At 25.5% G+C, this 70801-nt stretch overlaps 5 protein-coding genes and 1 long non-coding RNA gene across 6 annotated transcripts in view; all 6 read left to right on the top strand.

Moving 5' to 3' along the window:
• Nucleotides 1–3442: 3442 nt before the first annotated feature.
• On the top strand, nucleotides 3443–8879 carry LOC122847691. The gene is made up of 4 exons (XM_044145508.1): nucleotides 3443–3599; nucleotides 3829–3994; nucleotides 7114–7553; nucleotides 7632–8879. Exons 2-4 carry the CDS (start codon nucleotides 3841–3843, stop codon nucleotides 8790–8792), a joined length of 1755 nt encoding a protein of 584 aa, XP_044001443.1. The 5' UTR covers nucleotides 3443–3599; nucleotides 3829–3840; the 3' UTR covers nucleotides 8793–8879.
• Nucleotides 8880–9908: 1029 nt separating this feature from the next.
• LOC122847719 lies at nucleotides 9909–10479 on the top strand. The gene is made up of 3 exons (XR_006373400.1): nucleotides 9909–9985; nucleotides 10185–10350; nucleotides 10457–10479. It is a non-coding gene; the product is annotated as an uncharacterized LOC122847719 (long non-coding RNA).
• Nucleotides 10480–14965: 4486 nt separating this feature from the next.
• On the top strand, nucleotides 14966–15601 carry LOC122860522 (F-box/LRR-repeat protein 2-like). The gene is made up of 2 exons (XM_044164410.1): nucleotides 14966–15437; nucleotides 15537–15601. The coding sequence occupies exons 1-2, from the start codon at nucleotides 14966–14968 to the stop codon at nucleotides 15599–15601; spliced, it is 537 nt and encodes a 178-aa protein (XP_044020345.1).
• A 2373-nt stretch (nucleotides 15602–17974) lies between these two features.
• Nucleotides 17975–19716, top strand: LOC122860437 (F-box/LRR-repeat protein 2-like). Its single transcript, XM_044164291.1, has 2 exons — nucleotides 17975–18512; nucleotides 19448–19716. The coding sequence occupies exons 1-2, from the start codon at nucleotides 17975–17977 to the stop codon at nucleotides 19714–19716; spliced, it is 807 nt and encodes a 268-aa protein (XP_044020226.1).
• A 15162-nt stretch (nucleotides 19717–34878) lies between these two features.
• Nucleotides 34879–62984, top strand: LOC122860348 (F-box/LRR-repeat protein 3-like). The gene is made up of 12 exons (XM_044164172.1): nucleotides 34879–34966; nucleotides 35264–35520; nucleotides 37064–37173; nucleotides 38175–38374; nucleotides 38483–38926; nucleotides 40834–40960; nucleotides 41747–41931; nucleotides 41980–42264; nucleotides 46935–47159; nucleotides 55317–55816; nucleotides 60560–61142; nucleotides 62959–62984. Exons 1-12 carry the CDS (start codon nucleotides 34879–34881, stop codon nucleotides 62982–62984), a joined length of 3030 nt encoding a protein of 1009 aa, XP_044020107.1.
• Nucleotides 62985–67509: 4525 nt separating this feature from the next.
• The window catches only part of LOC122860278 (pre-mRNA-splicing factor CWC22 homolog), a 15928-nt gene continuing 12636 nt past the window's right edge, over nucleotides 67510–70801 (top strand). The window contains exons 1-2 of the mRNA XM_044164048.1: nucleotides 67510–67616; nucleotides 68406–68923. Coding sequence (XP_044019983.1) covers nucleotides 67510–67616; nucleotides 68406–68923 — 625 coding nt within the window. The remainder of the gene's footprint in view (nucleotides 67617–68405; nucleotides 68924–70801) is intronic.

Raw genomic sequence — 70801 nt, 5'->3', positions numbered from 1 at the left:
ATTAAAATTTAAACATTATCGTACGATTTCATTACTTGAATTTAATAAATAATAATAAGTTATTAATAAATACGTAAATACATAAATTTTAAGAGTTTTTCTACTTATCTATATTATAAATAAATAAATAATATATTTATGTATGTATGCAGTATGTATCTACATGCATAAATAAATTTATATATTCGCATAAATACGTAAAAATATATTTGAAAAAAAAAAAAATAAAATACGGGATAAATTTAAATGACACTTATAAATACACAAATGCATAAACATGATTATAAATATGGTATAAATGAACATGAGAGTGGTAAATTTAAACTTTGACTATAGATAAATTAATAATACTAATAATTAATGGAGAAAAAAAATATATATAGATTTCAAAATAATTGAAAATATATATATAAATATTATAAATTAATTTGAATAAAATGAAAAAATATCCTGTCGATAATAATCACACACTTTGTCACTAGACCTGTGAAGGGCAATGAAGAAGGCTCGTTAGAATTTCATACTTTTGCAAATAATCGACACTTCGATCTTTAAATAACCAAAATAAAATTAATAAAAAATTTTTAATAATATATAAGTTAATATAATTAAAATATAATAAATAAATAAAATACCGCGAGTTACGTTCTTATATTTCATATATTGTCTATACTTTGTTAATTATATTTTGTTAATTTAATATAGTTTTTAAATTAATACTCCACAATAATTATTCATCGTTTGAAAGTTAATATATGCAATGTTGTATTGTGCGCCTGGCAATCAGGACTTGGTCACTGAATGTATAGAATTATTTATAATAATTATTCCTTAAATTATGGAAATGGGGTAAAATTATTAAAGGGCAGATTGCGTCGATAGTTCATGATAAATAATTTTTAAAAAAATTTACTGCTTTTCTTAAAATTGGCACGTAAAAAATTATGATATTTTGTTATCTTTGAATCTTGTAAAATTACAAAATATTTAATGAATATTGTGGAAATTATTGGAAATATTAAAATTGTATGATAATTGAATATGACAAAAATTGTATCCTGCGAATCATTATATTGTAATAAAGTTGCCTTATAACAAATGTTGATAAAATGGAAAAAGAAAAAATTGTCAGGCAAATATTTAATAACATTTTTTTTTTTGCTTTGGTTTTTTATAAATGGTCATCATAAATTCTGTAAGGATAATTTACATTAATTCGTGGGAATCAAATTAATTCGAAAAAAATAATATTAATAATATGAGTAATTGAATGAGAAAAAAATAAAGCACAGAAAATATTAAAAATATATATAAAATTTGATAATTATTTGGTGTCATTGGAAAATTGTGGTATGAATTTTTAAGAATAAATGTAAGCTGAATAAAAAATTTTCGTGACTGTCCTGTTGTTATAAAGATTCAATGAAAAATTAAAAAAAAAAAAAATGAAAAAATAACTTTTTAAAAAAAATAAACATTGAAAGCTTTAACTTTGAATAAATTAAGTATAAAAAGTATTGCTAATAAATGCCCAGTCGAATGAATGAAAGAAAAAACAAGAAAACAAAAAAAAAAAATATAATAATAATTTAAAATATTATAAGATTTGCTTTAATAATTCACTGTAAATTAAATTTTTTGAAAAAAAATAATAATAGTAATATAATAAATTGAAACGAAAATATTGATTGCTCCACAAGTAAAATTGTATCTTTATAAAAAAAAATTAATTTAAAAAAAATTGTATAGAAACGCGTGAATCATGTCTGATAGTAATTCATTAAAAAAGGATAAATTTTTTTTCTTTTTTCCTAATAAAAATATAAATATTCCAATTTTAATATAGATTTTATCACTTGATATGTTAATGATTCAATCGGACATGATTCTCGCGTCATTAAAAAAACGCGTCTGCCGTGAAACCAATTGTCAAGAAAATATAAATAATGAAATTAAAAAAAGAATAATTAATAAAAAATGATCACTACTACCCACGACAATTTAAATTGACAAGCGAATTTAATAAAAAATAAAGCAAAAAATTTATAGGGTGACTGAGAGATTAGAAAAAATGATTTTGACGAGTAAAAATGCTTTATTGAATATAAAACTCAAGTGAGAAAAAAAAAATAAAAAAAGAAACTATGTATTTACGCAGTATCGGAGTACCTATCTTATGAATATTATGCATATAAATAGCTAGTTAAATTTGCAAAAATTAGTGTGTATCGTCGCTTCGAAAAAATGCCCGGTCATAACTCGCCAGAAAAATCCAACAAAACCAATTTCAAGTTCATTCTTTTTTTAAGGAAAAAATAAAAAAAAAATATTAAAAAAAAATAAATAAATAAATGAATAAAAACAATAAACAATGTATTGAATATTTAATACTTGACTATTGCGTTGTGTTGATATTATTTTGGACCTATTTGTTTTAAGGTGCAAGATTGATCCTTCGTTGTAAGTATACATCTTTGTGATGATTGCAGTTTTGGTGGAAAAAAAATAGTTAAAGCACTTGATAGAACGTTACCTGATTGAATGAAAATATTCGTACATATAGCACTTGTTTTAAATGGAATAGAAGCATGCAAAAATACTCATGCATCTTTATTTACAAAATGCTGATCCATAAAATTGCAGGGTGATGGAAACTGAGAGATTATTGCACCAAATGAACCGGGTGTTTTGTGGAAGAGAAAAAATTTATATAGGTTTAGAACTAGTCTCTGCATATACTCGTTTACTAAAACAATATTAAACGTTAATTTGAAAACTGATGTTAATCGCATAATTTAATTAATGTATAATTTTTTTTATTTTATAATAAAGTAGAAGATGAACTTTGAGACTTCAGGAAGTCCTGACGAAAATAAACTGTGTTAGAAAAACACGTACGCGATTTTTTAAATTTCTTAAAGGTTTGAAGCTTTTCGAAGATGTTATTAATATTCTTGAATATGACAATCGCATTTTATTGACAATATATTATTTTAATTGATAACCATTCATAAAAATAGATTGATTAATTATTGACCTAAACAAATATTCATACAGCCAAATGTGTTGAAAATGAATAACAAATACCTAGTATATTTAAAAAATAAAAAATATTTTTACTTATTTTATTAGTCATCAAGTATTTAAATAATAAATAAATAAAAGGAGATTGAATTACAAATAAATAAAGTACTCAGTAAAATTATCTGATGTATAATATTCAAAATTTTTATTTAAAACTTGAAACTTTTGACTAAGTACTTTTGACTTTAAATGAATGCATTGGCGTCAACTCAATAAATGCAGTAGTCAACTAGTTTATCAAAATCATGTTGGTAACGTAGACTTCTAGCTGGAATCTTGTTATTCCACGAGTGGGCACGAGTGGGTATTTTTTTTTTTTTTCATCCATGACAATATGACAACCAAACGTTAACAAAATAACAAACAACAATGACACAAATACACAATTAACGATCAAACGTCAAAATACGTTACCAAGTCAATGACATTGTGTGTATATACAAAATAAAAAAAAAAACGAAATTTATTGCATTAACTACTAAATTAATTATCACTTAATCAAAGGATCAATTAAGGTAAATGAAAATTTATAATTTTAACAGAATTACATTTATAAAATAATTTCGTGTATCAATTTTTTTTTTTGATGTTGCACTCAATATTATCCGGCTTTATAGATATAATTTTATTGATGTTGATTTTACTGGTAAATCATCAACTTTTAATTGATTTATATTTCTGTTTATTTTATTCTGGTTGTAATACATTCAAATTCATCATTGCTCATTAAATATATATTTTCAGATTTTACTTAAAATGAATGCAAAAAAAATATGTGTTGAGACAGACCAACGAACATCTGATGGAGATGACAAGGATCCAAAAATTGTCATCAATTCACTGGATTACGACTCATTAGCAAAAATCATCATGTTGTTGCCAATACCAGAAAGGATAGACATGGAAAAAGGTAAATATATTATTATCAAAATAAAGTTTCTTTTTTGTTAATAAAATATCAATGTTTGTATTATTAATTTTTTAATTTGATACGTTTTATTCTAGTTTGTACCAAATGGAAAGAGGCATGTCAACTAGCTTGGTATGACATTAAAAAATACAAATGTGAATCATCAATTGGACGTTGTTATGATAACCGTTTGTTGACACAATCATACCTCGAGAAAATATTATTAAGATGTGGTAAATATTTAAATGAATTGTCTCTCTCAAATGTTTGTGATTCAAGTATCATGCCATTTGTTGGTGATCACTGTAAAAATTTAACAAGTCTTGAATGTGAATTTGATGATAATTTCTTAATTGATAATGCTGATCACTTTGTTCAAGCATTTACACAGTTGGATAAATTAAAATGCATTCGAATGATACTGAACCATACGACAAAAAAAACCGTAATCAATCTATTTGAAATAATAAATAGTCTTCCAGAAGAAATTAATGAAATTCATATACTTAATAAACATTGGTGGTCCGCTGAACGAGCAGGTCTTTTTGTAAGTTGTTATTGAATACCAACTAGTTGTTTATCATCAGTGACAAACAATACATCAATCAAATAAATACGAATTATATAAATGACTTTCTATTATTTTCAGACTTTAAATAAATTTAAAAATCTTCAAAAACTGACTTTACTAGGCTTCTGCGTAGACGAGCTAATTCTTCAAGAAATAGCAGAAGCAACAACACTTGTTCATCTTAACATTAACTTATATGATAAACACACAGGATTTCCTCTGTTCGATAAACTCGTTAATTTGGAATATATTAAAATAGAAAGCCAAACAGAAGATATAGAAGATACAGAAGTCTTTACAAAAGTATTCAACACTATTTTTTGTAAATGCAAAAATCTAAAACATCTTGATATTTCAAATGACTTTTGTGATCTTGCTGAAATTCCTTTAGCAAAATGGAAAAACTTAAAAAATTTAGAATATCTTCGTTTATCTTGTTATGAAGTATCACCTGACTTGGCAGATAGAATTGTTAAACATTGCAAGAATTTGAAACACTTGTTCATGAACCCTATATACCCTGAAATAAAGGCAAATGTTGTAAAAAAGTTGACAAAATTAGAAAATCTTGAATGTTTAATGTATGATACAGTTGAGCTTCATGAGGAATCAATAACCGCAATTTCAAAGAATTGTAAAAAACTTAAACGTTTAGAACTTCAAGATTGCACTATATTATCAACAGGTATTGATGGTGACGAATTTTTATCTCCATATGTTTTAAATCAGTTATCAAAATTACAATATCTTGAACATCTAAGCTTGAATGGGATAGATAATATCGACGATAATACAATTATTGCTATTGCTAATAATTGTAAAAACCTAAAAAGTTTAGATATCCGAGGATTCAGTGCGATTACTGAAATAGCTCTCTTGGCTTTAACAAAGTTGGAAAATTTAGAATCACTGAAATTAGGCATTTGTGATATTTCAGACAGCTACATTATCAGGTTGAAAGGATTAAAAAAATTTTGCTGTGCTTATTCTAAGAATCTTACTAATACCGGTATTATTCAATTTATAAAAAATAACCCAGATCTTGAAGAAATCTATGCCATGGGAAAAGATTATATTACAACTGACTTGGTTATTGGTGCTGACCAGGCAACTAAAAATCGTACAAATGGTATCATTTTAAATATGAGCACAAGCGATGAGTCGTTAACAGAAGCTTCTAAGTCAATAATTAAATCTCAATGGTTGGTTGTTACTTATTAGAGCATGGATTTATCCTTCAAATTAATTTTTAATTATCGTATATCTTTCTCTCTTATGTAATACGCTCAATATTCTTCCATAATGTATTCTTAAAAACACATACAAAATACTGCAAAATACGTTACCAAGTCGATGCCATCTAAAGACATATTGTAACAGAATTATTTGTTTTTTAACTTGTTGATATACTTACAAATTTGTAAGGAAGGTAAATTTTTAAACATAATGACAACCAAATTTTATTGACAATATATTATTTTAATAAATAACCATTGAAAAAAATTAATTGATTAATAATTCACCTAAACAAATATCCATACAGCCAAAAAAATGTGTTAAAAATAAATAACAACCACCTATTATATCTAAAAAATAATAGATATTTTATTGAAAGTATAATCATGATTAACTGCAGTAAAGTTATTTGGTGTAGTTTGATAATAATAATACTCTGACAATAAAATACTGCAAAATATTGATGACAAAATATTAATATATTATCATAAATGACACTATGACAGCACAATATATTAGTGTTTGTTCGTTATTATCAGACATCAGTTATTATTTTATTTATGTATAATGTTTACGCTCCCATGCTGGGAACGTAGACATCTAGCTGCAATCACGTTAATACGTTATTCCATGTATTTTTTTTTTTACTGTTTTTTATTCATATCAGTTGACAATTCATATCAACTTGATAATTAATATGATCAAGCATAACAGTAGCAAAATTAACAGTCGCACGTACAAAGTTGTCTAACTGAAATTCATCAATGAATTAATACATCTATTTAAAAATAAAAAAATCAAAGGATCAATTGAGATATAAATCAAAATTCATAGTTTTAACAATTAACATTTAGCAAATAAACACGTGTTTTGATTCATGACATTTAATGCATGATATTTAACATTGTTTGACATTGAATATAATATTATTGATGATAATTTTACTGGTAATTACTGGTAAATCATTCGAACATGTTTTTGTTTATTTTATTATTCTAGTTGTGATATATTTTAATTTATCATTAGTTTTTTAAATATATATTTTCAGTATTTACTTAAAATGAGGCCAAAAAAAATATGTGTTGAGAAAAGCCAACAAATCTCTGATGATGGTGACAAGAATAAAAACAAAGTTGTCATCAATTCACTGAATAACGACTCATTAGCAAAAATCATCATGTTGTTGCCAATACCAGAAAGGATAGAAATGGAAAAAGGTATATATTATCATCAAAATAAAGTTTTTTTTTTTGGTTAATAAAACATCAATGTTTGTATTATCAATTTTTAAATTTGATACGTTTTATTCCAGTTTGTACCAAATGGAAAGAAGCATGTCAACTAGCTTGGTATGACATTAAAGAATACAAATGTCAATCATCAATTGGACGTTGTTATGATAACCGTTTGTTGACACAATCATACCTCGAGAAAATATTATTAAGATGTGGTAAATATCTAAACAAATTGTCTCTCTCAGATGTTTGTAATTCAAGTATCATGTCATTTGTTGGTGATCACTGTAAAAATTTAACAAGTCTTGAATGTGAATTTGATGATAATGCTGATTACATTGTTCAAGCATTAACACAGTTGGATAAATTAAAATGCATTAAAATGTTACTGAAGTCTACGACAAAAAAAAAAGTAATCAATCTATTTGAAATAATAAATAGTCTTCCAGAAGAAATTAATGAAATTCATTTACTCAATAACTGTTGGTGGTTGTACGATGAACATGCAGTTCTTTTCGTAAGTTGTTATTGAATACCAGCTAGTTGTTTATTTATGAATATAAATTATTTAAATAAATAATTTTTATTATTTCAGAGTTTTAAAAAATTTATAAATCTTCAAAAATTGACTTTACTTGACTTCTACGTAGACGAGCTAATTCTTCAAGAAATAGCAGAAGCAACAACACTCGTTCATCTTAACATTCAATTATATGATACACAAACAGAGTTTCCTCTATTCGATAAACTCGTTAATTTAGAATATATTAAAATCAAGAGTAAAGCAGAAGAAGATATAGAAGGAATAGAAGAAAAAGAAGTCTCTACAAAAATAGTCAACACTATTTTTTGTAAATGCAAAAATCTAAAACATCTTGATATTCCAAATGACTTTTGTGATCTTGCTAAAATTCCTTTGGCAAAATGGAAAAACTTAAGGAATTTAGAATACCTTACTTTATCTTGTTATGAAGTATCACCTGACTTAGCAGATACAATTGTTAAATATTGCAAGAATTTAAAACACTTGTGCATAAAACCTATATGCCATTTTATAAAGACAAGTGTTGTAAAAAAGTTAACAAAATTGGAAAATCTTGAAAGTTTCATAATAAATCTTTGGCTCTTTAAGCTCACTGAGGAATCAATAATTGCAATTTCAAACAATTGTAAAAAACTTAAACGTTTAGAACTTAATAATTGCTTTTTAGTACCATCTATTGATAGTGACGAACTTTCTTCTCCAACTGTTTTAAATGAGTTATCAAAATTACAATATCTTGAACATCTAAGCTTGTATGATGCACAAAGTTTTGAAGATAATACAATTATTGCTATTGCTAATAATTGTAAAAACCTCAAAAGTTTAGACATCTGTTGTCTTACATATGATATTACTGAAACAGCTCTCGTTGCTGTAACAAAGTTGGAAAATTTAGAAATACTAAAAGTAAACTATCGTAATATTTCAGACAACTTCATTATCAGGTTAAAAGGATTAAAAGAATTGCATTGTGTTCATTGCAGGAATCTTACTGAAACTGGTATAATTCAATTTATAAAAAATAACCAAGATCTAGAAATGATTAATATCGAGACTATAGGTAATATTACAATTGACTTGGTTATTGGTGCTGATCAGGCAACTAAAAATCGTACAAATGGTATCGTCTTACACATAATAATAGATAATTTTTCAATAATTGAAGCTTCTAAGTCAATAATTGGATCTCAATGGTTAGTTGTTAGAGCATAGATTTATCCTTTTAATTAATTTAAATTTAGCGTATATCTTTCTATCTCTCTCATTTATACGCTCAATATTCTTCCATATCGTATTCTTAAAAACACATACAAAATACATTACTAAGTCAAAGACATTGTAAAAAAAGATTATTATCATTATTATAACTTGTTTTTTATATTACTTTAAAACATAAAAATTCAAATGTCATTGTTAATATTTTGGTGAAGCAAAGTTTAAAAATAAATGTACTTTTTTATCAAATAAATATAATTTTTTGAATCGGACAATTATTTTTACCTTTCTATTCTAAATTTTCTATTCTTTCAATCAATAATCATTCACAAAAATAAATTGATTAATTATTCACCTGAAAAAATATTCAAGCAGACATAAATATTTCTAAAGATTTGTCAAAAATAAAAAACAAATTAGTACTTATTACATTTCAAAAATAATAAATATTTTCATTTATTTAATTAACAATAATTATCTTAATTTAAAATGAAAAAATAAATACAAGAAGATTGAATTGAATTCATTTAAATCCTCGAAAACAAAGCACGTCAGTCATCAAACTGAAAAAAAAATCACATGATTAGATATTTCTCAATTAATTTTATATAGTAAAAATTAATAATCTTACAAGATTTACTTTAATAATTTACTGTAAATTAAATTTTTGGAAAAAAATAATAATAGTAATATAATAAATTGAAACGAAAATATTGATTGCTCCACAAGTAAAATTGTATCTTTATAAAAAAAAATTAATTTAAAAAAAATTGTATAGAAACGCGTGGATCATGTCTGATAGTAATTCATTAAAAAAGGATAAATTTTTATTTTTTTTCCTAACAAAAATATAAATATTCAAATTTTAATATAGATTTTATCACTTGATATGTTAATGATTCAATCAATCGGACATAATTCCCGCGTCATTGAGAAAGTCTTGAGAAAAATTCGAAGATATTTTGTATAAGTTGTATAAATTATCAAAACCATGTTGGTAACGTAGACTTCCATGTTATTCCACGGGTGAGTTTTTTTTTTTTTTTAAACAACAATGACACAATTAATGGTCAAACGTCAAAATACTTTACCAAGTCAATGACATTGTGTATACCTATATAGAAAAAAAAAACAAAATTTATTGCATTAACTACTAAATTAATTATTACCTAATCAAAGGATCAATTAAGGTAAATGAAAGTTTATAATTTTAACGGTATTACATTTATAAAACAATTTTGTGTATCAATTTGGCTTTATAGATATAATTTTATTGATGTTGATTTTACTGGTAAATCAGCAACTTTTAATTGATTTATATTTCTGTTTATTTTATTCTGGTTGTAATACATTCAAATTCATCATTGCTCATTAAATATATATTTTCAGATTTTACTTAAAATGAATGCAAAAAAAATATGTGTTGAGACAGACCAACGAACATCTGATGTGGATGACAAGGATCCAAAAATTGTCATCAATTCACTGGATTACGACTCATTAGCAAAAATCATCATGTTGTTGCCATTACCAGAAAGGATAGACATGGAAGAAGGTAAATATTATATTATCAAAATAGAATTTCTCTGTTTTTTGTTAATAAAATATCAATGTTTGTATTATTAATTTTTAAATTTATCATATACGTTTTTCTATTCTAGTTTGTACCAAATGGAAAGAGGCATCCCAATTAGCTTGGTATGACATTAAAAAATACAAATGTAAATCATCAATTGGACGTTCTTATGATAACTGTTTGCTGACACAATCATACCTTGAAAAAATATTATTAAGATGTGGTAAATATCTAAACGAATTGTCTCTCTCAGATATTTTCAATTCAAGGATCATGTCATTTGTTGGTGATCATTGTAAAAATTTAACAACCTTGGAATGTGAATTTGATGATAATTTCTTAATTGATAATGCTGGTCACTTTGTTCAAGCATTTACACAGTTGGATAAATTAAAATGCATTAAAATGTTACTTGAAAATATGACAAAAAATAAAACAATTAATGTATTTGAAATAATTAATAGTCTTCCAGAAGAAATTAATGAAATTCATATACGTTATAAATATTGGTTGGACAGTGATCAAGCAGTTCTTTTTGTAAGTTGTTATTGAATACCAACTAGTTGTTTATCATCAGTGACAAACAATACATCTATCAAATCGATACAAATTATATAAATGACTTTCTATTATTTTCAGACTTTAAATAAATTTAAAAATCTTCAAAAACTGACTTTACTAGGCTTCTGCGTAGACGAGCTAATTCTTCAAAAAATAGCAGAAGCAACAACACTTGTTTATTTTCACATTGACTTATATGATAAACACATAGGAATTGCTCTGTTCGATAAACTCGTTAATTTGGAATATATTAAAATAGAGAGTAAAACAGAAGATATAGGAGATATAGACGTCTTTACAAAAGTACTCAACATTATTTTTTGTAAATGCAAAAATCTAAAACATCTTGATATTCCAAATTACTTTTGTGATCTTGCTGAAATTCCTTTATCAAAATGGAAAAACTTAAAAAATTTAGAATATCTTACTTTATCTTGTAATGAAGTATCACCTGACTTAGCAGATACAATTGTTAAATATTGCAAGAATTTAAAACACTTGTACATGAACCCTATATGCCTTGAAATAAAGGCAAATGTTGTAAAAAAGTTGACAAAATTAGAAAATCTTGAATGTTTAATGTATGATACAGTTCAGCTTCATGAGGAATCAATAATCGCAATTTCAAAGAATTGTAAAAAACTTAAACGTTTAGAACTTCCAGATTGCACTATATTATCAACAGGTATTGATGGTGACGAACTTTCATCTCCATTTGTTTTATATCAGTTGTCAAAATTACAATATCTTGAACATCTAAGCTTGAATGGGATAGATAATATCGACGATAATACAATTATTGCTATTGCGAATAATTGTAAAAACCTAAAAAGTTTAGATATCCGAGGATTCAGTACGATTACTGAAACAGCTCTTGTTGCTTTAACAAAGTTGGAAAATTTAGAATCACTGAAAATAGGCATTTGTAATATTTCAGACAGCTACATTATCAGGTTGAAAGGATTAAAAGAATTTTGCTGTGCTTATTCTAAGAATCTTACTAATACCGGTATTATTCAATTTATAAAAAATAACCCAGATCTTGAAAAAATCTATGCCATGGGAAAAGATAATATTACAACTGACTTGGTTATTGGTGCTGACCAGGCAACTAAAAATCGTACAAATGGTATCATTTTACGTATGAGAACAGGCGATGAGTCGATAACAAAAGCTTCTAAGTCAATAATTAAATCTCAATGGTTGGTTGTTACTGATTATAGAGAATAGATTTATCCTTCAAATTAATTTAAATTTGTCGTATATTTTTCTCTCTTATTTATACGCTCGATATTCTTCCATATCGTATTCTTAAAAACACATACAAAATACATTACCAAGTCAAAGACATTATAAAAAAAGATTATTATCATTATTATAACTTGTTTTCTATATTACTTTAAAACATAAAAATTCAAACGTCATTGTTAATATTTTTGTAAAGCAAAGTTTAAAAATAAATGTACTTCTTCATCAAATAAATATATTGATATATTGATCAGTTATTCACCTGAACAAATATTCAAGCAGACATAAATATTTCTAAAGATTTGTCAAAAATAAAAAACCAATAAGTACTTATTACATTTCCAAAATAATAAATATTTTCATTTATTTAATTAACAATAATTATCTTAATTTAAAATGAAAAAATAAATACAAGAAGATTGAATCAACTTCATTTTAACTTCAACTTTAACTTCACTGTAAATTAAATTTTTTGAAAAAAAATAATAATAGTAATATAATAAATTGAAACGAAAATATTGATTGCTCCACAAGTAAAATTGTATCTTTATAAAAAAAAAATTAATTTAAAAAAAATTGTATAGAAACGCGTGAATCATGTCTGATAGTAATTCATTAAAAAAGGATAAATTTTTTTTCTTTTTTCCTAATAAAAATATAAATATTCCAATTTTAATATAGATTTTATCACTTGATATGTTAATGATTCAATCGGACATGATTATTGCGTAATTAAAAAAACGCATCTGCCGTGAAACCAATTGTCAAGAAAATATAAATAATGAAATTGAAAAAAGAATAATTAATAAAAAATGATCACTACTACTCACTTTTTTTTTTGATCAATGCATTGTCAATGTAGTCAACTCATGAGTTATCAAAAGAATGTCGGTAACATAGACTTAGAAGTCTATGCTAGAGCTGGGATCACGTTATTCCACACGTGAGTTTTGTTTTTTTTTACATTTATATCAATCCATAACAAAGGTTAAAGAATAACAACAGCACATTTAACGCTCAAACGTAGAAAATTGTTTAATTAAAACCAATCATTAAATTATTACATCTTTTTTTGTTTTCAATTTGTTATCAATAACATTGTGTATTAAAACATAAAAATTAATGCAGTATAACTATTAAATTAATCATCAAAAAATCAAAGGATCAATTAAGGTAACTGTAAATTCATTATTTTAACAATTACATTTATTAAATAATTTCGTGTATCAATTGTATTTTGACATGTTGCATGACATTTAATATTATTTGGCTTTGAATAAAATTTTATTGATCATGATTTATTGCTGGTAAATCATCAACTTTTAATTGCGATCTATATCATGGAATATATAGTTTTTTATGGTTATTTTTGTTTATTTTATTCTTCTGGTTGTAAAACATATAAATTCATCATCATTTTTATAATATATATTTACAGAGTTCACTCAAAATGAATGCAAAAAAAATATGTGTTGAGACAGACCAACAAACCTCTGATGTGGATGACAAGCATCCAAAAGTCGTCATCAACTCACTGGATTACGACTCATTAGCAAAAATCATCATGTTATTACCAATACCAGAAAGGATAGACATGGAAAAAGGTGAATATTATTATCAAAATAAAGTTTCTTTTTTTTTTTTTAAATGAAATATCAATGTTTGTATTATTAATTTTTAAGTTTGATATACGTTTTATTCTAGTTTGTACCAAATGGAAAGAGGCATGTCAACTAGCTTGGTATGACATTAAAGAATACAAATGTGAAACATCAATTGGACGTTCTTATGATAATCGTTTGTTGACACAATCATACGTCAAAGAAATATTATTAAGATGTGGTAAATATCTAAAAGAATTGTCTCTCTCAGATGTTTGTGATTCAAGTATCATGCTATTTGTTGGTGATCAGTGTAAAAATTTAACAAGTCTTGAATGTAAAATTGATGATAATGCTGATCACATTGTTCAAGCATTTACACAGTTGGATAAATTAAAATGCATTAAAATGTTACTGAACTATACGACAGAAAAAAAAGCAGTTAATCTATTTGAAATAATTAATAGTCTTCCAGAAGAAATTAAAGAAATTCATATACTTAATGAATGTTGGTGGTTGTCCGATGAACAAGCAGTTCTTTTCGTAAGTTGTTATTGAATATCAACTAGTTGTTTATCACCAGTGACGAACAATATGTACTATCAATCAAATGAATACAAATAAGTTATTTGTATTCATTTGATTGATAGTACATATTTGAAATAACATGTATAAATTTCTATTATTTTCAGACTTTAAAAAAATTCAAAAATCTTCAAAAACTGACTTTAATTGACTTCAGCGTAGACGAGCTAATTCTTCAAGAAATAGCAGAAGCAACAACACTTATTCATCTAGAAATTCAATTCGATGATAGACACATAGAGTTTCCTCTATTCGATAAACTCGTTAATTTGGAATATATTCAAATAGAGACTCAAATAAAAAATAAAGAGATAAAAGACTCTACAAAAGTACTCAACACTATTTTTTGTAAATGCAAAAATCTAAAACATCTTGATATTCCATATTACTGTTATGATCTTGCTAAAATTTCTTTGGCAAAATGGAAAAACTTTAAAAATTTAGAATATCTTCGTTTATCTTGTTATAAAGTATCACCTGACTTAGCAGATACAATTGTTAAATATTGCAAGAATTTAAAACACTTGTGCGTATGCAAGAATATAAAGGCAAATGTTGTGAAAAAGTTAACAAAATTGGAAAACCTTGAAAGTTTGGAGATGAATTATAAATGCATCAGTGAAGAAGCAATAATCGCAATTTCAAACAATTGTAAAAAACTTAAACGTTTAGAACTTGCTGATTGCACTATATTATCAACAAGTATTGATGGTGAGCCACTTTCTTCTCCATCTGTTTTAAATGAGTTATCAAAATTACAATATCTTGAACATCTAAACTTGAGAGATACAGAAAATATTGACGATAATACAATTATTGCTATTGCTAATAATTGTAAAAACCTAAAAAGTTTAGATATCCAAGGCATCAGTGATACTTCTGAAACAGCTCTCGTTGCTTTAACAAAGTTGAAAAATTTAGAATCATTGACAGTAGGCTTTCGTGATATTTCAGACAGCTACATTATCAGGTTGAAAGGATTAAAAGTATTTGATTGTGATGGTTGCGAGAAACTTACTGATGTTGGTATTATTCAATTTATAAAAAATAATCCAGATCTTGAAAAGATCAGTATCTATGATATAAAGAATACTACAATCGATATAGTTATTGGTGCTGATCAGGCAACTAAAAATCGTACAAATGGTATTATTTTATACATATCAACAGATGCAGATTGGTTGGATGATTCTAAGTCAATAATTAAATCTCAATGGTTGATTGTTAGAACATAGATTTATCCTTCAAATTAATATTAATTTATCGTAATATATTTTTTCTCATTTAATATGCTCAATCTTTATCTATAATGTATTCTTAAAAACACATACAAATACGTTACCAAGTCAAGACATTGTAATAGAAGATTATAATGATTATTATTTTTATAACTTGTTTTCGATATTACTTTTAAATAATAATAATAAATAATAAACTAAAATTTTAAATAATAAGAAAACAAATACACAAAGATTGTATTGAACAAATAAAGTATTATTTGATGTATTTTGATAATACACTGAGTTTAACTTTTAACAGCTGACAATAAATTACAGAACAATTTATTTGTTTGTTATCATTTATAATATTCAAAATTTTTTATTTAAATAAATGCATTATTGTCAATGTCGTCAACTCAATAAATGCAGTAGTCAACTCATTTATTAAAACTATGTTGGTAACGTAGACTTCTAGCTGGAATCACATTGTTTTTTTTTTTTTTTTACATCCATGACAATATGACATCATATGATCATTAACAAATAACAATAACACAATTAACAGTCAAACGTACAGAAATACGGAATTATCTAATTAAAAGTCATTAAAATAATACATACCTATAGTTTTTTTTTCAAATACGTTAAATGACTAAGTTAATGACATTGTGTAGTGACAAAGAACATAATTTATTGCATTAACAACTAAATTATTAATTACCTAATCAAAGGATCAATTGAGGTAAAAAAATTTATAATTTTAAAAAATATATTTATAAAAAAATCGCATGTATTAATTGTATTTCAACATGTTGCATGACATTCAATATTATTTGGCATTATAAATATAATTTTATTGATATTAATTTTACTGGTGATAAGTGGTGAATCATTGATATTTATTTGATCTACATTTTGAAACATGTTTTTGTTATTATTCTATTATTCTAGTTGTAATACATTTATATTTGTCGTTAGTTTATTTTAAATATACCTATGTTTTAGGATTGACTTAAAATGAGGCCAAAAAGAAGATGTGTTGTGAAAGACCAACAAATCTCTGATGATGGTGACAAGAATAAAAAAAGGCCAAAAAGAAGATGTGTTGTGAAAGACCAACGAATCTTTGATGATGGTGACAAGAATAAAAAAAAAGTTGTCATCAATTCACTGGATCATGACTCGTTAGCAAAAATCATCATGTTGTTGCCAATACCAGAAAGGATAGACATGGAAAAAGGTGAATATTATTATCAAAATAAAGTTTCTTTTTTTTTTTCAAATAAACTATCAATGTTTGTATTATTAATTTTTAAATTTGATATACGTTTTATTCTAGTTTGTACCAAATGGAAAGAGGCATGTCAACTAGCTTGGTATGACATTAAAAAATACAAATGTGAATCATCAATTGGACGTTGTTATGATAATCGTTTGTTGACACAATCATACCTCGAGAAAATATTATTAAGATGTGGTAATTATCTAAAAGAATTGTCTCTCTCAGATGTTTGTGATTCAAGTATCATGCCATTTGTTGGTGATCACTGTAAAAATTTAACAAGTCTTGAATGTAAATTTGATGACAATTCCTTAATTGATAATGCTGATCACTTTGTTCAAGCATTTACACAGTTGGATAAATTAAAATGCATCAGAATGTTACTGATCCATACGAATAAACAAAAAACAGCAATTAATTTATTTGAAATAATTAATAGTCTTCCAGAAGAAATTAATGAAATTCATATACTTTATAAATATTGGTTGCGCAGGGAACTAGCAGTTCTTTTCGTAAGTTGTTGTTCAATACCAATTAGTTGTTTTTCATCAGTGACAAACAATACTATCAATCAAATTTCATAAATAAATTTCGATTATTTTCAGGCTCTAAAAAAATTTAAAAATCTTCAAAAACTGACTTTAATTGACTTCTGCGTAGACGAGCTAATTCTTCAAGAAATAGCAGAAGCAACAACACTTGTTCATCTTGAAATTCAATTCTATGATACACACATAGAGTTTCCTCTATTCGATAAACTCGTTAATTTGGAATATATTCAAATAGAGATTGAAAGAAAAGATAAAGACAAGAACCCTTCTACAGAAGTACCCAACACTATTTTTCGTAAATGCAAAAATCTAAAACATCTTGATATTCCAAATTACTTTTATGATCTTGCTAAAATTCCTTTGGCAAAATGGGAAAACTTGAAAAATTTAGAATATCTTCGTTTATCTTGTTATGAAGTATCACCTGACTTAGCAGATACAATTGTTAAATATTGCAAGAATTTAAAACACTTGTGCATGAAACCTATATGCTATTTTATAGAGACAAATGTTGTAAAAAAGTTAACAAAATTGGAAAATCTTGAAAGTTTAGTAATGAATGGAAATTCCCTCAGTGAGGAAACAATAATTGCAATTTCAAACAATTGTAAAAAACTCAAACGTTTAGAAATTTATGAATGCAGTATAAAACCAGCTATTGATGGTGAGCCACTTTCTTCTCCATCTGTTTTAAAAGAGTTATCAAAATTAAAATATCTTGAACATCTAAACTTGAGAGATACAGAAAATATTGACGATAATACAATTATTGCTATTGCTAATAATTGTAAGAACCTTAAAAGTTTAGATATCTATGGTACCAGTGATAATGTTACTGAAACAGCTCTAGTTGCCCTAACAAACTTAAAAAATTTTGAAAAACTAAACGTAGGCTTTAGTCATATTTCAGACAGCTTCATTATCAAATTGAAAGGATTGAAAGAATTGTATTGCGATGAATGCATGGAACTTACTGATGCTGGTATTATTCAAGTTATAAAAAATAACCCAGATCTTGAGATTCTTGATGTCTGTTCTATTGATAATATTACACTTGACTTGGTTATTGGTGCTGATCAGGCAACTAAAAATCGTACAAATGGTATCATTTTACACATAATAATAGATGATTCGTCAATAATCGATGCTTCTAAGTCAATAATTAAATCTCAATGGTTAGTTGTTACTGATAGATATTTAAATTTTTCCTTCAAATTAATTTAAATTAATCGTATATCTTTCTCTCTTATTTAATACGCTCAATATTCCTTTAGAATGTATTTTTAAATACGCATACAAAATACTGCAAAATAATACGTTACCAAGTCAATGCCATCCAAAGACATATTGTAACAGAATTATTTGTATTTTAACTTGTTGATAGACTTACAAATTTGTAATAAAGGTAAATTTTTAAACATAATGACATCCAAATTTTATTGACAATATATTATTTTAACAAATAACCATTGACAAAAATAAATTGATTAATAATTCACCTAAACAAATATTCATACAGCCAAATGTGTTAAAAATAAATAACAAATACCTATTATATTTGAAAGATAATAGATATTTTATTGAAAGTATAATCATGATTAACTGCTGTAAAGTTATTTGATGTAGTTTGATAATAATAATACACTGACAATAAAATACTTCAAAATATTGATGACAAAATATTAATATGTTATTATAAATGACACTATGACAGCACAATATATTTTGTTGGTTCGTTATTATTAGTTATTATTTATAATGTTTACGTTACCTAGCTGCAATCACGTTAATACGTTATTCCATGTTTTTTTTTTTCCATAGTTTTTTATTCATGTCAATTGACAATTCATATCAATTTGATATGATCAAGGATAACATCAGCAAAATTAACGATCAAACGTACAAAATTGTCTAATTGAAATTCATCAATAAATTAATACATTTATTCAACAATAAAAAAAACCAAAGATCAATTGACGGAAATCAAAATTTACAATTTTAACAATTAAGTAAATCGTGATATTTCAGACAGCTTCATGATCAAATTAAAAGGCTTAAAAGAATTGGATTGTTATCATTGCCGGAAACTTACTAATTCTGGTGTTATTCAATTTATAAAAAATAATCCAGATCTTGAAAAGATTGATGTCCGAGGTATTGATAATATTACAACTGACTTGGTTATTGCTGCTGATAGGGCAACTAAAATTCGTACAAATGCTATCATTTTACACCTAATAATAAGTCAATCGGTAATAAGACCATCCTCTACTAAGCCGATAATTGAATCTCCATAGTTGGTTGTTAAATATTTTTAATTATATTATATAGTATACCTTTTTTTAATTTATTATTAAAAACACATACAAAATACGTTACCGCAAGTCAATGATATTCTGAAGACATCGTAAAAAACCTTTTTTTATTTATACTTGGAATTATGAAAAATTGAAATGTCATTGTTAATAATTTCGAAAAACAAAGTTAAAAATTATTTATACTTTCTTGTATAATTTTTGTATGGAATAATTATTTTTACTGTTAATCGTACATATTTCATGACTGCTTTGATAATATTCAAGACAGTCAAGGTCAAACACTTTTAAGAAGAAAAAAAATTATTTTTAAATTCATTTTATTGTCAACATTTTAATTGTTTAATTAATATCAAAAGATGAATTTTTAATTGATTTGTTTAATAAACAGTTTTACATTTTTTTTTGTGCAAATTAATTTCAAGAAAATGTAGAAATAGTTAAAGTTATTTCTCAATTAATAAATATTCCATTGAATAATATAGTTTATTGATAATATTTTATAAATAAAAAAACTTAAAAAGAGATAAATGAATTAATTTTTTTCTATAGTGTTTTTATTGTTTAAATAAATAGAGCCGTTTAATGTGAATTAAATATGAAATAATTATTTTATGTGATGAATAATTTCAGGTATAAAATAATAGGTAATCTTAAAGATTTTTTTTTTTTTAACACCTGTATAATGTTCCATGTATTACTAGATAGATGTAGCCTTCTGAGTCAGAATTTTACTTATCGACTAGAACGAATTTTTAAAAAATTATAAAAGCTGCAGGGACCCGTTCACCTGGAGTTCCAGGTAAAGATTATGCTGAAGGTGGCTTAGAGAAAGCTATTATTGAAAAAAAAAAAAAAGAAAAAAAAAATTGTGACCCACGTGTTTTTAACCTTTAAGTTGTTTTTAAGAAAATATTTAGATTTTTGTTAATAATAAAAAAAGAGCAAAAATCAACAACATATTTAATTTCTGTATTAAAAAGATCTCAAGTTTTTGACGACGTTAACGACAATATTTTTAGTATTTAATTATAATGAGTGCAAAAAGGATATGTATTAAAAAAGACCAACAAATTTTTGATGTTGATGACAAGGATTCAAAAGTTGTCATCAACTCACTGGACTACTACTCATTAGCAAAAATCATCATGTTGTTGCCAATACCAGAAAGAAAAGACATGGAAGAAGGTAAATATATTATCAATTATTAAATTATTATCAAAGTAAAATTTCTTTTTTGTTAATAAAATATCAATGTTTGTATTATTAATTAATTGATCTGATACGCCTTGTTCTAGTTTGTACTAAATGGAAAGAAGCATGTCAACTAGCTTGGTATGACATTAAAGAATACAAATGTCAATCATCAATTGGACGTTGTTATGATAACTGTTTGGTGACACAACCATACCTCGAGAAAATATTATTAGGATGTGGTAAATATCTAAAAGTATTGTCTCTCTCAAATGTTTGCAATTCAAGTATCATGCCATTTGTTGGTGATCACTGTAAAAATTTAACAAGTTTTGAATGTGAATTTGACAACGATTTATTAACTCATAATGCTGGTCACTTTGTTCAAGCATTTACACAGTTGAATAAATTAAAATGCATTAAAATAATACTGGAAAGTGAAAACAATAAGAAAAAAACAGTTAATATACTTGAAATAATTAATAGTCTTCCAAAAGAAATTAATGAAATTCATTTATTATCAAATTTAGTGTCTTTTCGAAAACGAAGAGTTTTTGTGGTAAGTTGTTATTGAATACCAACTAGTTGTTTATGACTAGTGACAAACAATACTATCAATTTAATGAATATAAATTATTTAAATAAATCATTTTTATTATTTCAGAGTTTTAAAAAATTTATAAATCTTCAAAAATTGACAGTGCAAGGCTTCTATTTAGACAACATAATTCTTCAAGAAATATCAGAAATAACTACACTTGTTTATCTCAACTTTCGACCATATCACGAAAACCACAAGTATCCTCTATTTGATAAACTCGTTAATTTGGAATATATTGACCTAATGACTCCATATATATGGGTAAAAATGAAGAACTTCTCTACAAAATTACTCAATACTATTTTGTGTACATGCAAAAATCTAAAACATCTTGATATTCCACGTGGTCGTTATGATGTAGATCAAGTCCCTCTTAAAGAATGGTTAAATTTTCAAAACTTGGAATATCTTGGTATTTCTTGTAATATAACGCCTGACTTAGCAATTACAATTGTTGAATATTGCAAGAATTTAAAACACTTGAGGATACAAGACCGTAATCACAATATGGATAATACTGTTTTAAGAAAGTTGACAGAGTTGGAAAATCTTGAATGTTTAATGGTTAGTGTATTTAAGCTCCATGAGGAATCAATAATTGCAATTTCAAACAATTGTAAAAAAATTAAACGTTTAGAAATTCCTGGTAGCTTTTTAGTACCATCTATTGATGGTGAGCCACTTTCTTCTCCATTTGCTTTTGATGAGATATCAAAATTACAATATCTTGAACATCTTAATTTAAGTTATGCGGAAAATCTTAAAGATAGTACAATTATTGTTGTTGCTAATAATTGTAAAAATCTAAAAAGTTTAGATATCCGGGGTTGCAAAACGATTACTGAAACAGCTCTCGTTGCTTTATCAAACTTGAAAAATTTACAAAAACTTGATGTAAGTCGTCTTGATATAATTACAGACAGCTTCCTTATAAAATTGAAAGGATTGAAAAAATTGCATTGTAATGAATGCCAGAAACTTACTAATGCTGGTATTATTCAATTTATAAAAAATAACCCAGATCTTGAAGAGATTAATGTCGACAGTATACATAACATTACAATTGACTTGGTTATTGGTGCTGATCAGGCAACTAAAAATCGTACAAATGGTATTATTTTACACATAAAAATATTTAATCTATCAATAATAGATGCTTCTAAGTCAATAATTACATCTCAATGGTTAGTTGTTGAAAACTTATAATTGAATTTATCGTATGACTTTTACTAATTTAATATAACTTGTTTTCGATATTAGTTGGAATCATGAAAATTTTGATGACAATGTTAATAAATTTGTAAAACAAAGTTCAAAAATAAATATACTTTCTCAAAAATTTTTTTGTATTAACCAATTATTTTTACCTTTTATTGTATATATGTAATTACAGCTTTGATAATATTCAAGTGGCTTAGAAAATCATTTTATAGTTTTTTAATTCATGTGATTTTTTTTATTTTATAATAAAGTAGAAGATGCGAATTTTGGGACTTTAGGAAGTCCTGAGAAAAATAAGCTGTGTTAGAAAAACATGTACGTGATTTTTGAGATTCCTTAAAGGTTTGAAGTTTTTCGAAAATGTTATAATTTTTCTTGAATATGACAATGGCATCTTATTGACAATATATTATTTTACTAAATATACGCATTCACAAAAATAAATTGATTGATTATTCACCTAAACAAACATTCATACTAAAGTCAAACACTTTTGAGAAGAAAAAAAAATTATTTTTAAATTTATTTTATTGTCAACATTTTAATTGTTTAATTAATATCAAAAGATGTATTTTTAATTGATTTATTTAATAAACAGTTTTACATTGTTTTTTGTGCAAATTAATTTCAAAAAAGTATAGAAATAGTTAAAGTTATTTCTCAATTAATAAATATTCCATTAAATAATATAGTTTATTGATAATATTTTATAAATAAAAAAACTTAAAAAGAGATAAATGAAATAATTTTTTTTTATAGTGTTTTTATTGTTTAAATAAATAGAGCCGTTCAATGTGAATTAAATATGGAATAATTATTTTATGTGATGAATAATTTCAGGTATAAAATAATAGGTAATCTTAAAGTTTTTTTTTTTTTTAACAGCTGTATAATGTTCCATGTATTACTAGATTTCTATGTAGCCTTCTAAATCAGAATTTTACAGTGAATGTAGAATTTTACTTATCGACTAGAAGGAATTTTTAAAAAATTATAAAAGCTGCAGGGACCCGATTACCTTGAGTTCCACGTAAAGATTATGCTGAAGGTGGCTTAGAGAAAGCTATTATTGAAAAAAAAGAAAAAAAAAAAAATGTGACCCACGTGTTTTTAACCTTTAAGTTGTATTTCAAAAAATATTTGGATTTTTGTTAATTAAAAAAAAAAGCAAGATTTAACAACATATTTTTCTGTATTGAAAAGATCTCAAGTTTTTTGACGACGTTAACGACAACATTTTTAGTATTTACTCATAATGAGTATGAATGAACAAACCTCTGATGTGGATGACAAGGATCAAAAAGTCGTCATCAACTCACTGGACTACGACTCATTAGCAAAAATCATCATGCTGTTGCCAATACCAGAAAGAATAGACATGGAAAAAGGTAAATATTATTATCAAAATAAAGTTTTTTTTTTGTTAATAAAATATCAATGTATGTATTATTAATTTTTAAATTTAATATACGTTCTCTTCTAGTTTGTACCAAATGGAAAGAGGCATGTCAACTTGCTTGGTATGACATTAAAGAATACAAATGTCAATCATCAATTGGACGTTGTTATGATAACCGTTTGTTGACACAATCATACCTCGAGAAAATATTATTAAGATGTGGTAAATATCTAAAAGTATTGTCTCTCTCAGATGTTTGTAATTCAAGTATTATACCATTTGTTGGTGATCACTGTAAAAATTTAACAAGTCTTGAATGTGAAATTGATATTAATGCTGATCACATTGTTCAAGCATTTACACAGTTGGATAAATTAAAATGCATTAAAATGGTACTGAACGATATGATATTAAATAAAACACTTACTCTATCGAAAATAATTGATAGTCTTTCAGAAGAAATTAATGAAATTCATATACGTTATAAATACCGGTTGCACAGTCAACATTTCGTAAGTTTTTATTGAATACCAACTAGTTGTTTATCACCAGTGACAAACAATACTATCTATCAAATAAATACAAATAACATAAATGAATTCTTATTATTTTCAGACTATAAAAAAATTCAAAAATCTTCAAAAACTGACTTTACATGGCCTTTCTTTAGACGAGTTAATTTTTCAAGAAATAGCAGAAACCACAACACTTGTTTATCTTAACATTGAACTATATAATGAACACATAGAATTCCCTCTATTCGATAAACTCGTTAATTTGGAATATATTCAAATAGAGACTCGAAGAAAAAATAAAGAGATAAAAGACTTTACAAAAGTATTCAACACTATTTTTTGTAAATGCAAAAATCTAAAACATCTTGATATTCCAAATGACTTTTGTGATCTTGCTAAAATTCCTTTGGCAAAATGGAAAAACTTAAGAAATTTAGAATATCTTACTTTATCTTGTTATGAAATATTACCTGACTTAGCAGATACAATTGTTAAATATTGCAAGAATTTGAAACACTTGTTCATGAACCCTATATGTTTTGATATAGAGGCAAATGTTGTAAAAAAGTTAACAAAATTGGAAAATCTTGAAAGTTTAGAGATGAATCTTAAAGTCTTCAGTGAGGAAGCATTTATCGCGATTTCAAACAATTGTAAAAAACTTAAACGTTTACAACTTGATGATTGCACTATACTATCAACAGGTATTGATGGTGATGAACTTTCTCCTCCATCTGTTTTAAATGAGTTATCAAAATTACAATATCTTGAACATCTAAGCTTGTCTTTTACAGTTAATATTAGAAATAATACAATTATTGCCATTGGAAATAATACAATTATTGCTATTGCTAATAATTGTAAAAACCTCAAAAGTTTAGATATCTGTAATTTTCTCACACGTGATATTACTGAAACAGCTTTCGTTGCTTTAACAAAGTTGGAAAATTTAGAAATACTAAGAGTAGACGGTCGTGATATTTCAGACAACTTCATTATCAGGTTAAAAGGATTGAAAGAATTTTATTGTAATAGTTGCAAGAAACTTACTGATACTGGTATTATTCAATTTATAAAAAATAACCCAGATCTTGAAAAGATTTATGCCTACAATATAGATAATATTACAATTGACTTGGTTATTGGTGCTGATCAGGCAACTAAAAATCGTACAAATGGTATCATTTTACACATAATAATAGATGGTTCGTCAATAATTGAAGCTTCTAAGTCAATAATTACATCTCAATGGTTGGTTGTTGAAAAGATTTAATTATAGTTATCATATACCTTTCTTTCTAAAACTATTGTGAAGACATGGTAAAATAACATTTTTATTATAACGTGTTTTCGATATTACTTGGAACCATAATAATTTTAATGTCAATGTTAATATATCTGTAAAGCAAAGTTTGAAAATAAAAAATTTTTTATTAATCGGACAATTATTTTTACCTTTTCTTTATAAATTTTCTATTCTTTTTATAAATAATCAATCACAAAAATGAATTGATTAATCATACACCTAAACAAATATTCATATATACAGCCAAAAATATTTCTAAAGATTTGTCAAAAATGAAAAACAAATATTATATTTCAAAAATAATATATATTTTTATTTATTTTATTAACCATTAAGTATCTCAATTTAAATAACGAAAAAATAAATACAAAAGATTGCATTCAACAAATAAAGTAATCATTAAAATCATTCAATGTAGTTTGATGATACACTGGGTTTAACTTTTAACAACTGACAATAAATTACAGCACAATTTATTTGTTTGTTATCATTTATAACATTCAGAATTTTTGTGAATTTTGAACTTGAAACTTTTGACTTCTTTTGACTACCTTTCACTACAATTTGTATTAATAGATGCATTGTCTATATCGTCATAACAGTTACTTGCAATCAACTCATAGAATGCAGCAGTCATATCAAGTCAATTGTAGTCAATATTGTAGTCAATGAATTATCAAAACCATGTTGGTAACGTAGACTTCTAGCTGGTACACGTTATTACACACGTGGGTTGTTTTTTTTTTTTTTTCTACATCCATATCAAAGGTTAACAAATAACAATAGTACAATTAATAATCAAACGTACAAAATTGTCTAATTAAAAGTCATTAAATTAATAAATATAGTTTTTTTTTAAAATACGTTACTGACATTGTGTAGTGAAAAAGAACATAATTTATTGCATTAATTATTAAATTATTATTCACCTAATCAAAGGATCAATCAAGGTAAATCAAAATTTACAATTTTAACAATTAAGTACATTTATAGCAAATAAACACGTGTTTCAATTGTTGCATGACATTTAATATTATTTGACATTAAATATAATTTTATTGAAGTTAATTTTACTGGTGATAAGTGGTGAATCATTAATAGTCATTTCATCTACATTTTGAAACATGTTTTTGTTTACTTTATTATTCTGGTTGTAATACATTTAAATTTAACATTAGTTTTTTAAATATATATTTTTTAGAATTCACTTAAAATGAGACCAAAAAGAAGATGTGTTGTGAAAGACCAACGAATTTCTAATGATGGTGACAAAAATAAAGAAAAATTTGTCATCAATTCATTGGATTACGACTCATTAGCACAAATCATTATGTTGTTGCCAATACCAGAAAGGATAGATATGGAAAAAGGTGAATATATTATTATCAAAATAAAGATTCTTTTTTGGTCAATCAAATATCAATGTTTGTATTATTAATTTTTAAATTTCATACTTTTTTTTTCTAGTTTGTGTCAAATGGAGAGAAGCATCCCAACTATCTTGGTATGACATTAAAAAGTACAAATGTGAAGCATCAATCGGACGTTCTTATGATAACCGTTTGTTGACACAATTATACCTGGAAAAAATATTATTAAGATGTGGTAATTATCTAAAAGAATTGTCTCTCTCAAATGTTTGTGATTCAAGTATCATGCCATTTCTTGGTGATCACTGTAAAAATTTAACAAGTTTTGAATGTGAATTTGACGTTGATTCATTAATTACCAATGCTTTTCACTTTGTTCAAGCATTTACACAGTTGGACAAATTGAAATGCATTAAAATAATAGTGGAACACCGAAGAGGTTACTATGATAAAACAATTAGTCTTTTTGAAATAATAGATAGTCTTCCAGAAGAAATTAATGAAATTCATTTCCTTTCTACACGTTGCTGGTACGGTGAACGAACCGTTCTTTTCGTAAGTTTTTATTGAATACCAACTAGTTGTTTATCAACACTATCAATAAAATAAATACAAATTATTTAAATGAATTTTTATTATTTTCAGACTTTAAGAAAATTTAACCAACTCCAAAAATTGACTTTAAATGGCCTCTGTTTAGACAAAATTATTCTTCAAGAAATAGCAGAAAAAACAACCCTTGTTCATCTTGACATTCAACTACATGATGAACTCATAGAGTTTGATAAACTCGTTAATTTGGAATATATTAAAATGGAAATTGAAAGTAAAACAACAAAATTTGTAGATAGAGAACTCTCTACAAAAGTACTTAACACTATTTTTTGTACATGCAAAAATCTAAAACATCTTGATATTCCAAATGATCATTTTGATGTAACTACAATTCCTCTAAAAAAATGGAAAAATTTACAAAATTTAGAATATCTTTGTTTACCTTGTGATGAATTATCACTTGACTTGGCAAATACAATTGTTGAATATTGCAAAAATGTGGAATACTTGAGTCTAAGACTTGGTTTATTAAATGAAAATGCTGTGAAAAAGTTAACAGAATTGGAAAATCTTGAAAGTTTAATAATAAATTTAAAGAGCTTTAACCTCAGTGAGAGATCAATAATCGCAATTTCAAACAATTGTAAAAAACTTAAACGTTTAGAAATTCCTTGTTGCACTATAGTACCATCTATTTCTTTCAATCCACTTTCTTCTCCATCCGTTCTCGATGAGTTATCAAAATTACAATATCTTGAACATCTAAATTTTCTTTATGTAGAAAATCTTAAAGATAGTACAATTACTGCTATTGCTAATAATTGTAAAAACCTAAAAAGTTTAGATATCCAAGGTTGCATGGATCTTACTGAGACAGCTCTCGTCGTTGCTTTAACAAACTTGAAAAATTTAGAAAAACTAAACGTAAGCTTACTTGATATTTCAGACAGCTTCATTGTCAGGTTAAGAGGATTGAAAGAATTTGATTGTAATGGAAGCGAAAAACTTACTAATACTGGAATTATTCAATTTATAAAAAATAATCCAGATCTTGAATATCTTACAGTCCGTTGGATGAAAAATATTACAAGTGGTATCGTTTTTGGTGCTAATCAGGCAACAAAAAATCGTAAAAACGGTATCATTTTACATATAAAAACATTTGACCAGTCAATACTTGACTATTATAAGTCAATTAAACCTCGATGGTTGGCTGTTGAAGTTTAAATGATATTTATTAAAAAGACATAATTTAATTTATCGTATAACTTTCTCTCTTATTCATACGCGATATATTTTTCCATAATGTATTCTCAATTACACATACAGAATACGTTACCACGTCGAATACATTGTAAAAAAACCATTTTATTATTATTACTTGTTTTTTATATTACTTGGAATTATAAAAATTCAATTGTCAATATAAATATTTTTGTAAAACCAAGTTTAATAATAAAAATACTTTCTTGAATAACTTTTTTTAATTGAACAATTATTTTTACCTTTAATTGTACATATATAATCACAGCTTTGATAATATTTAAATGGCTTGAAAAATCATTTTATATTTTCTTGATAAACATGCCTGTTATTTTTGATACTTACAAATTTTTAAGTAAGGTAAATTCTTGAATATGATAATCCCATCTTACTGACAATATATTCTCTTAATAAATTATATCATTCATTACTAAAATAAATTGATTAATTATTCTATACCTAAACAAATAATCATACAGACAAAAATATTTCTAAAGATTTGTTGAAAATGAAAAACAAATATTATATTTTAAAAATAATAAATATTTTTATTCATTTAATGAACCATTGTGTATCTTAATTTAAATAATAAAAAAATAAATACAATGAGATTGAATTCAACAAATAAAATAATCAGTAAAATTATTTGATGTAGTGTAGTTTGATATATACACTTGGTTTAATTTTTATTCTTTAACAGCTGACAATAAATTACAATTGATTATTTGTTTGTTATTATTTATAACATTTAAAAATTTTTATTTAAAACTTGAAACTTCTGACTACTTTTGACATTGTCAATGTAGTCAACTGTAGTCAATTGTAGTCAATTGTAGTCAATTATTGTAATCAACTCATTAGTTGCCAAAACCATGTTGGTAACGTAGACTTCTAGTTGGGATCACGTGGGTTTTTTTTTTTTTTTCTTACTGTTTACATTCGTTACATTCATATCAAAGGTTAACAAATAACAATAGCATAATTAACGGTCAAACGTACAGAATTGTCTAATTAAAAGTCATCATCAAATTAATGTGTTTATTTTTTATTTTTATACGTTACCAAGTTTAACTACTAAATTAATTATCACCTAATCAAAGGATCAATTAAGGTAACTGTAAATTCATTATTTTAACAATTACATTTATTAAATAATTTCGTGTATTAATTGTATTTTAACATGTTGCATGGCATTTAATACTATTTGGCTTTGAATAAAATTTTATTGATGATGATTTATTGCTGGTAAATCATCAACTTTTAATTGCGATCTATATCATGGAATATATATTATTTTTTATGGTTATTTTTGTTTATTTTATTATTCTGGTTGTAAAACATATAAATTCATTATCATTTTTATAATATATATTTACAGAGTTTACTGAAAATGAATGCAAAAAAAATATGTGTTGAGACAGACCAACAAACCTCTAATGTGGATGGCAATCATCCAAAAGTCGTCATCAATTCACTGGATTACGACTCATTAGCAAACATCATCATGTTATTGCCAATACCAGAAAGGATAGACATGGAAGAAGGTGAATATATTATTATCAAAATAAAGTTTCTTTTTTTTTTTTAATAAATTATCAGTGTTTGTATTATTAATTTTTAAATTTATCATATACGTTTTATTCCAGTTTGTACCAAATGGAAAGAGGCATGTCAACTAGCTTGGTATGACATTAAAAAGTACAAATGTAAATCATCAATTGGACGTTCTTATGATAATCGTTTGTTGACACAATCATACCTCGAGAAAATATTATTAAGATGTGGTAAATATCTAAGAGAATTGTCTCTCTCAGATGTTTGTGATTCAAGTATCATGTCATTTGTTGGTGATCACTGTAAAAATTTAACAAGTCTTGAATGTAAAATTGATGATAATGCTGATCACATTGCTCAAGCATTTACACAGTTGGATAAATTAAAATGCATCAAAATGTTACTGAGCCATACGAATAAACAAAAAACAGCAATTAATCTATTTGAAATAATTAACAGTCTTCCAGAAAAAATAAATGAAATTCATATACTTACTAAATATTGGCTCGGTGAACGAGCAGTTCTTTTCGTAAGTTGTTATTGAATACCAACTAGTTGTTTATCACCAGTGACAAACAATATAACTTATTTGTATTCATTTGATTGATAGTACATATTTGAAATAACATATATAAATTTCTATTATTTTCAGACTTTAAAAAAATTCAAAAATCTTCAAAAACTGACTTTAATTGACTTCAGCGTAGACGAGCTAATTCTTCAAGAAATAGCAGAAGCAACAACACTTGTTCATCTTGAAATTCAATTCTATGATACACACAAAGAGTTTCCTCTATTCGATAAACTCGTTAATTTGGAATATATTCAAGTAGAGACTCTAATAAAAAATAAAGAGATAAAAGACTCTACAGAAGTAATCAACGCTATTTTTTGTAAATGCAAAAATCTAAAACATCTTGATATTACATATTTCTTTAATGATCTTGCTGAAATTTCTTTGGCAAAATGGAAAAACTTGAAAAATTTAGAATATCTTCGTTTATCTTGCGATGATGTGTCACCTGACTTAGCAGATACAATTGTTAAATATTGCAAGAATTTAAAACACTTGTGCATGAACACTATATGCGAGAATATAGAGGCAAATGTTGTAGAAAAGTTAACAAAATTGGAAAATCTTGAAAGTTTGGAGATGAATTATAAATGCATCAGTGAGGAAGCAATAATCGCAATTTCAAACAATTGTAAAAAACTTAAACGTTTAGAACTTGCTGATTGCACTATATTATCAACAAATATTGATGGTGAGCCACTTTCTTCTCCATCTGTTTTAAATGAGTTATCAAAATTACAATATCTTGAACATCTAAACTTGAAAGATGTAGAAAATATTGACGATAATACAATCATTGCTATTGCTAATAATTGTAAAAACCTAAAAAGTTTAGATATCCAAGGTGCCGGTGATACTACTGAAACAGCTCTTGTTGCTTTAACAAAGTTGGAAAATTTAGAATCACTGGCAATAGGCTTTAGTGTTATTTCAGACAGCTACATTATCAGGTTGAAAGGATTAAAAGTATTTGATTGTGATGGTTGCGAGAAACTTACTGATGTTGGTATTATTCAATTTATAAAAAATAATCCAGATCTTGAAATGATCAGTATCTATGATATAAAGAATACTACAATTGATATAGTTATTGGTGCTGATCAGGCAACTAAAAATCGTACAAATGGTATCATTTTATACATATCAACAGATGCAGATTGGTTGGACGATTCTGAGTCAATAATTAAATCTCAATGGTTGGTTGTTAGAACATAGATTTATCCTTCAAATTAATTTAAATTTATCGTATATTTTCTCTCTTATTTAATCTGCTCAATATTCTTCCATAATGTATTCTCAAAAACACCTACAAAATACGTTACCAAGTCAAGGACATTGTAAAAGAAGATTATTATCATTATTATTATTATAACTTGTTTTCGATATTACTTGGAATCATAAAAATTTTAATGACAATGTTAATATTTTTGTAAAGCAAAGTTTAAAAATAAATATCCTTTTTTACCAAATAAATGTGGTAATGTGGTAATGTAATTATCACTAGAGCTTAATTTCAAATGTAAATTTGTAATTTTACCTTGATTCTTGAAATGACCTAAGTCGCTGCGATTATAATAAATAAATAAATAAATATAATTTTTTAAATAAGACAATTACTTTTACCTTTTTTTTATAAATTTTCTATTTTTTTAATAAATATCTAAAAATCTAAACAAATATTTATACAGCCAAAAATATTTCTAAAGATTTTTTGAAAATAAAAAACAAATATTTAAATGATGAAAAAAAAAATACAAGAAGATTAAATTGAACCAATAAAGTAATCAGTAAAATTATTTGATGTAGTTTGATGATACACTGGGTTTAACTTTTATCAGCTGACAATAAATTGCAGCACAATTTATTTGTTTGTTATCGTTTGTAATATTCAAAATTTTTTTAATTTAAAACTTGAAACTTTTGACTACTTTTCACTACTTTTCACTGCAACTTGTATTAATAAATGGAATTAGTCATCAAATCATAGAATGCAGTAGTCATATCCAGTCATATCAAGTCAATTGTAGTCAACTAATGAATTATCAAAACCATGTTGATAACGTAGATTTCTAGCTGGATCACGTTATTCCACACGTGGGTTTGTTTTTTTTTTTTTTCTTACATCCACATCGAAGGTTAACAAATAACAATAGTACAATTAACAATCAAACGTACAAAATTGTCTAATTAATACTCATTGTTTAATTAATACATTCATTTTTTTTTTAAATGCACTAACAAGTCAATGACATTGTGTATTAAAAAAGTCAAAAATTTATTGCATCAACAACTAAATTAATCATCAATAAAGGTAAATTAAAATTCATAATTTTATCAATTACAGCTATAAAACTATCTCGTGTATCAATTGTATTTTAACATGTTGCATGACATTCAATATTATTTGGCTTTGAATATAATTTTATTCATGTTGATTTTACTGGTAAATCATCAACTTTTAATTGATCTATATCTTGGAATATATATTTTTTTATGGTTATTTTCGTTCATTTTATTATTCTGGTTGTAAAACATATAAATTCATCATCATTTTTATAATATATATTTACAGAGTTTACTGAAAATGAATGCAAAAAAAATATGTGTTGAGACAGACCAACAAACCTCTGATGTGGATGACAAGGATCCAGAAGTCGTCAACAATTCATTGGATTGTCACTCATTAGCAAAAATCATCATGTTGTTGCCAATACCAGAAAGGATAGACATGGAAAAAGGTGAATATATTATCATCAAAATAAAAGTTCTTTTTATTTTTTAAATAAAATGACAATGTTTGTATTATTAATTTTAAAATTTGATATACGTTTTATTATTCTAGTTTGTATCGAATGGAAAGAGGCATGTCAACTAGCTTGGTATGACATTAAAAAATACAAATGTCAATCATCAATTGGACGTTGTTATGATAATCGTTTGTTGACACAATCATACCTCGAGAAAATATTATTAAGATGTGGTAATTATCTAAAAGAATTGTCTCTCTCAAATGTTTGTAATTCAAGTATCATGCCATTTGTTGGTGATCACTGTAAAAATTTAACAAGTCTTGAATGTGAATTTGACGACGATTTATTAACTCATAATGCTGGTCACTTTGTTCAAGCATTTACACAGTTGGATAAATTAAAATGCATTAAAATAATACTGGAAAGCAAAAACAAAAATGAAACAGTTAATGTACTTGAAATAATTAATAGTCTTCCAAAAGAAATTAATGAAATTCATTTATTTTCTAAATTTAAGTCACTTCAACCACGAAAAGCTTTTATGGTAAGTTGTTATTGAATATGTACTTGTTGTTTATCACCATTGACAAACAATACTATCAATTGAATGAATATAAATTATTTGAATAAATAATTTTTATTATTTCAGAGTTTTAAAAAATTTAAAAATCTTAAGAAATTGACATTAAATGGTCTATGTTTAGACAACATAATTCTTCAAGAAATAGCAGAAAAAACTGCACTTGTTTATCTTAGCATTCGACCATATGACTGAAACCACGAGTTCCTCTATTTGATAAACTCGTTAATTTGGAATATATTAAAATAGAGACTCGATATATATGGCTAAATATGAAGAACTTCTCTACAAAGTACTCAACACCATTTTTTGTACATGCAAAAATTTAAAACATCTTGATATTCCATATGGTATTTATGATGTAGCTAAAATTCCTCTCAAAAAATGGAAAAACTTTCGAAATTTGGAATATCTTGGTATTTCTTGTACTATTATGCCTGACGTTGCAAATACAATTGTTAAATATTGCAAGAATTTGAAACACTTGAGAATCATACAAAACCCCCATCACACTATGGATAATATCGCTTTAAAAAAGTTAACAGAGTTGGAAAATCTTGAATGTTTAATATTGCTTTTTCGCACAAGGCTCAGTGAAGAATCAATAATTTCAATTTCAAACAATTGTAAAAAACTTAAACGTTTAGAAATTCTTGGTGGCTTTTTAGAACCATCTATTGATGGTGAGCCACTTTCTTCTCCATCTGTTCTTAATGAGTTATCAAAATTACAATATCTTGAACATCTAAACTTGCGTGATGCAAGAAATCTTAAAGATAGTACGATTATTGCTATTGCTAATAATTGTAAGAACCTAAAAAGTTTAGATATCCGAGGTTGCAGTACGATTACTGAAACAGCTCTTGCTGCTCTAACAAACTTGGAAAATTTAGAAAAACTAGATGTAAGCTTTCTCGATATAGTTACAGACAGCTTTCTTAGCAAATTGAAAGGCTTGAAAGAATTGCATTGTAACAAATGCAAGAAACTTACTAATGCTGGTATTATCCGATTTATAAAAAATAATCCAGATCTTGAACTTCTTGATGTCTATTTTATTGACAATATAACAATTGACTTGATTATTGCTGCTGATCAGGCAACTAAAAATCGTACAAATGGTCTTATTTTATACATAAAAATATTTAATCCGTCAATAATAGATGCTTCTGAGTCAATAATTACATCTCAATGGTTAGTTGTTGGATACTTGGACATATAATTAAATTTATCGTATGACTTTTCTCAATTTAATATAACTTGTTTGTGATATTAGTTGGAATCATGAAAAGTCTAATGACAACGTTAATAATTTTGTAAAACAAAGTATTTAAAAAAAAATATACTTTCACAAAAATTTTTTTGTATCAAACAATTATTTTTACCTTTAGTTGTACATATATAATTACAGCTTTGATAATATTCAAGTGGCTTAAAAAATCATTTTATATTTTTTTTTAAAATGTGCCTATTATCGTTGATACTTACAAATTTGTAAATGAGGTAAATTCTTGAATATGATAATTGCATCTTATTGGCAACATATTCTTGCAAGAAATAATCATTCTCAAAAAATATTGATTAATTATTTACCTAAACAAATATTCATATTACCAAAAATATTTCGAGAGATTTTTCGAAAATGAAAAACAAATATTATATTTCAAAAATAATGAAGTTTCTAAATCTTAATTTAGAAAAAAAAAACAAGAAGATTAAACTGAACAAATAAAGTAATCAGTAAAATTATTTGATGTAATTCAATGATACACTGGTTTTAACTTTTAACAGCTGACAATAAATTACAGCACAATTTATTTGTTTGTTGTCATTTATAACATTCAGAATTTTTTATTCACAACTTGAAAGATCAACTCAATAAATGCAGTAGTCAATTGTAGTCAACTCATGAGTTTTTAAAATCGTGTTGGTAGCGTAGACTTTTAGCTGGGATCACTTGTGGGTTGTTTTTTTTTTTTTTTCACTGCTTACATTCATAGCAAAGGTTAACATTTTAACAATTATAGCACAATTAACAGTCAAACGTACAAAATTGTTTAATTAAAACCGATCATTAAATTATTACTTTTTTTTTTTTGAATACGGGTATTTAAAGTACATTACCAAGTCAATGACATTGTGTAGTGAAAAAGAACAAAATTTATTGCATTAACTACTAAATTAATCATCAACAAGTCAAAGGATCAATTAAGGTAAAAAAAATTCATAGGTACTTTCAACAATTATATTTATAAAAAAATCACATGTATCAATCGTACTTTAACATGTTGCATCGCATTCAACATGATTTGGCATGGTAAATATAATTTTACTGGTAAATCATTAACCTTTAATTGATCTATACTTTGGAATATATTTCTGTTTATTTTATTCCAGTTGCATAATACATTTGAATTCTTCATTATTTATTATATATATATTTTTAGAGTTTACTTAAAATGAGTGCAATAGAATTATTTGTTGAGAAAGACCAACAAATTTTTGATGATGGTGACAAGGATCAAAAAGTTGTCATCAATTCATTGGATTATGACTCGTTAGCAAAAATCTTTATGCTGCTGCCAATACCAGAAAGGATAGACTTGGAAAAAGGTATATATTACCATTAAAATAAAGTATTTTTTTTGTTAATAATGTTTCTATTATGACTTTTAAATTTGATATACGTTTTATTCTAGTTTGTGTCAAATGGAAAGAGGCATGTCAACTAGCTTGGTCTGACATTAAAAAATACAAATGTGAATCATCAATTGGACGTTGTTATGATAACCGTTTGTTGACACAATCATACCTCGAGAAAATATTATTAAGATGTGGTAATTATCTAAAAGAATTGTCTCTCTCAGATGTTTGTGATTCAAGTATCATGCCATTTATTGGTGATCACTGTAAAAATTTAACAAGTCTTGAATGTAAATTTGACGTTGCTTCATTAACCATCAGGGATAATCACTTTGTCCAAGCATTTACACAGTTGGATAAATTAAAATGCATTAAAATAATAGTGGAACACCGAAGAGGTTACTATGATGAAACAATTAGTCTTTTTGAAATAATAGATAGTCTTCCAGAAGAAATTAATGAAATTCATTTACTTTCTACACGTTGCTGGTACGGTAAACGAACCGTTCTTTTCGTAAGTTTTTATCGAATACCAACTAGTTGTTTATCAACACTGTCAATAAAATAAATAAAAATTATTTAAATAAATTTCTATTATTTTCAGACTTTAAGAAAATTTAACAAACTTCAAAAATTGACTTTAAATGGCCTCTGTTTAGACAAAATTATTCTTCAAGAAATAGCAGAAAAAACAACTCTTGTTCATCTTGACCTTCAGGTACATGGTATACTCATAGGGTTTCCTCTATTTGATAAACTCGTTAATTTGGGATATATTAAAATAGAAACTGAAAGTGATGTTTCAACGAAATTTGTAGACAAAGAACTCTCTACAAAAGTACTTAACACTATTTTTTGTACATGCAAAAATCTAAAACATCTTGATATTCCATATGATTATTTTAATGTAAACAGTATTCCTCTCGAAAAATGGAAAAATTTACAAAATTTAGAATATCTTTGTTTACCTTGTGATAAATTATCACTTGACTTGGCAAATACAATTGTTGAATATTGCAAGAATGTGAAATACTTGAGTCTAAGACTTAGATACTCCTATCGTTCATTAAATGAAAATGCTGTAACAAAGTTAACAGAGTTGGAAAATCTTGAAAGTTTAATAATAAATTTTAAGTGCTTTAAGCTCAGCGAGAGATCAATAATCGCAATTTCAAACAATTGTAAAAAACTTAAACGTTTAGAATTTTCTCATTGCATTATAGTGCCGTCTATTGATGGTGAGCCACTTTCTTCACCACCTGTTCTTGATGAGTTATCAAAATTACAATATCTTAAACATCTAAAATTGCGTTATACAGGAAATCTCAAAGATAGTACAATTACTGCTATTGCTAATAATTGTAAAAACCTAAAAAGTTTAGATATCGAAGGTTGCCCGGGTCTTACTGAGACAGCTCTCGTTGTTGCTTTAACAAACTTGAAAAATTTAGAAAAACTAGACGTAAGCTTACTTGATATTTCAGACAGCTTCATTGTCAGGTTAAGAGGATTGAAAGAATTTGATTGTTCTAATTGCGAAAAACTTACTAATACTGGTATTATTCAATTTATAAAAAATAATCCAGAACTTGAATTTCTTGATATCTGTTCTATTGATAATATTACAACTGACTTGGTTATTGGTGCTGATCAGGCAACTAAAAATCGTACAAATGGTATCATTTTACACATAAAAACATCTGACCAGTCAATACTTGACTATTATAAGTCAATTGCATCTCAATGGTTGGTCGTTGAAAAATAAATGATATTTATTAAAAAGACATAATTTAATTTATCGTATAACATTTCTCTCTTATTCATACGCGTTATATTTTTTCATAATGTATTCTCAAAAACACATACAAAATACGTTACCAAGTCGAATACATTGTAAAAAAATCATTTTATTATTATTACTTGTTTTTTATATTACTTGGAATTATAAAAATTCAAATGTCAATATAAATATTTTTGTAAAACCAAGTTCAATAATAAAAATACTTTCTTGAATAATTTTTTTTTTATTGAACAATTATTTTTACCTTTAATTGTACATGCATAATCACAGCTTTGATAATATTTAAATGGCTTGAAAAATCATTTTATATTTTCTTGATAAACATGCCTGTTATTTTTGATACTTACAAATTTTTAAGTAAGGTAAATTCTTGAATATGATAATCGCATCTTATTGACAATATATTCTCTCAATAAATTATCATTCATTACTAAAATAAATTGATTATTTATTCTACACCTAAACAAATAATTATACAGACAAAAATATTTCTAAAGATTATATTTCAAAAATAATAAATATTTTTATTTATTTTATTAACCATTAAGCATCTTAATTTAAATAATGAAAGAATAAATACAACAAGATTGAATGCAACAAATAAAGTAATCAGTGAAATTATTTGTCGTAGTGTGATTTTATATATACACTCGGTTTAATTTTTATTTCTTAACAGCTGGCAATAAATTACAATTGATTATTTGTTTGTTATTATTTATAAGTTATTTATAAATTATAACATTTAAAAATTTTTATTCAAAACTTGAAACTTTTGACTACTTTTGACTACAACTTTTGACTACAACAATGTAGTCAACTCATTAGTTACCAAAACCATGTTGGTAACGTAGACTTCTAGCTGGGATCAAGTGGTTTTTTTTTTTTTTTTTCTGACTGTTTAATGTTTATACAATCATATCAAAAGTTAACAAATAACAATAGAACAATTAACGGTCAAACGTACAAAATTGTCTAATTAAAAGTCATCATCAAATAAAGGTGTTTATTTTTTTTTTTTTATACGTTACCAAGTTTAACTACCAAATAAATTATCACCTAATCAAAGGATCAATTAAGGTAACTGTATTATTTTAACAATTACATTTATTAAAAGATGTCGTGTATCAATTGTATTTTAACATGTTGCATGACATTCAATATATTGTTTGGCTTTAAATATAATTTTATCGGTCTTGATTATGCTGGTAAGTCATCAACTTTTAATTGATCTATATATCTTGGAATATATATATATTTTTTTATGGTTATTTTTGTTTATTTTATTATCCTGGTTGTGATACATTTAAACTCATCATTATTTATTGAATACATATTTTCAGAGTTTACTTAAAATGAATGCAAAAAAAATATGTGTTGAAGAAAACCAACAAATCTCGAATGATGCTGACGAGGATCAAAAAGTAGTCATCAATTCATTGGATTGTGACTCATTAGCAAAAATCATCATGTTTCTGCCAATACCAGAAAGGATAGATATGGAAGAAAGTAAATATTATTATCATCAAAATAAAGTTTCTTTTTTTGTTAATAAAATATCAATGTTGCCATTATTAATTTTTAAATTTGATATGTTTATTATTATAGTTTGTACCAAATGGAAAGAGGCATGTCAACTAGCTTGGTATGACATTAAAAAATACAAATGTCAATCATCAATTGGACGTTCTTATAATAATCGTTTGTTGACACAATCATACGTCGAAGAAATATTATTAAGATGTGGTAAATATCTAAACAAATTGTCTCTCTCAGATGTTTGTGATTCAAGTATTATACCATATGTTAGTGATCATTGTAAAAATTTAACAAGTCTTGAATGTGAATTTAACGTTGATTCGTTAAAATATGATGCTGGTCACTTTGTTCAAGCATTTACACAGTTGAATAAATTAAAATGCATTAAAATAATACTGGAAAGCAAAAACGAATATGAAACAGTTAATGTACTTGAAATAATTAATAGTCTTCCAAAAGAAATCAATGAAATTCATTTATTATCAAATTTACTGTCGATTCGAAAACTAAGAGTTTTTATGGTAAGTTGTTATTGAATACCAACTAGTTGTTTATGACTAGTGACAAACAATACTATCAATTTAATAAATATAAATTATTTAAATAAATCATTTTTATTATTTTAGAGTTTTAAAAAATTTATAAATCTTCAAAAATTGACAGTGCAAGGCCTCTATTTAGACAACATAATTCTTCAAGAAATATCAGAAAAAACTACACTTGTTCATCTCAACTTTCGACCATATGACGAAGACCACGAGTATCCTCTATTTAATAAACTCGTTAATTTGGAATATATTGACCTAATGACTCAATATATATGGCTAAATATGAAGAACCTCTCTACAAAAGTACTTGAAACTATTTTTTGTACATGCAAAAATCTAAAACATCTTGATATTCCACGTGGTCGTTATGATGTAGCTCAAGTCCGTCTGAAAAGATGGATAAATTTTCAAAACTTGGAATATCTTGGTATTTCTTGTACAATAACGCCTGACTTAGCAAATACAATTGTTAAATATTGCAAGAATTTGAAACACTTGAAGGTACGAAATCGTAATCACAATATGAATAATACCGCCTTAAAAAAGTTGACAGAGTTTGAAAATCTTGAATGTTTGATATTTTTTTTTCTCATTGTGCTCAGTGAAGAATCAGTAATTGCAATTTCAAACAATTGTAAAAAACTTAAACGTTTAGAAATTCCTCTTTGTACTCTAGTACCATCTATTCATACTGACCCATTGTCTTCTTCATCTGTTCTTGATGAGTTATCAAAATTACAATGCCTTGAACATCTAAACTTGTCTAATTCAAAAAATCTTGAAGATAGTACAATTATTGCTATTGCTAATAATTGTAAAAACTTAAAAAATTTAGAAATCCGAGGTTGCATGGGTCTTACTGAGACAGCTCTCGTTGGCTTAACAAACTTAAAAAATTTACAACAGCTTAATGTAAGTCATATTGATATTATTACAGACAGCTCCATCATAAAATTAAAAGGATTGAAAGAATTGCATTGTAATGAATGCAAGAAACTTACTAATGCTGGTATTATTCAATTTATAAAAAATAATCCAGATCTTGAACTTCTTGATGTCTCTTTTATTGACAATATAACAATTGACTTGATTATTGCTGCTGATCAGGCAACTAAAAATCGTACAAATGGTATTATTTTACACATAAAAATATCTGATCGGTCAATAGTAGATTCTTCTGAGACAATAATTACATCTCAATGGTTAGTTGTTGGATACTTGAACACATAATTAAATTTATCGTATGACTTCTTCCTATTCAATATAACTTGTTTTTGATATTAGTTGGAATCATGAAAATTAGAATGACAATGCTAATAATTTTGTAAATCAAAGTTTAAAAAAAATAAATATACTTTTTCAAAAATTTTTTTGTATTGAACAATTATTTTTACCTTTAATTATACACATATAATTACAGCTTTGATAATATTCAAGTGGCTCAAAAAATCATTTCATATTTTTTTAAAAAATGTGCCTGTTATTGTTGATACTTACAAATTTGTAAATAAGGTAAATTCTTAAATACTCAAGCCAATGACATCTAAAGATATGTTGTGACAGAATTATTTGTATTTTAACTTGTTGATACTTACAAATTTGTTTTTTAAATGACTCGAGAATCATGTCCGATTGAATCAATAACATATTAAGTGATAAATCTTATATTAAAATATTTTTATTAGGAAAACAAAAAGAAAATTTATCCTTTTTTAATGAATCACTATCAGATACAATTCACGCGTTTTTATACAATGTTTTTTTAATTAATTTTTTTATAAATATACAATTTTACTTGTGGAGCAATCAATATTTTTGTTTCAATTCATTATATTACTATTATTATTTTTTTAAAAAAATTTAATTTACAGTGAATTATTAAAGCAAATCTTATAATGTTTTAAATTATTATTATATATTTTTTTTTGTTTTCTTTTCTTGTTTGTTCTTTCAACAAAACAAATTTCAAGTTAATTCTTCTTTTAAGGAAAAAATAAAAGAAAAATATTTAAATAAATAAATAAATAAATAAAAACAATAAACAGTATATTGAATTTAATACATATTAATATTTAATACTTGACTATTGCGTTGTGTTGATATTATTTTAGACCTATTTGTTTTAAGGTGCAAGATTCATCCTTTGTTGTAAGTGAACATCTTCGTGATGACTGCAGTTTTGGTGAAGAAACAATAGTTGGAGCACTTGTCAGAACATTGTCAAATTGAATGAAAAAATTCGTACACAGTGCTTGTTTTAAATGGAATAGAAGCATGCAAAAATACTCATGCATCTTCATTTACAAAATGCTGATCCATAATTGCAGGGTGATAGTAAAGGAGAGATTATTACACCAGATGAACCGGTTGTTTTGTAAATAAGAAAAAATTTATATAATTCAGAACTAGTCTCTGCATATACTCGATTACTGAAACAATATCAAACGTTAATTTGAAAACTGATGTTAATCACATAATTTAATTCATGTGATTTGTTTTATTTTATAATAAAGTAGAAGATGCAAACTTTGGGACTTCAGGAAGTCCTGACTCCTGAGGAAAATAAGCTGTGTTAGAAAAGCATGTACGTGATTTTTTAAATTCCTTAAGGTATAACTTGCCAAAATGAAAAATAGTCTGAGGCTCATGAAATTAATAATTTAGATAAATGAAATAATAATGCATCTTTTTGTCAATTCAGTTTTTATGTTATAATACTTTTTTTTTTTTAATAATTATTCAAATTGACATAATTTAGAGAGGTTAAACATCTCTTATAGATTTAGAAAATATCTACGAACTTAACAAAACAATACTTGTTTTGGTCTCACCTATAAAAATTAATAGATAATAAAAGAAAAAAATAAGGAATTTTTGATATCCAGGATGAAATAGGCTTATAAGATAAATCTCACGTAATTAATAAAATATAAGCTAAAATTACGATTTTTACAATTTTTATGAGAACAAGTATTGACTCACAGCAGCAACCATTGAAGCAAAAATTTAAACAACAAATTTATGAAATTTAGCATCTATGTTTAGCAACACAGCATACAAACATACATTCATGAAATATAGATATTAAAGATAGCGTCAAGATCAATTATTTGAAACTGACAAAAAGCACTATTGCCTCATTACGAGAAAATAAAGAAGCTATTAAAATTGTTTTAAATTACAAGAATATGATTTATTATGCAATAAAATAGGCAAAATGATAAAATTCTCTACTAAAAGTATTATTAATAAGAACATAAAAAAGATCCATTTTTTAGTTATTTGTTGAGCAAAAACTATCCATGTAAAAGCATAGGCAGTATATTTAGGACACGCCCCCAAAAATTTTGGCAAGTTATACCTTAAAGAAGAAAAAAAAATTATTTTTAAATTTATTTTATTGTCAACATTTTAAATTGTCGAATTAATATCAAAAGATGTATTTTTAATTGATTTATTTAATAAACAGTTTTACATAGTTTTTTGAGCAAATTAATTTCAAAAGAATATAGAAATAGTTAAAGTTATTTCTCAATTGATAAATATTCCATTAAATAATATAGTTTATTGATAATATTTTATAAATAAGAAAAATTTAAAAAGAGATAAATGAAATAATTTTTTTTTATAGTGTTTTTTTTTATTGTTTAAATAAATAGAGCCGTTAAATGTGAATTAAATATGGAATAATTATTTTATGTGATTGATAATTTCAGCTATAAAATAATAGGTAATCTTAAAGCATGGAGGTCTACAAGGAGGGTAATTTATAAAACTCCATGCTCCATTCCGTAAGCTTCAACAACTCCCTATGCTAATACACAATGTGACGTCACAGATTACCCTCCTTATGAAACTCCATGTCTTAAAGATTTTTTTTTTTTTAACAGCTGTATAATGTTCCATGTATTACTAGATAGATGTAGCCTTCTAAATCAGAATTTTACAGCAAATGTAGAATTTAACTTATCGACTAGAAGGAATTTTTAAAAAATTATAAAAGCTGCAGTGACTCGTTCACCTGGAGTTCACATAGAATTCCAGGTAAAGATTACGCTGAAGGTGGCTTAGAGAAAGCTATTATTGAGAAAAAAAAAAAAAACTGTGACCCTCGTGTTTTTAACCTTTAAGTTTTTTTGTAAAAAATATTTGGATTTCTGTTAATAATAAAAAAAGAGCAAAAATCAACAACATATTTAATTTCTGTATTAAAAAGATCTCAAGTTTTTGACGACGTTAACGACAACATTTTTAGTATTTACTCATAATGGGTGCAAAGGGGAGATGTGTTGTGAAAGACCAACAAATCTTTGATGTGGGTGACAAGGATTCAAAAGTTGTCATCAACTCATTGGATTACGACTCATTAGCACAAATCATTATGTTGTTGCCAATACCAGAAAGGATAAACATGGAAAAAGGTAAATATTATTATCAAAATAAAGTTTTTTTTTTTTAAATATAATGACAATGTTTGTGTTCTTAATTTTTAAATTTGATATGTTTTATTATAGTTTGTACCAAATGGAAAGAGGCATGTCAACTTGCTTGGTATGACATTAAAAAATACAAATGTCAATCATCAATTGGACGTTCTTATAATAACCGTTTGTTGACACAATCATACCTCAAGGAAATATTATTAAGATGTGGCAATTATTTAAATGAATTGTCTCTTTCATATGTTTGTGACTCAAGTATCATGCCATTTATTGGTGATCACTGTAAAAATTTAACAAGTCTTGAATGTGAATTTGACGTCGATTCGTTAGAACGGGATGCTGGTCACTTTGTTCAAGCATTTACACAGTTGGATAAATTAAAATGCATTGAAATAATAGTGAATTACATGTACAAGTCGTATAATATTATAACTAAACTCTCTGCAATAATCAGTAGTCTTCCAAAAGAAATTAATGAAATTCATTTATTTTCTACACTTCCAGTGTCATTTGGACAACCAATAGTTTTTATGGTAAGTTTGTTATTAAATACGTATTATTTGTTCATCACCAGTGATAAACAATACTATCAATCGATTAAATATACAAATTATTTAAATGAATTTTTATTATTTTCAGACTTTTAAAAAATTTAAAAATCTTAAGAAATTGACATTACATGGTCTCTGTTTAGACAACATAATTCTTCAAGAAATAGCAGAAATGGCAACACTTGTTCATCTTAACATTTCATCATTCAATATACCCAAAGAGCTTTCTTTGTTCAATAAACTGGTAAACTTGGAATACATCGATTTAACGATGGGTACAGATCAAGGTGGATTTGCGGCGAAGCTCTCTACAAAAGTACTCAATACTATTTTTTGTACGTGCAAAAATCTAAAACATCTTGATATTCCATTTGGTTATTATGATGTAGCTAAAATTCCTCTCAAGAAATGGATAAATTTTAAAAACTTGGAATATCTTGGTATTTCTTGTAAAATAATGCCTGACTTGGCAAATACAATTGTTGAATATTGCAAGAATTTAAAACACTTGAAAATATTTGATAGTAATTACTATATAAATAATAACGCTTTAAAAAAGTTAACAACGTTGGAATATCTTGAATGTTTAATATTGCCTGGTCTGGTTGAGCCCAGTGAGGAATCAATAATCGCAATTTCTATCAATTGTCAAAAACTTAAACGTTTAGAAATTCCTTTTTGCACTATAGTATCATCCATTAATGGTATGCAACTTTCTTCTCCATCTAATCTTGATGAGTTATCAAAATTACAATCTCTTGAACATCTAAACTTGAGTTTTATAAAAAATCTTAAAGATAGTACAATAATTGCTATTGGTAATAATTGTAAAAACCTAAAAAGTTTAGATATCCAAGGTTGCACGAGTCTTACTGAGACAGCTCTCGTTGCTTTAACAAACATGAAAAATTTACAAATACTTAATGTAGGCGATCTTGATATAATTACAGACAGCTTCCTTATTAAATTGAAAGGATTGAAAGAATTGCATTGTAATGGATGCGAGAAACTTACTAATGCTGGTATTATTCAATATATAAGTAATAATCCAGATCTTGAAATGATAAGGATCTATGATACAAAGAATATTACAATTAATTGATATGGTTATTAGTGCTGATCAGGCAACTAAAAATCGTACAAATGGTATCATTTTACACATAACGAGGTGTAGTTGGTCAATAATTAAAGCTTCTAAGTCAATAATTACGTCTCAATGGTTGGTTATTGAATAGATTGAATTATATTATTATCATATACTTTTCTTCCTAATTTAAGCGTAATATTCTTACATAATTTATTTTTAAAAACACATACAAAATGACATTGTGAAGACATTGTAAAAGAACATTTTTATTATAACTTGTTTTCGATATTACTATTGGAATCATAAAAAGTTTAATGTCAATGTTGATATTTTTGTAGAGCAAAGTTTAAAAATAAATATACTTTTTTATCAAATAAATATAATTTTTTGAATCGGACAATTATATTTACCTTTCTTTTTATAAATTTTCTATTCTTTCAATAAATAATCATTCACAAAAATAAATTGATAAATTATTCATCTAAACGATTCCACGACAAAAAAAAATTAAAAAAAAAAACTCGACAAAAAAAATCACGACAAAAAAAATTTCGACAAAAAAAATCATGACAAAAAAAATCGCGACAACAAAAATTTAGTAAAAAAAAATTTAGACAAAAAAAATCTAGCAACTAAGTAAAAGATTTGGCTGGTAAAATAATGTAGATAGTGATTGTTTGGCTACAATTACAGCTAAGTAAAAAATCTAGCTAGGTAAGAAATCTAGCTAAGTAAAATAATGTAGATATTGATTGTTTGGCTACAATTACGGCTAAGTAGAAAATCTAGCTACGTGAAAAATCTAGCTAAGTGAAGAATCTAGCTGAGTAAAATGATGTAGATATTGATTGTATGGCTATTATTAAGGCTACGTTAATTATCTACCAGCTGAGTAAAAAATCTAACGGCTAAATATATAAGAAAAATAGTTCATATGAAATATTAAATTTATTATTTAGAAAAAAAAAAATTTATTATGACGTGATTTTTATTTTTTTTATTTTTTTTGTCATGATTCTTTTTGTCGTGATTTTTTTTATCGTTATTTTTTTTGTCGAGTTTTTTTTGGAAAATTTTTTTTGACGTGTAACCATCTAAACAAATATTTATACAGCCATAAAAATATTTCTAAAGATCTGTCGAAAATAATAAGCAAATATTATACACATCGAAAATAATAAATATTTTTTTAAATTTTATTAACCATTGTGTATCTTAATTTAAAATGAAAAAATAAAGAGAAGATGGAATTGAAAAAACAATGTAATCAGTAAAGTTATTTGGTGTAATTTGACGATTGATTGCAATCAGTGTCATGGGAATAGATAATCTTACAACTGACTTGGTTATTGGTGCTGATCAGGCAACTAAAAATCGTACAAATGGTATCATTTTACACATAATAACAAATGATTCGTCAATAATCTATGCTTCTAAGTCAATAATTAAATCTCAATGGTTGGTTGTTACTAATTATAGCATAGATTTATTCTTCAAATTAATTTAAATTTATTGTATATCTTTCTCACTTATTTATACGCTTAAAATTCTTTCATAATGTATTCTTAAAAATACATACAAAATACGTTACTAAGTCAAAGACATTGTAAAAGATGATTATAATTATTATTATTATAAGTTGTTTTCTATATTACTTTAAATCATAAAAATTCAAATGTCATGTTTTGTCATTTTTTGTAAAGCAAAGTTTAAAAATAAATGTACTTCTTCATCAAATGAATATAATTTTTTTAATTGGATAATTATTTTTACCTTTCTATTCTAAATTTTCTATTCTTTTAATCAATAATCATTTACAAAAATAAATTGATTAATTATTCATCTAAACAAATATTCATACAGCCAAAAATATTTCTAAAGATTTTTCGAAAATAAAAAACAAATATTATATTTCAAAAATAATAAATATTTTTATTTATTTTATTAACCATTAAGTATCTTAATTTAAATGATGTAAAAATAAATACAAGAAGATTAAATTGAACAAATAAAGTAAAATTATTTGATGTATTTTGATGATACACTGGGTTTAACTATAAATTGCAGCCTAATTTATTTGTTTGTTATCTTTTGTAATATTCAAAATTTTTATAATGTAAAACTTGAAACTTTTGACTACTTTTGACTACTTTTCGCTACAACTATTGTATTAATAAATGCATTTTTTATGTCGTCAACTTATAGAATGCAGTAGTCATATCAAGTCAATTGTAGTCAATTGTAGTCAACTAATGAATTATCAGAACCATGTTGGTAACGTAGACTTCTAGCTGGATCACGTTATTCCACATGTGGATTTGTTTTTTTTTTTTTTTTACATCCACATCGAAGGTTTAACAAATAACAATAGTACAATTAACAATCAAACGTACAAAATTGTCTAATTAATACTCATTGTTCAATTAATACATTCATTTTTTTTTTCAATGCATTAACAAATTTAACTACCAAATTAATTATCACCTAATCAAAGGATCAATTAAGGTAATTGTAAATTCATTATTTTGACAATTACATTTATTAAAAGATTTCGTGTATCAATTGTATTTTAACATGTTGCATGACATACAATATTATTTGGCTTTGGATATAATTTTATCGGTGTTGATTTTGCTAGTATAAATCATCAACTTTTAATTAATCTATATCTTGGAATATATATTTTTTATGGTTATTTTCGTTTATTTTATTATTCTGGTTGTAAAACATATAAATTCATCATCATTTTTATAATATATATTTACAGAGTTTACTAAAAATGAATGCAAAAAAAATATGTGTTGAGACAGACCAACACACGTCTGATGTGGATGACGAGGATCCAAAAGTCGTCATCAATTCACTGGATTACGACTCATTAGCAAAAATCATCATGTTATTGCCAATACCAGAAAGAATAGACATGGAAAAAGGTATATATTATATTATCAAAATAAAGTTTCTCTTCTTTTTGTTAATGAAATATCAGTGTTTGTATTATTAATTTTTAAATTTGATATGTTTTATTATAGTCTGTACCAAATGGAAAGAGGCATGTCAACTAGCTTGGTATGACATTAAAAAATACAAATGTGAATCATCAATTGGACGTTGTTATGATAATCGTTTGTTGACACAATCATACATCGAGAAAATATTATTAAGATGTGGTAATTATCTAATGGAATTGTCTCTCTCAAATGTTTGCAATTCAAGTATCATGCAATTTGTTGGTGATCACTGTAAAAATTTAACAAGTCTTGAATGTGAATTTGACGACGATTTATTAACTCATAATGCTGGTCACTTTGTTCAAGCATTGACACAGTTAAATAAATTAAAATGCATTAAAATAATACTGGAAAGCAAAAACAAAAATGAAACAGTTAATGTACTTGAAATAATTAATAATCTTCCAAAAGAAATTAATGAAATTCATATATTATCAAATTTACTGTCGATTCGAAAACGAAGAGTATTTATGGTAAGTTGTTATTGAATACCAACTACTTGTTTATGACTAGTGACAAACAATACTATCAATTTAATGAATATAAATTATTTAAATAAATCATTTTTATTATTTCAGAGTTTTAAAAAATTTATAAATCTTCAAAAGTTGACAGTGCAAGGCTTCTATTTAGACAACATAATTCTTCAAGAAATATCAGAAATAACTACACTTGTTCATCTCAACTTTCGACCATATAACGGAGACCACGAGTATCCTCTATTTAATAAACTCGTTAATTTGGAATATATTGACCTAATGACTCCATATATATGGCTAAATAAAGAGAACCTCTCTACAAAAGTACTTAAAACTATTTTTTGTACATGCAAAAATCTAAAACATCTTGATATTCCATTTGGTCATTATGATGTAGCTGAAATTCCTCTCAAGAAATGGATAAACTTTCAAAACTTGGAATATCTTGGTATTTCTTGTACAATAACGCCTGACTTAGCAAATACAATCGTTAAATATTGCAAGAATTTGAAACACTTGAAGGTACGAAATCGTAATCACAATATGAATAATACCGCCTTAAAAAAGTTGACAGAGTTTGAAAATCTTGAATGTTTGATATTTTTTTTTCTCAAACTGCTCAGTGAAGAATCAATAATTGCCATTTCAAACAATTGTAAAAAACTTAAACGTTTAGAAATTCCTCTTTGTACTCTAGTACGATCTATTCATACTGACCCATTGTCTTCTTCATCTGTTCTTGATGAGTTATCAAAATTACAATGCCTTGAACATTTAAACTTGTGTTTTGTAAAAAATCTTGAAGATAGTACAATTATTGCTATTGCTAATGATTGTAAAAACTTGAAAAATTTAGAAATCCGAGGTTGCACGAGTCTTACTGAAACAGCTCTCGTTGCTTTATCACACTTAAAAAATTTAGAAAAACTAGATGTAAGTTGTCTTGATATTATTACAGACAACTTCATTATAAAATTGAAAGGATTGAAAGAATTGCATTGTAATAAATGCAAGAAACTTACTAATGCTGGTGTTATTCAATTTATAAAAAATAATCCAGATCTTGAACTTCTTGATGTCTATTTTATTGACAATATAACAATTGACTTGATTATTGCTGCTGATCAGGCAACTAAAAATCGTACAAATGGTATTATTTTACACATAAAAATATCTGATCCTTCAATAGTAGATTCTTCTGAGACAATAATTACATCTCAATGGTTAGTTGTTGGATACTTGGACATATAATTAAATTTATCGTATGACTTTTCTCAATTTAATATAACTTGTTTTTGATATTAGTTGGAATCATGAAAATTTCAATGCCAACGTTAATAATTTTGTAAAACAAAGTTTAAAAATAAATATACTTTCTCAAAAATTTTTTTGTATTGAACAATTATTTTTACCTTTAATTATACACATATAATTACAGCTTTGATAATATTCAATTGGCTTAAAAAATCATTTTATATTTTTTTAAAAAATGTGCCTGTTATTGTTGATACTTACAAATTTGTATTTTTAATGACTCGAGAATCATGTCCGATTGAATCATTAACATATCAAGTGATAAAATTTATATTAAAATTAGAATATTTATATTTTTATTAGGAAAAAAAAAAAAAATTTATCCTTTTTTAATGAATTGCTATTAGACATGATTCACGCGTTTCTATACAATTTTTTTTTAATTAATTTTTTTATAAAGATACAATTTATTACTTGTGGAGCAATTAATATTTTCGTTTCACTCGATTATATTACGATTATTATTTTTTTTTAAAAAATTTAATCTGCTGTGAATTATCAAAGCAAATCTTATAATATTTTAAATTATTATTATATTTTTTTTTAATTTTTTTTCTTCTTTTTTCTTTCAACAAAACCAATTTCAAGTTCATTCGTCTTTTAAGGAAAAAATAAAGAAAAATATTTAAAAAAATAAATAAATAAATGAAAACAATAAACAATGTATTGAATATTTAATACTTGACTATTGCGTTGTGTTGATATTATTTTGGACCTTTTAGTTTTAAGGTGCAAGACTCGTCCTTCGTTGTAAGTATACATCTTCGTTAATCTCATAATTTGATTCATGTGATTTGTTTTATTTTATAATAAAGTAGATGATGCAAACTTTGGAACTTCAGGAAGTCCTGAGGAAAATAAGCTGTGTTAGAAGAACATGTTCGTGATTTTTTAGATTCCTTAAAGGTTTGAAGCTTTTCGAAAATGTTATTAATTTTCTTGAATATGACAATTGCATCTTAATGACAATATATTATTTTACTAAATATGTGCATTTACAAAAATAAATTGATTGATTATTCACCTAAACAACCATTCATACTAAAGTCAAACACTTTTAAGAAGAAAATAAAATTATTTTTAAATTTATTTTATTGTCAACATTGTTTAATTAATATCAAAAGATGTATTTTTAATTGATTTATTTAATAAACAGTTTTACATTGTTTTTTGTGGAAATTAATTTCAAAAAAGTATAGAAATAGTTAAAGATATTTCTCTATTAATAAATATTCCATTAAATAATATAGTTTATTGATAATATTTTATAAATAAAAAAACTTGAAATGAGATAAATGAAATAATTCTTTTTATAGTGTTATTATTGTTTAAATGAATAGAGCCGCTCAATGTGAATTAAATATGGAATAATTATTTTATGTGATTAATAATTTCAGCTATAAAATAATAGGTAATCTTAAAGCATGGAGGTCTACAAGGAGGGTAATTTATAAAACTCCATGCTCCATTCCGTAAGCTTCAACAACTCCCTATGCTAATACACAATGTGACGTCACAGATTACCCTCCTTATGAAACTCCATGTCTTATAAAGATTTTTTTTTTTTTTAACAGCTGTATAATGTTCCATGTATTACTAGATAGATGTAGCCTTCTAAATCAGAATTTTACAGCAAATGTAGAATTTAACTTATCGACTAGAAGGAATTTTTAAAAAATTATAAAAGCTGCAGGGATTCGTTCACCTGGACTTCCAGGTAAAGATTATGCTGAAGGTGGCTTAGAGAAAGCTATTATTGAAAAAAAAAAAAAAAAAACTGTGATCCACGTGTTTTTAACCTTTAAGTTGTTTTATAAAAAATATTTGGATTTTTGTTAATAAAAAAAAGAGCAAGAATCAACAATATATTTGATTTCAGCTGTATTAAAAAGATCTCAGGTTTTTGACGACGTTAACAACAACTTTTTTAGTATTTATTTATAATGAGTGCAAAGAGGATATGTATTGAAAAAGACCAACAAATCTTTCATGTTGATGACAAGGATTCAAAAGTTGTCATTAACTCACTGGACTACGACTCATTAGCTAAAATCTTCATGTTGTTGCCAATACCAGAAAGGATAGACATGGAAGAAGGTGAATATATTATTATCAAAATAAAGTTTCTTTTTTTTTTTTAATAAAATATCAGTGTTTGTATTATTAATTTTTAAATTTATCATATACGTTTTATTCCAGTTTGTACCAAATGGAAAGAGGCATGTCAACTAGCTTGGTATGACATTAAAAAATACAAATGTGAATCATCAATTGGACGTTGTTATTATAATCGTTTGATGACACAATCATACCTCGAGAAAATATTATTAAGATGTGGTAAATATCTAAAAGAATTGTCTCTCTCAGATGTTTGTGATTCAAGTATCATGTCATTTGTTGGTGATCACTGTAAAAATTTAACAAGTCTTGAATGTGAATTTGACGACGATTTATTAACTCATAATGCTGGTCACTTTGTTCAAGCATTTACACAGTTGAATAAATTAAAATGCATTAAAATAATACTGGAAAGCAAAAACAAAAAGAAAACAGTTAATATACTTGAAATAATTAATAGTCTTCCAAAAGAAATTAATGAAATTCATTTATTATCAAATTTACTGTCATTTCGAAAACGAAGAGTTTTTATGGTAAGTTGTTATTGAATACCAACTAGTTGTTTATGACTAGTGACAAACAATACTATCAATTAAATGAATATAAATTATTTAAATAAATAATTTTTATTATTTCAGAGTTTTAAAAAATTTATAAATCTTCAAAAATTGACAGTGCAAGGTCTCTATTTAGACAACATAATTCTTCAAGAAATATCAGAAATAACTACACTTGTTCATCTCAACTTTCGACCATATGACGAAGATCACGAGTATCCTCTATTTGATAAGCTCGTTAATTTGGAATGTATTGACCTAGTGACTCGATATACATGGCAAGATATAAACAAATTCTCTACAAAAGTACTCAATACTATTTTTTGTACATGCAAAAATCTAAAACATCTTAATATTCCACCTGGTCCTTATGATGTAGCTAAAATTCCTCTTGAAAAATGGATAAACTTTCAAAACTTGGAATACCTTGGTATTTCTTGTACAATAACGCCTGACTTAGCAAATACAATTGTTAAATATTGCAAGAATTTGAAACACTTGAGGATCATAAGAAACAGTGATCACACTATAAATAATACCGTTCTAAAAAGGTTGACAGAGTTGGAAAATCTTGAATGTTTGATACTTTTTTTTCGCATTGTGCTTAATGAAGAATCAATAATTGCAATTTCAAACAATTGTAAAAAACTTAAACGTTTAGAAATTCCTCATAGCTTCATAGTACCATCTATTCATACTGAGCCACTTTCTTCTCCATCTGTTCTTGATGAGATATCAAAATTACAATATCTTGAACATCTAAACTTGGGTTATACAATAAATCTCAAAGATAGTACAATTATTGCTATTGCTAATAATTGTACGAACCTAAAAAGTTTAGATATCCAAGGATGCTATACGATTACTGAAATAGCTCTCGTTGCTTTATTAAACTTAAAAAATTTACAAAAACTTGATGTGAGTCGTCTTGATATAATTACAAACAGTTTCCTCATCAAATTGAAAGGATTGAAAGAATTTGATTGTGTTGGTTGCGAAAAACTTACTAATGTTGGTATTATTCAATTTATAAAAAATAACCCAGATCTTGAAAAGATTGTTGTCCGAGGTATTGGTAATATTACAACTGACTTAGTTATTGGTGCTGATCAGGCAACTAAAAATCGTACAAATGGTATTATTTTACATATAGAAATATTTAATCTGTCAATAATAGATGCTTCTAAATCAATAATTACATCTCAATGGTTAGTTGTTGAAAACTTATAATTGAATTTATCGTATGACTTTTACTAATTTAATATAACTTGTTTTCGATATTAGTTGGAATCATGAAAATTTTGATGACAATGTTAATAATTTTGTAAAACAAAGTATTTAAAAATAAATATACTTTCTCAAAAATTTTTTTGTATTAAACAATTATTTGTATACATATATAATTACAGCTTTGATAATATTCAAGTGGCTTAAAAAATCATTTTTTATTTTTTTAACAAATGTGCCTGTTATTGTTGATACTTACAAATTTGTAAGTAAGATAAATTCTTGAATATGATAATTGCATCTTATTGGCAACATATTTTTTTAATAAATAATCATTCACAAAAAATATTGATTAATTATTTACCTAAACAAATATTCATGCTGCCAAAAATATTTCAAGAGATTTTTCGAAAATGAAAAACAAATATTATATTTTAAAAATAATAAATATTTTCATTTATCGAATTAACCATTGTGTATCTTAATTTAAAAAAAAAAAAAACAAGAAGATTCAATTGAACAAATAAAGTAAAATCAGTAACTTTTTAAAATCGAAATGGTATCGTAGACTTCTAGCTGGGATCACGTGTGGGTTCCTTTTGTTTTTTTTTTTTTTCACTGACATTTATAGCAAAGGTTAACAAATAACAATTATAGCACAATTAACAGTCAAACGTACAAAATTGTTTAATTAAAACCATTATTACATTCATTTTTTTTTTGAATACGGGTATTTAACGTACGTTACCAAGTCAATGACATTGTGTAGTGAAAAAGAGGAAAATTTATTGCATTAACTACTCAATTAATCACCAACAAGTCAAAGGATCAATGAAGGTAAAAAAAATTCATAGGTAATTTTAACAATGATATTTATGAAAGAATCACGTGTATCAATTGTATTTTAAGATGTTGCATCGCATTCAACATGATTTGGCATAGTAAATATAATTTTATTGGTAAATCATTAACCTTTAATTGATCTATACTTTGGAATATATTTCTGTTTATTTTAATCCGGTTGCATAATACATTTAAATTTTTCATTATTTATTAAATATATATTTTCAGAGTTTACTTAAAATGAATGCAAAAAAAATATGTGTTGAGACAGACCAACAAACCACTGATGTAGATGACAAGGATCCAAAAGTCGTCATCAACTCACTGGATTATGACTCATTAGCAAAAATCATCATGTTGTTGCCAATACCAGAAAGAATTGACATGGAAAAAGGTGAATATTATTATCAAAATAAAGTTTCTTTTTTTTTTAAATAAAATATCAATGTTTCTATTATTAAATTTTTAAACTTGATATACGTTTTATTCTAGTTTGTACCAAATGGAAAGAGGCATGTCAACTAGCTTGGTATGACATTAAAGAATACAAATGTCAATCATCAATTGGACGTTGTTATGATAACCGTTTGTTGACACAATCATACCTTGAAAAAATATTATCAAGATGTGGTAATTATTTAAAAGAATTGTCTTTCTCAGATGTTTGTGATTCAAGTATCATGCTATTTGTTGGTGATCAGTGTAAAAATTTAACAAGTCTTGAATGTAAATTTGATGATAATGTCTTGATTGATAATGCTGATCACTTTATTCAAGCATTTACACAGTTGGATAAATTAAAATGCATCAAAATATTACTGAGCCATACGAAAAAACGAAAAACAACAATTAATCTATTTGAAATAATTAATAGTCTTCCAGAAGAAATGAATGAAGTTCATTTATTTTTTCAACCTCGGTATGTTCGAATACAAAATATTAATATGGTAAGTTGTTATTGAATACAAACTAGTTATTCATCACTAGTGACAAACAATTCTATCAATTAAATGAATATAAATTATTTAAATAAATTTTTATTATTTTTAGAGTGTTAAAAAATTTAAAAATCTTCAAAAATTAACATTAGTTGGCCTCTATCTAGACAATATAGTTCTTGAAGAAATAGCAGACATAACAACACTTGTTCATCTTAACATTAGACTATATAATGATCATATACACAGAAACTTTTCTCTATTTGATAAACTCGTTAATTTAGAGTATATCGTTTTAACGATGTCTATCAACTGTGAAGCGGGTAATCTTTCTACAAAAGTACTTGAGACTATTTTTTGTACATGCAAAAATCTAAAACGTCTTGATATTCCATTTGGTCCTTATGATCTAGCTAAAATTCCTCTTGAGAAATGGATGAATTTTCAAAATTTACAACATCTTGGTATTTCTTGTAAGATAATGCCTGACTCAGTAAATACAATTGTTGAATATTGCAAAAATTTAAAACATTTGAGAATACATTATCCCCATCACATTATGGATGATACTGCTTTTAAAAAGTTAACAGAGTTGAAAAATCTTGAATGTTTGATATTGAATGGTCTGATTAGTAGGCTTCATGACGAAACAATAACTGCAATTTCTAACAATTGTAAAAAACTTAAACGTTTAGAAATTCCTGATTGTTTTATTTTAGATAACAAATTTTCTTCTTCATCTAATTTTGATGAGTTATCAAAGTTACAATGCCTTGAACATCTAAACTTGTCTAATTTAAAAAATCTTAAAGATAGTACAATTATTGCTATTGCTTATAATTGTAAAAACCTAAAAAGTTTAGATATTCGAAGTTGCACAGGTATTACTGAAATAGCTCTCCTTGCTTTAACAAACTTGGAAAATTTACAAAAACTAAATGTAAGTCTTCTTGATGTAATTACTGACAGCTTCATTATTAAATTAAAAAAATTAAAAGAATTTCATTGTTCTCATTGCAATAATCTTACTACTGCTGGTATTATTCAATTTATAAAAAATAATCCAGATCTTGAAAAGATTACTCTCTACGGTATATTCAATATTACAATTGACTTGGTTATTGCTGCTGATCTGGCAACTAAAAATCGTACAAATGGTATAATTTTACACATACAAATGTCTAAACAGTCAGGAATAGATTATGCTTCTGAGTCAATAATTACATCTCAATGGTTGGTTTTTAACTAGATTTAATTATAGTTACCATATACTTTGATTTTCTAATTTACTCGTAATATTCTTCCATAATTTATTTCTAAAAACACATACAAAATGACATTGTGAAGACATTGGCAAAGAACATTTTTATTATAACTTGTTTTCGATATTACTATGGGAATCATAAAAATTCAAATGTCATTGTTAATATTTTTGAGTTGTTTTATAAAAAATATTTGGATTTTTGTTAATAAAAAAAAGAGCAAGAATCAACAATATATTTAATTTCTGTACTTGAAAGATCTGAGGTTTTTGACGACGTTAACGACGACATTTTTAGTATTTATTTATAATGAGTGCAAAGAGGATATGTATTGAAACAGACCAACAAACTTCTGATATTGGTGACAGGGATTCAAAAGTCGTCATCAACTCACTGGACTACGACTCATTAGCTAAAATCTTCATGCTGCTGCCAATACCAGAAAGGATAGACATGGAAAAAGGTAAATATATTATTATCAAAATAAAGTTTCTTTTTTTTTTTTAATAAATTATCAGTGTTTGTATTATTAATTTTTAAATTTGATATGTTTTATTATAGTCTGTACCAAATGGAAAGAGGCATGTCAACTAGCTTGGTATGACATTAAAAAATACAAATGTCAATCATCAATTGGACGTTGTTATGATAATCGTTTGTTGACACAATCATACCTCAAGGAAATATTATTAAGATGTGGTAATTATCTAAAAGAATTGTCTCTCTCAAATGTTTGCAATTCAAGTATCATGCCATTTGTTGGTGATCACTGTAAAAATTTAACAAGTCTTGAATGTGAATTTGACGACGATTTATTAACTCATAATGCTGGTCACTTTGTTCAAGCATTTACACAGTTGAATAACTTAAAATGCATTAAAATAATACTGGAAAGTGAAAACGATAATGAAACAGTTGATATACTTGAAATAATTAATAGTCTTTCAAAAGAAATTAATGAAATTCATTTATTATCAAATTTACTGTCATTTCAAGAACGAAGAGTTTTTATGGTAAGTTGTTATTGAATGCCAACTAGTTGTTTATGACTAGTGATAAACAATACTATTAATTAAATGAATATAAATTATTTAAATAAATAATTTTTATTATTTCAGAGTTTTAAAAAATTTATAAATCTTCAAAAATTGACAGTGCAAGACCTCTATTTAGACAACATAATTCTTCAAGAAATATCAGAAAAAACTACACTTGTTCATATCAACTTTCGACCTTATGACAAAGACCACGAGTATCCTCTATTTGATAAGCTCGTTAATTTGGAATGTATTGACCTAGTGACTCGATATATATGGCTAGATATGAACAAATTCTCTACAAAAGTACTCAATACTATTTTTTGTACATGCAAAAATCTAAAACATCTTGATATTCCACGTGGTCCTTATGATGTAGCTAAAATTCCTCTTGAAAAATGGATAAACTTTCAAAACTTGGAATACCTTGGTATTTATTGTACAATAACGCCTGACTTAGCAAATACAATTGTTGAATATTGCAAGAATTTGAAAAACTTGAGGATACAAGACCATAATTACACTATGAATAATACCGCTTTAAAAAAGTTGACAGAGTTGGAATATCTTGAATGTTTAATATTGCCTGGTCCGATTGAGCTCAGTGAGGAATCAATAATCGCAATTTCAAACAATTGTAAAAAACTTAAACGTTTAGAAATTCCTCGATGCATTATAGTATCATCTATTGATGGTGAGCCACTTTCTTCTCCATCTGTTCTTGATGAGATATCAAAATTACAATATCTTGAACATCTAAACTTGCGTTGTGTAGAAAATCTCGAAGATAGTACAATTATTGCTATTGCTAATAGATGCAAGAACCTAAAATGTTTAGATATCCAAGGTTGCAGAGCGATTACTGAAACAGCTCTTGTTGCTTTATCAAACTTAAAAAATTTACAAAAACTAGATGTAAGTTTTCTTTGGAGAATTACCGACAGATTCATTATTAAATTAAAAGGATTAAAAGAATTACATTGCGATGGTTGCAATAACATTACTGATGATGGTATTATTCAATTTATAGAAAATAATCCAGATCTTGAATATCTTACAGTCCGTTGTATAGAAAATATTACAGCTGACTTGGTTATTGGTGCTGATCAGGCAACAAAAAATCGTACAAACGGTATCATTTTACACATAGAAACATCTGACCAGTCATTAGTTGACTATTATAATTCAATTAAACCTCAATGGTTGGTTGTTAAAGATTAAATGATATTTATTCAAAAAACGTAATTAAATTTATCGTATAACTTTCTCTCTTATTCATACGCGTAATATTCTTCCATAATGTATTCTAAATAACACATACAAAAAGTCGAAGACATTGTAAAAGAAACATTTTATTATTATTACTTGTTTTTTATATTGCTTGGAATTATAAAAATTCAAATGTCAATATAAATATTTTTGTAAAACAAAGTTCAGTAATAAAAATACTTTCTTAAATAATTTTTTTGTATTGAACAATTATTTTTACCTTCAATTGTGCATAATTACAGCTATATGATAATATTCAAGTGGCCGCTTGAAAAATCATTTTATATTTTCTTAATAAACATGCCTGTTATTTTTGATACTTACAAAGTAAGGTAAATTCTTAAATATGATAACCGCATCTTGTTGACAATATATTCTCAACATTATTATTCATCAGTAATCATTTTCATTCATAATTAATCAATTTATTTTAGTCATGATTTTAGTCATGACTCATGAATCATTACTAAAATAAATTGATTAATTATTCTATACGTAAACAAATAATCTGTATACAGACGAAAATATTTCTAAAGATTTGTCGAAAATGAAAAACGGATATTATATTTGAAAAATAATAAATATTTTTATCAGGCAACTAAAAATCGTACAAATGGTATCATTTTACACATATTAACAGATGCAGATTGGTCAATAATTGACGATTCTAAGTCAATAATTAAATCTCAATGGTTGGTTGTTACAACATAGATTTATCCTTCAAATCAATTTTTAATTATCGTATTATAATGATTATTATTATTATAACTTGTTTTCGATAGTACTTGAAATCATAAAAATTTTAATGACAATTGTCATTAATGTTAATATTTTTGTAAAGCAAAGTTTGAAAATAAATATCCTTTTTTATCAAGTTCATGTGGTAATGTGGTAATGCAATTATCACTAGAGCTTAATTTCAAATGTAAATTTGTAATCTTAGCTTGATCCCTAAAATGACCTAGGTCGCTGGGATTATAATAAATAAATAAATAAATAAATAAATAAATAAATAAATAAATAAATATAATTTTTTGAATAGGACAATTATTTTTACCTTTTTTTTATAAATTTTCTATTTTTTTAATAAATAATCATACAAGAAGATTAAATTAAACCAATATATTATAATAATTATTATAAGAATTATTCTAATCAGTAAAATTATTTGATGTAGTTTGATGATACACTGGGTTTAACTTTTATCAGCTGACAATAAATTATAGCACAATTTATTTGTTTGTTATCATTTATATTTCTCAAAAGTTTTTATTTAAAACTTGAAACTTTTGACTACGACTTAGGATATTAATAAATGCATTGTCAATGTAGTCAATTCCATAAATGCAGCAGTCAATTGTAGTCAACTCATGAGTTGTGCATAAGTTTCTAAAATCGTGTTGGTAGCGTAGACTTCTACCTGGGATCACGTTATTCCAAGTGCGGTTTTTTTTTTTTTTTTTTTTATTTACATTTATATCAATCCATATTAAAGGTTAACAAATAACAATAACTCAATTAACAGTCAAACGTACAAAGTTGTCTGATTAAAAGTTACATATATAGTGTAGTGAAAAAGAACAAAATTTATTGCTCAACTACTAAATTAGTTATCGAAAAAACAAAGGATCAATTAAGGTAAAAAAAATTCATAATTTTAACAATTATATTTATAAAAGAATCACGTGTATCAATTGCATTTTAACATGTTGCATGACATTTAATATTATTTGGCTTTAAATATATAATTTTACTGGTAAATCATCAACCTTTAATTGATGGAAAATATTTCTGTTTATTTTATTCCAGTTGTATAATGCATTTAAATTCTTCTTTATTTATTAAGTATATATTTTCAGAGTTCACTTAAAATGAGTGCAATGAAATTATTTGTTGAGAAAGACCAACAAATCTCTAATGATGGTGACAAGGATCAAAAAGTTGTCATCAATTCACTGGATTACGACTCATTAGCTAAAATCTTCATGCTGCTGCCAATACCAGAAAGAATAGACATGGAAAAAGGTATATATTATCATCAAAATAGAGTTTCTTTTTTTGTTGATAAAACATCAATGTTTCTATTATTAAATTTTTATTTCGATACGTTTTATTCTATAGTTTGTGCCAAATGGAAAGAAGCATGTCAACTCGCTTGGTATGACATTAAAAAATACAAATGTGAATCATCAATTGGACGATGTTATGATAACCGTTTGTTGACACAATCATATGTCGAGAAAATATTATTAAGATGTGGTAAATATCTGAAAGAATTGTCTCTCTCAAATGTTTGCAATTCAAGGATCATGCCATTTATTGGTGATCACTGTAAAAATTTAACAAGTCTTGAATGTGAATTTAACGTCAATTCGTTAGAAAGTGATACTGGTCACTTTGTTCAAGCATTTACACAGTTAGATAAATTAAAATGTATTGAAATAATAGTGAATTATGAGTGGTATCATATAATAAGAGTTAAACTCTTTGCAATAATCGATAGTCTTCCAAAAGAAATTAATGAAATTCATTTATTTTCTAAACCTGTGTCAATTGCAGTACGTAAAGTCTTAATGGTAAGTTTGTTTTTAAATATATGTTCAAGTTGTTTATCACCATAGTGACAAACAATACTATCAATTGATTAAATATACGAATTATTTAAATAAATTTCTATTATTTTCAGAGTGTTAAAAAATTTAAAAATCTTAAAAAATTGACACTACATGGTCTTCGGTCGGAAAACATTCTTCAAGAAATAGCAGAAATAACAACACTTGTTCATCTCAACATTCAATCATTTTGTGAATCCAAAGAGCTTTCTTTATTCAATAAACTGGTAAATTTGGAATACATTGACTTAACGGTTGGTAAATATTATGAAACAAAGGACCTCTCTACAAAAATACTCAATACTATTTTTTGTACATGCAAAAATCTAAAACATCTTAATATTCCTCCTGGTCCTTATGATGTAGCTCAAATTCCTCTTGAAAAATGGATAAACTTTCAAAACTTGGAATACCTTGGTATTTCTTGTACAATAACGCCTGACTTAGCAAATACAATTGTTGAATATTGCAAGAACTTGAAACATTTGAGGATATATCATCATCGTCACATTATTAATAATACAGCTTTAAAAAAGTTAACAGAGTTGGAAAATCTTGAATGTTTATTATTGCTTCGTCTGTTTACAACAATGATAATCCATGAGGAATCAATAATCGCGATTTCAAATAATTGTAAAAAACTTAAACGTTTAGAAATTCTTCGATGCATTATAGTACCATCTATTCGTACTGAGCCACTTTTTTCTCCATCTGTTCTTGATGAGTTATCAAAATTACAATATCTTGAACATCTAAATTTGAGTTATGCACAAAATCTCAAAGATAGTACAATTATTGCTATTGCTAATAATTGTAAGAACCTCAAAAGTTTAGATATCCAAGGATGCAGTACGATTACTGAAACAGCTCTCGTTGCTTTAACAAACTTAAAAAATTTACAAAAAATTAATGTAAGTCGTCTTGATATAATTAAAGACAGCTTCCTTATCAAATTGAAAGGACTAAAAGAATTGCACTGTGATAAATGCAAGAAACTTACTAATGCTGGTATTATTCAATTCATAAAAAATAATCCAGATCTTCAAATGATCAGTATCTATGATATAAATAATATCACAGGTGACTTGGTTATTGATGCTAATCAGGCAACTGAAAATCGTACAAATGGTATCATTTTACACATAATGTGTAGTCCAGTAATAGCTTCACAAGCTAATGACAGCTTTTACGTCTGTAGTAATAAGTTTATTACATCTCAATGGTTGGTTTTCGAAGAGATTTAATTATAGTTATGATATACTTTTATTTCTAATATACGCGTAATATTCTTCCATAATTTATTTCTAAAAACACATACAAAATGACATTGTAAAGACATTGGCAAAGAACATTTTTATTATAACTTTTTTTCGATATTACTATGAGAACCATAAAAATTCAAATGTCATTGTTAATATTTTTGTATAGAGCAAAGTTTAAAAATAAATATACTTTTTCATCAAATAAATATATTTTTTTGAAACGGACAATTATTTTTACCTTACTTTTTATAAATTTTCTATTCTTTTATTAAATAATCATTAACAAAAATAAATTGATTTATTATACACCTAAACAAATATTCATACAGCCAAAAATATTTCTAAAGACTTGTCAAAAATAAAAAACAAATATTATATTTCAAAATTAATAAATATTTTTGTTTATTTTATTAACCATTGTGTACCTTAATTTAAAATAAAAATATAAATACAAGAAGATTGAATTAAATCTATTTAAATCCCCAAAAACAATGCACGTCAGTCATCAAACTGAAAAAAAAAATTACATGATTAGATATTTCTCAATTAAATTATATAGTAAAAATTAATAATCTTACAAGATCGTCTAAATCAACTTCAGGAGCAACTTCAGTTGTATCTTTGTCTGTTAAAACTGGAGTATTTTCATTCTGAGCAGGTTCATCTTGTACTTCTTCAACATCCCTACACAAACAAATAATAAACATAATAATTTTTAAAAATCACTTATACTTAATTATGTAAAATAATAAAAAATAAAATAAAACATTACATAGCTGTTGTGCTATTTTTTTCCAAAGTTTCTGCATCTTTATCTTCTTTTGGAATTGGAAATAATTCTATGAGTTTCTCTACACACGAATCAATTTTTTTATTCGCAATATAAGTTGTTGCTTTAATTTGTTTTATTTTATGTATAAGTTTCATCAAGTTAACTCCGACGTCCTTCTATTCGTCAATTCATTTTTTTGAAAAACATGTACTTACGTGATTTTTTAAATTCCTTAAAGGTTTGAAGCTTTTCGAAAATGTTATTAATTTTCTTGAACATGACAATTGCATCTTATTGACAATATATTATTTTACTAAATATACGCATTCACAAAAATAAATTGATTGATTATTCACCTAAACAAACATTCATACTAATGTCAAACACTTTTGAGAAGAAATAAAATTATTTTTAAATTTATTTTTTGTCAACATTTTAATTGTTTGATTAATATCAAAAGATGTAATTTTAATTGATTTATTTAATAAACAGTTTTACATTGTTTTTTGTGCAAATTAATTTCAAAAAAGTATGGAAATAGTTAAAGTTATTTCTCAATAAATTAATAAATATTCTATTGAATAATATAGTTTATTGATAATATTTTGTAAATAAAAAAACTTAAAAAGAGATGAATGAATTAATTTTTTTCTATAGTGTTTTTATTGTTTAAATAAATAGAGCCGTTGAATGTGAATTAAATATAAAATTATTATTTTATGTAATGAATAATTTTAGGTATAAAATAATAGGTAATCCTAAAGTTTTTTTTTTTTTTTTTAAACAGCTGTATATAATGTTCCATGTATTATTAGATAGATGTAGCGCTACAAATCAGAATTTTACTTGATCATTTGACTAGAAGGAGCTTTTACAAAAATTATAAAAGCTGCAGGAACCCGATTACCTTGAGTTCCAGGTAAAGATTATGCTGAAGGTGGCTTACAGAAAGCTATCATTAAAAAAAAAAAAAAAAACTGCGACCCACGTGTTTTTAACCTTTAAGTTGTTTTTAAAAAAAATATTTGGATTTTTGTTAATAAAAAAAGAGCAAGAATCAACAACATATTTAATTTTTGTGCTTGAAAGATCTAAGGTTTTTGACGACGTTAACGATAACATTTTTAGTATTTATTTATAATGAGTGCAAAGACGATATGTATTAAAAAAGACCAACAAATCTTTGATGTTGATGACAAGGATTCAAAAGTTGTCATCAACTCACTGGACTACGACTCATTAGCAAAAATCATCATGTTATTACCAATACCAGAAAGGATAGACATGGAAAAAGGTGAATATTATTATCAAAATAAAATTTCTTTTTTTTTTTTTAAATGCAATATCAATGTTTGTATTATTAATTTTTGAATTTAATATATACGTTTTATTCCAGTTTGTACCAAATGGAAAGAGGCATGTCAACTAGCATGGTATGACGTAAAAAAATACAAATGTGAATCATCAATTAGACGTTCTCATAATAATTGTTTGTTGACACAATCATACCTCAAGGAAATATTATTAAGATGTGGTAATTATCTAAAAGAATTGTCTCTCTCAAATGTTTGCAATTCAAGTATCATGCCATTTGTTGGTGATCACTGTAAAAATTTAGCAAGTCTTGAATGTGAATTTGACGACGATTTATTAACTCATAATGCTGGTCACTTTGTTCAAGCATTTACACAGTTGAATACATTAAAATGCATTAAAATAATAATACTGGAAAGCAAAAACAAAAATGAAACAGTTAATGTACTTGAAATAATTAATAATCTTCCAAAAGAAATTAATGAAATTCATTTATTATCAAATTTAGTGTCTTCTCGAAAACGAAGAGTTTTTATGGTAAGTTGTTATTGAATACCAACTAGTTGTTTATGACTAGTGACAAACAATACTATCAATTTAATGAATATAAATTATTTAAATGAATTATTTTTATTATTTCAGAGTTTGAAAAAATTTATAAATCTTCAAAAATTGACAGTGCAAGGCTTTTATTTAGACAACATAATTCTTCAAGAAATATCAGAAATAACTACACTTGTTCATCTCAACTTTCGACCATATGACGAAGACCACGAGTATCCTCTATTTGATAAGCTCGTTAATTTGGAATGTATTGACCTAGTGACTCGATATATATGGCTTGATATGAAGAACTTCTCTACAAAAATACTCAATACTATTTTTTGTACATGCAAAAATCTAAAACATCTTGATATTCCACGTGGTCCTTATGATCTAGCTAAAATTCCTTTTAAAAGATGGATAAACTTTCAAAACTTGGAATATCTTGGTATTTATTGTAATATAATGCCTGACTTAGCAAATACAATTGTTAAATACTGCAAGAATTTGAAACACTTGAAGGTACGAAATCGTAATGAGATCATGAATAATGCCGCTTTAAAAAAGTTAACAGAGTTGGAAAATCTTGAATATTTAATATTTTTTTTTCTCATTGTGCTCAGTGAAGAATCAATAATTGCCATTTCAAACAATTGTAAAAAACTTAAACGTTTAGAAATTCCTCGATGCATTATAGTACCATCTATTGATGGTGAGCCACTTTCTTCTCCATCTGTTCTTGATGAGTTATCAAAATTACAATGCCTTGAACATCTAAACTTGTCTCATTCAAAAAATCTTCAAGATAGTACAATTATTGCTATTGCTAATCATTGTAAAAACCTAAAAAGTTTAGATATCCAATGTTGCACGAGTCTTACTGAGACAGCTCTCGTTGCTTTAACAAACTTCAAAAATTTACAAAAACTTAATGTAAATCATATTAATACTATTACAGACAGCTTTATTATAAAATTGAAAGGATTGAAAGAATTGCATTGTAATCAATGCAAGAAACTTACTAATGCTGGTGTTATTCAACTTATAAAAAATAATCCAGATCTTGAACTTCTTGATGTCTATTACATTGACAATATAACAATTGACTTGATTATTGCTGCTGATCAGGCAACTAAAAATCGTACAAATGGTATTATTTTACACATAAAAATATCTGATCGGTCAAAAGTACATTCTTCTGAGACAATAATTACATCTCAATGATTAGTTGTTAGATACTTGTACACATAATTAAATTTATCGTATGACTTTTTTCAATTTAATATAACTTGTTTTTGATATTCGTTGGAATCATGAAAATTTAATTAAATTTTAATGTAAACGTTTATAATTTTGTAAATGAAAGTTTAAAAATAAATATACTTTCTCAAAATTTTTTTTGTATTATACAATTATTTTTACCTTTAGTTGTACATATATAATTACAGCTTTGATAATATTCAAGTGGCTTAAAAAATCATTTTATATTTTTTTAAAATTTGTTGATACTTACAAATTTGTAAATAGGGTAAATTCTTAGTAAATACTGAATATCGTACAAATGGTATCATTTTACACATAATAATATGTAGATGATTCGTCAATAATCTATGCTTCTAAGTCAATAATTAAATCTCAATAGTTGGTTGTTACTAATTAAAGCATAGATTTATTCTTCAAATTGATTTAAATTTATCGTATATCTTTCTCTCTTATTTATACCCTTAATATTCTTCCATAATGTATTCTTAAAAACACATACAACATACGTCACTGAGTCAAAGACATTGTAAAAAAAGATTATAATAATAATTATTATTATTATAGCTTGTTTTCTATATTACTTTAAATCATAAAAATTAAAATGACAATGTTAATATTTGTGTAATCAAAGTTTAAAAAAAAATATCCGTTTTATTAAATAAATGTGGTAATGTGGTAATGTAATTATCACTAGAGCTTAATTTCAAATGTAAATTTGTAATTTTACCTTGATCCCTAAAATGTAGAGATGCACACGAGACGAGACCAGTCTCGGCACTTTCACGTCTCGTCGCGCGAACTCGAGACGAGACCGAGACGACACTAGCATTAGTCCGAGACTTCTCGCGAGAGTCTCGTCGTGTCATCAATAATATCAAATTTAGTTTTCTCAATTTTTTACGTAGGCGTAAGCCTACTAGTATTGTTTTTTGTACGACCAAATGAAAAAACGTTCATATCTTCTAAAGTAAAGTAGATAGAAAGTTCGTACTAGGACCAAATTAAACCTTAGAAAAAATACTATAATCAAGGATATGATAAAAAGTTACTTAATTGTTTATCACTTTATTATTAACAAAAGAAGGTTATTGGTAAATTTTCAAGACGGATTATTAAGAAAACTAAAAACAAATCATGGATGCGATTTTTTGCCAGAATACTTGGCATTAAAAAATCTATCTAATTGAGAAATAAAACTTTTTTCACTATTGTTAGAAATTTGTTAATTAACGAAAAAACAAATTTAACGTTTTTTTAGATTTCGTATAACTTTTGAAAAATTGAATTTAAAAACTTCAATTTAGTCTTAAATTGTTGGTTTTTCGAATACCGAGAGCCACACTCCCTTGATAAAAACCCTCCGAGCTCAAATTAAAGAGTTATCAACAATTGTTTATAACAATAAGTACTATGCACTATCTTATAATGGAAAAATAACCATGAAGGATTGATTTTTACGATTTGTATGAAAACAGTGTGGCTCTCAGAAATTTAATTAAGAATTTTTTGAGCTTTATAAAATTTTTCTACGTTGATTTGTTCAAAAGTTATTCAATGCCTAAACAATTATTGTCAATTCGGTTTTTCATATTTTTTAGAACGACTCGCGTTTATGCCGCAAACCTTCTTTATCTTGCTCGCTCGATCAGTAAAATCGGTATTTATGTTGTTACATAATTTGAAAAAAAAAAAATATTGAGGTTTGACACTTTAAATATTGTTGTTTAATGAATAAAATCAAAACTATAAACTATTT

The sequence above is a fragment of the Aphidius gifuensis genome, linkage group LG1 (assembly GCF_014905175.1).
Source record: "Aphidius gifuensis isolate YNYX2018 linkage group LG1, ASM1490517v1, whole genome shotgun sequence".
Lineage (NCBI taxonomy): Eukaryota > Metazoa > Arthropoda > Insecta > Hymenoptera > Braconidae > Aphidius > Aphidius gifuensis.
The sequence above is the reverse complement of the archived record's forward strand: the minus strand, read 5'-3'. Positions and strand labels throughout refer to the sequence as shown.

What these genes read in the sequence shown, in the direction of transcription:
- LOC122847691 (XM_044145508.1), top strand. Translation starts at nt 3,841, where the DNA reads ATGAATGCAAAAAAAATATGTGTTGAGACAGACCAACGAACATCTGAT. An exon ending in AAGGATAGACATGGAAAAAG is followed by an intron (nt 3,995 to 7,113) that starts GTAAATATATTA and finishes GTTTTATTCCAG; the next exon opens with TTTGTACCAAATGGAAAGAA. An exon ending in ATGAACATGCAGTTCTTTTC is followed by an intron (nt 7,554 to 7,631) that starts GTAAGTTGTTAT and finishes TTATTATTTCAG; the next exon opens with AGTTTTAAAAAATTTATAAA.
- LOC122860522 (XM_044164410.1), top strand. Translation starts at nt 14,966, where the DNA reads ATGAATTATAAATGCATCAGTGAAGAAGCAATAATCGCAATTTCAAAC. An exon ending in TCCAGATCTTGAAAAGATCA is followed by an intron (nt 15,438 to 15,536) that starts GTATCTATGATA and finishes ACATATCAACAG; the next exon opens with ATGCAGATTGGTTGGATGAT.
- LOC122860437 (XM_044164291.1), top strand. Translation starts at nt 17,975, where the DNA reads ATGAATGGAAATTCCCTCAGTGAGGAAACAATAATTGCAATTTCAAAC. An exon ending in TGATCAGGCAACTAAAAATC is followed by an intron (nt 18,513 to 19,447) that starts GTACAAATGGTA and finishes GTGATATTTCAG; the next exon opens with ACAGCTTCATGATCAAATTA.
- LOC122860348 (XM_044164172.1), top strand. Translation starts at nt 34,879, where the DNA reads ATGGCTAAATATGAAGAACTTCTCTACAAAGTACTCAACACCATTTTT. An exon ending in AGAGTTGGAAAATCTTGAAA is followed by an intron (nt 38,375 to 38,482) that starts GTTTAATAATAA and finishes ATTGCATTATAG; the next exon opens with TGCCGTCTATTGATGGTGAG. An exon ending in AACAAAAAATCGTACAAACG is followed by an intron (nt 61,143 to 62,958) that starts GTATCATTTTAC and finishes TATTTATAAAAG; the next exon opens with AATCACGTGTATCAATTGCA.